The 71,367-nt window shown below is 45.6% G+C and overlaps 3 protein-coding genes and 1 pseudogene across 5 annotated transcripts; 2 read left to right on the top strand and 2 right to left on the bottom strand.

Moving 5' to 3' along the window:
• Positions 1 to 17,384: 17,384 nt before the first annotated feature.
• Positions 17,385 to 25,021, bottom strand: LOC123180639 (uncharacterized). 2 transcript variants are annotated; one of them, XM_044592722.1, is made up of 5 exons: positions 22,307 to 25,021; positions 22,031 to 22,219; positions 21,799 to 21,926; positions 21,487 to 21,609; positions 17,385 to 21,342 (listed from the first exon to the last, which is right to left on the bottom strand). In XM_044592722.1, the coding sequence occupies exons 1-4, from the start codon at positions 24,653 to 24,655 to the stop codon at positions 21,498 to 21,500; spliced, it is 2,778 nt and encodes a 925-aa protein (XP_044448657.1). In that variant the 5' UTR covers positions 24,656 to 25,021; the 3' UTR covers positions 17,385 to 21,342; positions 21,487 to 21,497. The 2 variants fall into 2 exon arrangements, with proteins under 2 accessions (XP_044448657.1, XP_044448658.1); XM_044592723.1 differs by having other exon boundaries at positions 17,385 to 21,335.
• A 3,264-nt stretch (positions 25,022 to 28,285) lies between these two features.
• LOC123180640 (UDP-xylose transporter 3) lies at positions 28,286 to 31,543 on the top strand. Its single transcript, XM_044592724.1, has 8 exons — positions 28,286 to 28,465; positions 28,553 to 28,766; positions 29,405 to 29,589; positions 29,920 to 29,987; positions 30,064 to 30,196; positions 30,400 to 30,561; positions 30,641 to 30,907; positions 31,038 to 31,543. The coding sequence occupies exons 2-8, from the start codon at positions 28,643 to 28,645 to the stop codon at positions 31,155 to 31,157; spliced, it is 1,059 nt and encodes a 352-aa protein (XP_044448659.1). The 5' UTR covers positions 28,286 to 28,465; positions 28,553 to 28,642; the 3' UTR covers positions 31,158 to 31,543.
• A 94-nt stretch (positions 31,544 to 31,637) lies between these two features.
• Positions 31,638 to 35,011, bottom strand: LOC123180641 (uncharacterized). 2 transcript variants are annotated; one of them, XM_044592727.1, is made up of 9 exons: positions 34,738 to 35,009; positions 34,580 to 34,642; positions 34,436 to 34,491; positions 33,726 to 33,819; positions 33,581 to 33,641; positions 32,759 to 32,840; positions 32,596 to 32,651; positions 32,412 to 32,475; positions 31,638 to 32,089 (listed from the first exon to the last, which is right to left on the bottom strand). In XM_044592727.1, exons 1-9 carry the CDS (start codon positions 34,888 to 34,890, stop codon positions 32,026 to 32,028), a joined length of 693 nt encoding a protein of 230 aa, XP_044448662.1. In that variant the 5' UTR covers positions 34,891 to 35,009; the 3' UTR covers positions 31,638 to 32,025. The 2 variants fall into 2 exon arrangements, with proteins under 2 accessions (XP_044448662.1, XP_044448660.1); XM_044592725.1 differs by having other exon boundaries at positions 33,581 to 33,819; positions 34,738 to 35,011.
• A 20,181-nt stretch (positions 35,012 to 55,192) lies between these two features.
• Positions 55,193 to 61,807, top strand: LOC123180637 (F-box/LRR-repeat protein At3g59210-like; annotated as a pseudogene).
• Positions 61,808 to 71,367: the final 9,560 nt, after the last annotated feature.

The raw sequence follows: 71,367 nt of genomic DNA, 5'->3' as shown, positions 1-71,367 counted from the left end.
CAATGCTCCCCAAGAAGCCACTAGGGCCACCGTAATCTCCTCACGCCCTCGCACAATGCAAGATGCCGTGATTCCACTAAGGGACCCTTGAGGGCGGTCACCGAACCCGTACAAATGGCAACCCTTGGGGGCGGTCACCGGAACCCGTCAAATTGCTCGGGGCGATCTCCACAACCTAATTGGAGACCCCGACGCTTGCCCGGAGCTTTACACCACAATGATTGAGCTCCGAACACCACCAACCGTCTAGGGCGCCCAAGCACCCAAGAGGAACAAGCTCAAGGGTACCAAGCACCCAAGAGTAATAAGCTTCTCAACTTGTAAATTCCACGTATCACCGTGGAGAACTCAAACCGATGCACCAAATGCAATGGCAAGGGCACACGAAGTGCCCAAGTCCTTCTCTCTCAAATCCCACCGAAGCAACTAATGCTAGGGAGGAAAATGAGAGGAAGAACAAGAAGGAGAACACCAAGAACTCCAAGATCTAGATCCAAGGGGTTCCCCTCACATAGAGGAGAAAGTGATTGGTGGAAATGTGGATCTAGATCTCCTCTCTCTTTTCCCTCAAAAACTAGCAAGAATCCATGGAGGGATTGAGAGTTAGCAAGCTCGAAGAAGGTCAACAATGGGGGAAGAACACGAGCTCAAGAGATTTTTTTGGTTGAATGGGGAAGAAGACCCCCTTTTATAGTGGGGGGAACAATCCAACCGTTACCCCGAAAACAGCCCCGCAGAGGGCGGTACTACCGCATAAGGCAGCGGTACTACCGTGGAGTTAGGAGGGCAGGAGAGATACGGACTCGAGCGGTACTGCCGCGGTGGTAGGGCGGTACTACCGCTCATGAGCGGCACTGCCGCTCTACTGCTGTTGCGAAGTACCGCACAATCCGACACGAAAAAAGACCCCTCGAGTCGACGCAGCAGGGGCCTGGTACCGCAGCGGTACTACTGCTGAGGACCCACCGGCGGTACTACCGCTACGGAGCGGTACTGCCGCCTGTGACTCCTAAGTGGTACTACCGCTGGCGCCATCCTAAAGCCACTGCCACGAAAACAAGTATACTCCAAGGAAAACCAGAACTGCCAAAACTTCTTCATATAAGCTCCAAATTGAGCAAACTTAAGCTTGTTGGATACAAGACGACGAGCGGTACTACCGCTCGGGCGGAAGAAGCAGGGAAAAGGAGCAACAAAACAAAAACCTTGGGGCGGTAGTACCGCCGATAAGCGATACTACCGCTCACCCCAGCAGTACTACCGCTGGAGGAGCAGAACGCGGGACAAAAGGAGGCAGGACAGAGCAGAGTACGGTGGCAGTAGTGCAGTAGCGGTACTACCGCTCGACCGGAGCGGTACTACCGCTTATAGGCGGTACTACCGTGCCTTACTGCCGCGCGACTACTGCTGAACCCGACACGAAAAGAGCAGATCCAAAATCGAGGCGGTAGTAGAGCGGTACTGGAGCGGTACTACCGCTTGACGCTACAAGCGGTACTACCGCTGCCACCGCGGTACTACCGCAGGGAGAAAAACAGAACTGCCAAAACTTCTTCATATGAGCTCCGAATTGAGCAAACTCAAGCTTGTTGGATAGAGGAAGACGAGTAGCATCAAAATAGCGAGTGGTTATAGTAAGAAGAGGCAGGGGAGGTATGCCTAACAAATAAAGGAGTGAAACCTCCAACCGAGAAGAACCGGCATAACCTCCAACATCGAAAACATCATAGAAGATGCGAGTGAACTCCGTTTTCGATGAACTCGAGCTTGTCATCAAGATGACCATAAGCTCCAAAACTCACAAAGAGAAGAACCAAACAAGAACCAATAAAGATGATGCAAGGATGCAATGGTTTGAGCTCTCTATGAACGATACGATCAAGCTACTCATCGAGAGCCCCCCTTGATAGTACAGCAATCGATCCTATAACCCGGTCTCCCAACTACCATCATGAGACCGATAAAATAGAAAACCTATCAAGAGCAAACCTTTGCCTTGCACATGGTCGACTTGAGCTAGATGATGACGATCTTGACTCCCTCAAGATGGACCACCTTTCTTGATTGCGTTGGCTCGATGAAGACTAGTTGATTGCTCCCCCATACTCCACTATGGGTGAGCCACCCTTCCGCACATCTTCACAAGTCCATTGTCACCACAATGGACGGCAAGCTTCAAGCACTTGATCTCTTCGTGATGCTCCACTTGAACTTGCACACGGCAATGTTGATGACGATCACCACTTGATGTCATCCTCTCCATGGGTTGAGTGATATCTTCCTCTTGACGCAAGCCCATGAACACGTACCTAACCCCACATAGAACTCTCACATAGACCATGGGTTAGTACACAAAGCACAATGGACAATGCTTACCATACCATGGGATCACTTGATCCCTCTCGGTACATCTTCTACGCTTTGTGAGTTGATCAACTTGATTCACTCTTGACTTAGTCTTGATCAACCTAGAATCTTTCCAACTCTCTTCATTTGGATGATGTCTTGAAGGTAAACATGAATGATCACACAATCTTCTTCTTCAAGACATGCTTGCAATAAGCTCAACTCTCACATGACCAATCTTTGGATAATTCCTTAATAGCACCTTGGTCAACACAAACTCTCCTTGAAACCAACACATGTACTCCAAGAAAAGCCTATGGACAAAACCTTCAAATATAACTCAAGAAAAGCCTATGGATAATTCCTTAATAGCACCTTGGTCAACACAAACTCTCCTTGAAACCAACACATGTACTCCAAGAAAAGCCTATGGACAAAACCTTCAAATATAACTCAAGGCAACCATTAGTCCATAGAGATTGTCGTCAATTACCAAAACCAAACATGGGGGCGCCACATGTTCTTTCAACAGTGCGCCCTCATTCTTCTTCCTTCCTCCCAGTTTTCCCCACCGCGTCCATTCCTGCTCCAGCGTCGCCGCTCCGTACGAGCTCTGTCCGCTACGATGGGGAAAGAGAAGATGGAAGCCCTGGAGCGCGCGAAGAAGACGACGGCGAAGGCGAAGGGGAAGAAGTCCAGCCGGGGCGGATCCTCGTCGAGGTCCGGTCTACCGCGTGGCTGGATCCAGGGCGACTGGATTCGGTCGACGATCCGCCAGGACGACATCGACGATCTGGCAGAGGAGGGACTGATTCCCCACGGATCTGCGCGGCTCCCGAGGAATGAGACTGAGCCTCGACCGCAGGAGGGTGAGTGCGTCCTCCTCGCCACCCACATCAACCGCGGGTTTTCTTTGCCTCCACACCCTTTTTCCGAGCTTTCTTGAACTTCTTTGGGGCACAACTTCACCACTTTTCCCCCAACACCCCATCGTGTATCTTGCCGCTTTCGTGTCTCTATGCGAAAATTTCTTGGGTTGTCGACCACACTGGGGCCTTTTCAAGCACATTTTCACGTGTCGCTCTCAGTCGGTCAAAAAGGCCAATCCGAGTGACGAGAAGACCAAAGTAATTCAGATGTGTGGGGGTCTTGGAATTCAAATGAGGGGTAAGAGCTCTTTCCCAGCCATAATTCTTCCCGAGTCAGTCCGAGGGTGGCAGTCGACCTGGTTTTACTGCAAAGACCAGCCGACTCCAGGACAGTCGACTGGACTTCCTTCCTTTTCCATGGCTCGCATGGAGAAGCCCTCCGCCTTGAAAGTGACCCCGGGGGAGAAAGCGGAGGTGAAGGTGCTGGTCGAGCGAGTGGTCTACCTCATCCGTGAGGGCGTGACCGGCATGGATCTGCTGGAAGTCTTCCTCAGACGACGTATTCAGCCACTTCAGGCCCGTGACCATCCGATGTGGATGTATTCGGGCATTGAGGATTCCACTCGGATATATCCAAAAGAAGTCGACGAGGACACGGTGGAGAAGTGGTTGAGGGGTATCACTGGCAACAAAGATAACCCCAGGGGGGCAGGAGAATCCCTCCACTCGACCAATCCTACGAACCAGACAAGGTCCAACTCTGAACTCCCGAGTGTCATCTTGACTTATCATGCAATTGTCTATGGTCCACTGACTGATTTTGTCTTGCTTGTTTTCTTCTAGGCTCTTACTGAGATGTATTCGATGCCCAACGGAGAGCAGGAGCAGGACCTGGAAGGGGAGACGAGCGGAGGTGAAAGCGGCGAGTGGCATTCTGACTGCGAAGGAGACGAGGAGAGCGACGACCCGAGTGACGAAGAAGAGGTCGACTCACCTCCCCGCAGGGAGAGGCGGTCCAAGCTCACCCACGATCCGGCAAGCGTCCGCGACAAGACGACAGTTCAGACTGGGCAGTCGTCAAAGCGTCCTCGGATGTCGTCTCAGGCACTGACTGAAAAGGCCCCGAAGCAGTCCAAGGTTGTAGTGCAGAAGACCTGGAAAGCGTTGCCCAGAATCAAAATTGACATCCCTGTTGCCTCTGCGTGAGTGCTCTGTCTTCATTTTACCCGAAGTTTTGTGTTGTCCAGTTTTCCTGGATTTGACCGAATGAATCTTGAAACTAGCAGCGCCGCTACTTCTGGGACCTCTGCTTATAAAAAGAGGATGAGGACATGGAAGATGTGGTCACCTCCAACCCAGGTATAATCTTTGTGATCTTGTCTTAGCTTTGTCGATTGAACTGCGATATAACCAATCGGGGATGAAATTTCGGCGACTGATCTTTTTGCAGCCCCTCTCAACGTCATTGACCTCCCCGACGACGACGAGGACGAGCCACAGAGGCCCTTGGGGAGAAGAGACAGGAAAACGTCCGCTGGCAAGACGCCTCAGTCGACGCCGGTGGCGGAACCGGTAATTCGGGACGCCGGCGATGCCAATCGGACTTCTGTCTCCTTCGCTATACCGCTGTCGAGTGCTCAGCCTTCAGCGTTAGCCGCACAGACTCCCGCCGATCCACCATCACTTTTTGCCGCACATTACGTCCCAGAGGACCAGGTGGGTGCTGCAAAAGAGGCTATACGCCAGGCGGGCATTATGATGGAGAAAATGAAGATGGTGCGGGAAGCCAGCCAAGCTGCTTATGATGCCAGCTCCGCTCTCCAGAGCAACGTCCAGGTTAGTAGGCTGTCGACTGACTCTTTTGGCTCGTTCTGTTAGGATATGGTACCTGAAAACTTTCTTTCCAAGAATCTTTTCATCTGTCTGCGCTTCGCATCTATACACCCACTGGGTGTTTTGATTTGCCACTGAGAAAACTCTCACTTTGAGCTGACTATGTTGTTGTCGATTGAATCTTTGAACCAGTGGGGGCACGCTGAGTGCACCCAGTGGGTGTAGTTCCCGAGACCATAGTTGACTGCGGGCAGTCACTGTGGTCTGAGAATCGGATTTTTCCACTCGGCCTGGATATTCCACGTCGAGTGGAAACTGAATCAGTGGGGACACGCTAAGTGCACCCACTGGGTGTAGTCCCCGAGACCGTGGTCGACTGCGGGCAGTCGACTATGGTCTTAGTTTTTCTTCTCTCTCTTTTTTTTGCCTGGATATTCCACGTCGAGTGGAAACTGAATCAGTGGGGGCACGCTAAGTGCACCCACTGGGTGTAGTCCCCGAGACCGTGGTCGACTGCGGGCAGTCGACTATGGACTGAAAACAAATTGAATTTGTCGAACTATTGTTCTGAAGTAACTGATCTTTCCATCTGTTGATTGACTGTCCCTTGATTACGGAAATCTTGTGAACTCGGAGTTCGTTTTGCTGAATTGGAGAAAAAACATATTCAGCTCAACCTCGATCTGGAACTGGCCAAGACAAATCTGCAGAAGGCCAAGGATGAAGCTACTGGTAAGAGAAAGCTTGCCGACTGGTTTGTCTTTGTACCAGGTTCTATTCTACTTTTTCTGAACCGAGCGCTGTTTCCTTCAAAGAAAATGAACCAAGCTTTGGCGAAAAAGGACCAAGATCTTGCGGCCGCCCAAAAAGCAGCTGACGAGAAAACTGCACTCGCCGAACAGAAGCTAGCTTCAATCGGCAAGCTGGAGGAAGAAAACGACAAGCTGAAAACTGCCCTTGATGAAGCCAATAAGGAGGCGACCCGTCTGAAGAAGGATAAGAACAATCTGAACGATAAAATGGAAGGCATTGCTCGCGAGGGACGATCTGGAGAATTATCTGGGAGGTCTTGCCAAGAGGTTGTTCGTCATGCTTGAAGGTATTTTCTTTGAACCGACTGACTTGTCATTGTCGACTCGATATACAATCGCTGACTCATCTTTGAATCGTACGTGTAGAATTTTGCCGGAACTTCGAGGAAGAGACTGGGCGAGTTGAGACAAGCTTGGACCCCATTCATTCTCCGGTGAAGGACGAGGCTGCCATGAATGTACTCCGATTGGAATCTCGTGTTGCTGGTGTTGTTGATTATCTTGCTCGATTGAAGGTCGCGATGTCGCGGATCGACACAGCACTCTGGCCAGGGGCAACACTCCAAAATGACCTCGAGTCTCTGATGACTCGACTTAATGAGATTCCCGGTCGAGTGCAAGAATGGAAGAAGTCTTCTGCCCGGTGCGGCGCTGATGTGGCCCTGTCTTTGGTTCGTGTCCACTGCAAGGAAGCGCGAGAAGAGAAGCTGGTAGCGATCAAGGTTGCCAACACCAAGAAGCACGACTTCCAATCCTTCATGGAGACCTTCATTGCTGCCGCCACTCGGATTGCCGATGGAATTGACCTGGACAAATTCGTCGAGCCTGCCAGCCCTCCTCCTGCGGAGTGAACAAACTTTTATGCTCCACCTTAAATTTGCCTCGGGATGCCGAGTGATTTTTGTAACCGTTAAACTCCTTCGGACTTGATGCCCGAGTACTTTAATCCGCGGTCGGAACCTTAGGATTCATCTGGATTTGGTTTATCTCGAATATGCTTGTGCTTGCTTTCAAGTAGAATTTATTCTTTACTCGGAACATTTTTGTACTTGAGATGCAGCTCTGAGGAGGAGGTTCCAGTCGACATGCACCTCGTCGTCCTTGCGGATCGGGATGGAGCGCATGTTGTACTTGTGGCGCAGCACCAAAGGAGAAGGTTGCAGTCGACCTGCACCTCGTCGTCCTTGCGGATCGGGATGGAGCGCACGTTGTACTTGTGGCGCAGCACCGAAGGAGAAGGTTGCAGTCGACCTGCACCTCGTCGTCCTTGCGGATCGGGATGGAGCGCACGTTGTACTCGTGGCGCAGCTCCGAAGGAGAAGGTTGCAGTCGACCTGCACCTCGTCGTCCTTGCGGATCGGGATGGAGCGCACGTTGTACTTGTGGTGCAGCACCGAAGGAGAAGGTTGCAGTCGACCTGCACCTCGTCGTCCTTGCGGATCGGGATGGAGCGCACGTTGTACTCGTGGCGCAACTCCGAAGGAGAAGGCTGCAGTCGACCTACACCTCGTCGTCCTTGCGGATCGGGATGGATCACACGTTGTACTTGTGGCGCAGCACCGAAGGAGAAGGTTGTAGTCGACCTGCACCTCGTCGTCCTTGCGGATCGGGATGGAGCGCACGTTGTACTCGTGGCGCAGCTCCGAAGGAGAAGGTTGCAGTCGACCTGCACCTCGTCGTCCTTGCAGATATGGGCGTGTTACAAACTTAGGTGAGTACTGGACTGCAACTAAGCCTCCGAGTGGGAGGGTTGCTCTCCACTCGGTAGGATTTCTTAAACTTAGGCGAGTACTTGACTGCAGTGAAGCCCCCGAGTGAGAGGGTTGCTCTCCACTCGGTAGGATTTTTTAAACTTAGGCGAGTACTTGACTGCAGCTAAGCCCCCGAGTGGGAGGGTTGCTCCCCACTCTGTAGGATTTTTTGAACTTAGGCGAGTACTTGACTGCAGCTAAGCCCCCGAGTGGGAGGGTTGCTCCCCACTCGGTAGGATTTTTTAAACTTAGGCGAGTACTTGACTGCAGCTAAGCCCCCGAGTGGGAGGGTTGCTCTCCACTCAGTAGGATTTTTTAAACTTAGGTGGGTACTTGACTGCAGCTAAGCCCCCGAGTGGGAGGGTTGCTCTCCACTCGGTTGGATTTTTTAAACTTAGGCGAGTACTTGACTGTAGCTAAGCCCTCGAGTGGGAGGGTTGCTCTCCACCCGGTAGGATTTTTTAAACTTAGGCGAGTACTTGACTGCAGCTAAGCCCCTGAGTGGGAGCTTTGCTCTCCACTCGGTAGGATTTTTTTTAAACTTAGGCGAGTACTGGACTGCAGCTAAGCCCCCGAGTGAGAGACTTGCTCACCACTCGGTAGGATTTTTTTTTAAACTTAGGCGAGTACTGGACTGCAGCTAAGCCCCCGAGTGAGAGGTTTGCTCACCACTCGATAGGATTTTTTAAACTTAGGCGAAACGGATTCGCAGCTAGGCCCCCGAGTGAGAGGCTTGCTCACCACTCGGTAGGATTTTTTAAACTTAGGCGAAACGGATTCGTAGCTAAGCCCCCGAGTGAGAGGCTTGCTCACCACTCGGTAGGATTTTATAAACTTAGGCGAAACGGATTCGCAGCTAAGCCACCCACTGGGGGATTTCAGACACAAGTATAAGCAGTGACAATCATTCTTAGAAGAGTGTAAAACTCTTGTCTCTAATAAACAAACTACAAAGGTATTTCTTATTACAACTCAACAGAATGAGCTCTTAAGTATAAAAGGGGCGGAGCAGCTCCGCATTCCAAGCCCGTGGCTCGTCTTTCTGATGTTCGACATTGTAAAGATGATACGCCCCATTGTGAAGCACCCTGGTGACGATGAAGGGACCTTCCCAGGCAGGGGCGAGCTTGTGTGGTTTCTGCTGATCCACTCGAAGAACCAAGTCTCCCTCTTGAAACGCTCGACCTCTCACGTTTCTGGCGTGGAATCGGCGCAAGTCTTGTTGATAAATGGTCGATCGGATTAAAGCCATCTCTCTTTCCTCTTCTAGGAGATCAACTGCATCTTGCCGGGCCTGTTCCACTTCATCTTCAGAGAAAAGCTCGACTCGGGGTGCGTTGTGAAGCAAGTCACTCGGTAGAGCAGCTTCAGCTCCATAGACCAGGAAGAATGGAGTTCGGCCAGTCGACCGATTGGGAGTTGTCCTCAATCCCCAAAGAATTGAAGGAAGTTCATCGACCCAGGCGCCTGCTGCGTGCTTGAGATCACGCATCAATCGGGGTTTCAGTCCTTTGAGAATCAAGCCATTTGCTCTTTCTGCTTGTCCGTTCGACTGGGGGTGGGCGACTGAAGCATAGTCGACTCGAGTGCCTTGGGAAGCACAAAAGGCTCTGAACTCATCAGAATCAAAGTTCGATCCGTTGTCAGTGATGATGCTGTGCGGAACCCCATATCTGAATGTCAACTCTCTGATGAAGCTGACGGCAGTACTGGCTTCAAGATTATTGATAGGCTTGGCTTCAATCCATTTGGTAAACTTGTCGACTGCTACAAGCACATGAGTGAAGCCGCTCCTACCAGTCCTCAGGGGCCCAACCATATCTAACCCCCAAACAGAAAAAGGCCAGACGAGTGGAATGGTCTTCAGGGCTGATGCAGGCTTGTGGGACCTGTTGGAGTAAAACTGGCAGCCTTCACATTTGTCGACTATATCTTTCGCCATTTCATTTGCTCGTGGCCAATAAAATCCAGCTCGGTATGCTTTGGCCACAATGGTCCGAGAGGACGCATGGTGGCCACAGGTCCCCGAGTGGATGTCGTTGAGGATCACTCGACCTTCTTCTGGTGTTATGCATTTCTGGCTGACTCCAGTCATACTTTCTCTGAACAGCTGTCCTCTTATCACAGTAAAGGCTTTGGATCGACGGACGATCTGTCGGGCCTCCTCTTCATCCTCTGGGAGTTCCTTCCTAAGGATATACGCAATGTATGGCACTGTCCAGTCGGGAGTTATGACCAAAACCTCCATGATCAAGTCGACCACGGCTGGGACCTCGACTTCAGTCGGATCTGTGGCACTTTTAGGCTGCGGGGGCTCTTCAGTGAAGGGATCTTATTGAACTGAAGGTGTATGAATGTGTTCCAAAAACACATTGTTGGGAATGGCTTCCCTTTTGGAACCTATCTTTGCCAAATCATCAGCTGCTTGATTTTTCAGTCGGGGTATATGATGGAGCTCTAACCCCTCAAACTTCTTTTCCAACTTCCTCACTGCATTACAGTAACCAGTCATAGCTGGGCTTCTAACGTCCCACTCCTTCATCACTTGATTGACTACCAAATCTGAGTCACCGTAGACCATGAGGCGACGGACGCCGAGTGAAATGGCCATACGTAACCCATATAAGAGTGCTTCATATTCAGCTTCGTTATTGGAGGAATCAAAGTGAATCTGGAGAACATATCTGAGCTTGTCTCCTCGGGGGGATACCAGTACCACCCCAGCATGGGAACCATTCAGCATCTTGGAGCCATCAAAGAACATGGTCCAGTGCTCCGAGTGGACTTGAGTCGGCAGCTGCTGTTCGATCCACTCGGCAAGGAAATCTGCTATTGCTTGGGACTTGATAGCTTTCTTTGCCTCAAACTTGATATCCAAGGGAAGGAGTTCAATCGCCCACTTTGCCACTCGACCAGTTGCATCTCTGTTGTTCAAAATCTCTGATAATGGAGCGTCGCTGACGACTGTAATGGAGTGGTCAGAGAAATAGTGTGCAACCTTCTTCGTGGTTATATAGATCCCATAGACAAGCTTCTGATAATGTGGATATCTTTGCTTGGATGGAGTCAGAACTTCAGAAACATAATATACGGGGCGCTGAACTTTATAAGCTTTTCCTTCTTCTTCCCGCTCGGCCGTAAGTACTGTACTGACAACTTGTCCAGTGGCTGCAATGTAAAGCAGTAAAGGCTCTTTGCTGATTGGGGCAGCAAGCACCGGCTGGGTGGAAAGCAGGGCTTTGAGCTCTTCAAACGCTGCATCAGCTTCAGGAGTCCACTCAAACTTATCAGACTTCTTCATCAGTCGGTAAAGAGGCAATGCCTTTTCACCGAGGCGAGAAATGAATCGACTTAAGGCGGCCAAACAACCAGTAAGCTTCTGGACATCGTGCACACGCACAGGGTGTTACATCCGGAGTATAGCACCAACTTTCTCTAGGTTAGCGTCGATCCCTCGTTCGGAAGCGAGGAAACCGAGTAATTTTCCGCCAGGAACTCCGAATGTGCACTTTGATGGATTAAGCTTGATATCATACCTTCTGAGGTTGGCAAAAGTTTCAGCAAGGTCAGCCAGCAGGTCAGAACCTTTACGTGACTTGACCACAATGTCATCCATGTATGCCTCCACATTCCGACTGATTTGAGTGAGCAAGCACTTCTGAATCATCCTCATGAATGTGGCTCCAGCGTTCTTCAGGCCGAATGGCATGGTGACATAACAGAAGCACCCGAATGGAGTGATGAAAGTCGTTTTTATCTCATCGGGTCCATACAGTCGGATCTGATGATACCCGGAATAGGCGTCCAAAAAGGACAAGCGCTCACACCCCGCAGTTGAGTCGACTATTTGGCCGATGCGGGGGAGAGGAAAGTGATCTTTCGGGCAGGCCCGATTGATATGCTTGAAGTCAATGCACATGCGAAGTGAGTCATCCTTCTTAGGGACCATGACAACATTGGCGAGCCACTCAGAGTGGTAAATCTCTTGGATAAACTCAGCTGCCAGGAGCCGAGCCACTTCTTCACCAATTGCTTTTCTCTTCTGTACGGCGGACCGTCGAAGATGTTCCTTGACTGGTTTCGCTTTTGGGTCGACTCACAAACGATGCTCAGCCAGCCCCCTGGGAACACCTGGCATGTTAGAAGGTTTCCATGCAAAGATGTCCCAGTTCTCACGGAGGAACTGGATGAGCGCTTGTTCCTATTTGGAGTCAAGTGTTGTCGAAATGTGAGTCGGAGCGGCATTGGGATCGGTCGGGTGAATATGAATCGGCTTCGTTTCACCAGACGACTGAAATGCAGAGTTTGTGGCAGGCTTCTTGGCTCGTAGCAAATCACTCGGATTTGCATTTTTCTGATACTCTTGCAATTCTACTACTGCCATTTGTGCATCGGCGATCTTTGAGCCCTTCTGGAAGCACTCTTCCGCCTTCTGCCGATTGCCAGTAATAGTGATCACTCCTCTGGGACCAGGCATCTTCAGTTTGAGGTACACGTAACATGGTCGAGCCATAAAACGTGCATAAGCAGGCCTACCCAGAATAGCGTGATAAGCACTCTGGAAATCCACGACTTCAAACGTCAACTTTTCCTTACGGTAATTTTTGGAATCACCGAAAACCACGTCAAGGGCGATCTGGCCGAGTGATTCAGCCTTCTTGCCAGGTATGACGCCATGGAAACTCATATTGCTTTCATTGAGCTTGGACATCGGAATGCCCATTCCCTTCAAGGTCTCCGCATACAGGATATTTAGGCCACTACCACCATCCATCAGCACTTTAGTCAGTCGAGTGCCTTCAACAACTGGGTCGACCACCAGCGCTTGCCTCCCAGGGGTGGCTATACGCGCTGGGTGGTCAGACTGGTCGAATGTGATGGCAGTCTGGGACCACTTCAGATAACTGGGTGTTGCCGGAGCAACCATATTCACCTCTCTATTTATAACTTTCAATCGACTTTTGCTTTCAACATCAGCATCATCTTCTTCTTTATCCTCACCCTTGTCCAACTCCTTTTCCTTCTCCTTGGGCTGTTTCTCTTGGAACTGTTGAATCAGGAGCCGACATTGCCGAGTGGTGTGTTTGGGGTAAATCAGGTTACCCTCCTCATCTTTCTTGGTATGAATGTGACAAGGCAAATCCAACACATCATTTCCATCTTGAGCTTTGACTTTCTCGGGATTCCACGGCCCCTTGGTCTTCCCCTTGAACTTTCCTTGAGTCACGGCTAAGGCTTCACCAGGAGCAGCTGGCTCGGCTTTGCGCTTCTGCTTCCGACTGGAGTTCCCTCCTCCGGTTTCGTGGGCGACTGTTTTGTGCTTGCCACTCCGAAGGCAATCCTCCTCTTCACCATTAGCATACTTGGTGGCAATTTCCATCATTCGACTCAGAGACATATCCTCAGTCCGACCGAACTTCAGGTTCAATTCTCGATACTTGACGCCTTCCTTGAAGGCACAAACTGCTTGGTGATCTGACACATTCTCCACCGTGTGGTGCAACGTGATCCATCTCTGAATATAATCTCTCAAGGTTTCATTCGGTTTCTGCACACATGACTGCAACTCTGTTAACCCTGCCGGTCGTTTGCATGTACCTTCAAAGGTCCTAACAAACACTCGGGCGAGTTCCTCCCAACTATATATGCTGCCCGGTGCTAACTGATTCAACCACGCCCTGGCCGAGCCTTCCAACATCAAAGGAAGGTGCTTCATGGCCACTTCATCGTTGCCGCCACCAATCTGAACAGCCACTCGGTAGTCCTCAAGCCAAGTGTCAGGCTTGGACTCACCAGTGAACTTGCTGACTCCAGTCGCCAACCTGAAGTTGGGAGGAATCACTGCAGCCCTGATGGCTTTGCTAAAACACTCGGGACCTGAAACATGCACTCTGCTGCCAGTCGGGTAATCTCTGTCGTGGCCTTCTCTGTGCGCTCTGTTCCTGTCAACCAGACCTTGAACGAGAATAGATCTCGCATCAAAGCCCGGCTCCCGGGGGTCGACTGGAATCCTTCGCCCACCACTGTGAGTGCGTCTGTCATCGTGTTGCCGAGGCACGTATGACCCACTCCTTGGGGAAGGCGTGGGCACTCGACGACGATCATCGTGGTCGAGTCAGTGATCATACTGCTCACGGTTTCTGTACTGATCTCGTCGGTCTCCACGTCCCTCACGCCTCGAGGCGACCTTGGGCTGTGAGCCGACTGGACTGTGTCTGCTACCACGGATCTGCTATGGATCCTATTCCGCGACTGAGATACTGCTGTGTTTTGTTCTCCTGCTGCCCGGAGTAAAGCCCTGATCTGCATCAAACCTCTGCCAGCTTCTGACTGGGAGGGCTGAATCGACTCTGCTATTCGGGCTACAGCTGTGAGATTCCGAATCGGAGTTCGGTATACCTGAGTTGGAGGCGGAAAAAGTTGTCGTCGACTGGACTCAGGAATCCGCTGCCGAGCACGCTCGTCAAGTGCGTGCTGGAGATTCTCCAGTCGAGTGCGCTCAGCCAAGTTGGCCAGGCGCGCCTCCTCCAAGGCCCGGGCCTCGGGGTTTTCTCCAACGATAGGAGTGTGAAGCGCATCCATGTTACGGCGACAAAGTTCCTTCCTCTGCTGCGAGAGAGGGGCTCGGGGCGGTATTCCTCGTGGGCGCGCGAAGGATCACCTCCGCCATCGCCACCGTCGTCGCGGGGGAAGCCAGGAGGACTGCGCGGTCCGTTGACCATCAGGACTTCCGCCGCGGGGTAGCTGCTGTTGCACTCGGATGCAGTCTCGACGGAGCCAGTCAACGGGTCGAACAGGCCGTAAAGAGTTTCGTCGGGCTCGATTGCCGCGACTTGCGGAGTGGCCGACTGGCAAGCCACCGCGTGCCTCACCCACCGCTGGAGCCGCGACCGACCGGAACGCTTGCGCCGGCGAGCAGCAGGGAGCGAGGACGCCACAGGAGCCGACCGATACTGAGTCGACGGCTGCCGCAGAAGGACGCCGCGGACGCACGCGCGAAAGTGCGTTGCCCCGCGGATGGGGAGCGCCTCGACATCGAGCGGAGCCTCTTGGAGCCAAGCGGAGTCGTCGGCGACGAACACGAGCGCGCCGAGACGGATCTCGCGGCCCTCGGCCAATCCTCCGCCAGAAACCATGATGATGGGAATCGGAAAAATTGCAACTTCTCCAATATGTCGCTAAGACACCTGCTGCACGGTGGGCGCCAACTGTTGTGGTATTAAGACTGACAGTAGAATAGGGGGGTAGTATGGAGAGGCAGATCCTAGCTATGGCGAAGTTGTACACACGAGTTTTACGAGTTCAGGCCTTTCTCGGAAGAAGTAACAGCCCTACGTCTCGGAGCCCGGAGGCGGTCGACTGGATTATGCGTATGTGTGTTTACAGGGGTGCAAACCCTTGTGCATGTGGAGGGGGTGGCTTATATAGAGTGCGCCAGGACCCCAGCCAGCCCACGTTACAAGGGATTTAAGGTACATCAAGAGAGGGGCGTTACTGGTAACGCTAGTAATAAAGAGACATAATGATCATTAAAGCTATGGTGTAATGTCCGATCGTTGCAGTATAGACTGGCTTTAGATCTTCTGGCGGTCGAGTGACGGTCTCCATGGTCGAGTGACTTCGAGTCTTCCGAGTGGAATGCTTCATGGTCGAATGGATGGTGACTCCTCCTCGAATGCTTCTGGTTTTAGGGTGATGTCCTTGGGAAGGGTATCTAGGTCAGGCCTATGACCCTACCCTAGGTACATAACTTCATCAGCACCCGCAGGTGTCACCGCATCGGAGCCGAAGACCGGCAAGGATTTCTCCCGTACTCCAATCCCCACCGCCCAACGGATCGGAGCCAACCAGCCAAACCGCCGCCCACCACCATGCGCCATCGCGGTTGCACCGCCACCCACGCCGCCTCACTGCGAACACCCACACGAGGCCAAGAGTACTGGAGAGAAGCGCCCCGCGGAGGGAGAAGCAGCACCGAAGCCGAACGAGAGGGAACCACCTCCACCGCCGTCGTGCGGGAGGCCAGAGCCTCCGGCACCGTCGCGGTAGCCGTCCGGATGCGGCAGCAGGGCATGCCAGGCCACCCCTGGCCCGGCCAGGCCCGAAACGGGCCCGCTAAGCCCCGTGCCACGCTGCAGCAAGCCAGCGATGGCGCCGCCAGCACCCTGCCGCTCATCGCCGCTCCCCCGCCTCCCGGAAGCCACGAAGCAGACCCACCCCGCCGCCAGCCCGCCCAGGCCCAGATGGGGCCCGAAGGGCCCAGATCTGGGCCGAGTGGGCGCCGCCAGACCGCACCGCCGCGTCGCCCCGCCGCCAACGGCGATGCCGCCGACCAGAAGTCCGCCCTCACTCGCGCCAGGAGCCCCCGCCGCCGCGCTGGACCGCCGCCGCCTAGAAGCACCGCCCGAGGTCGCCCCGTCCCGCGTCGGCGGACACCCGAGAGGGGAAAGGCCAGGGGGCCGCCGCCACCAGCGTCGCCCGGGCCAGGCCCGCAGCGGGCGCCGGCGACGGCGGCAGGGAGGAAGGGGGAGGGAGAGGTGCGCGGGGGAGGAGGCTGGACGCGACGGCCGCCCGCGGGGGCGACGCGGTCGCGGGAGAAAGAGACCGGCCCCACTCCCTCCATATATGCTGCTCTCCTGCATGGCTCAAGAAAATGGAGCAAATTGGATTCGGAAAGTAGAAAACTTGTCTTCCTAACAAAAACCCCCAGTGGTTGAAATCAGCAGTCTAACTCAACTATCATCACTAAAATAGGGTTGTGTGAACAAAGGAAAAATGAAAGGGAGAAACAGGCAGTCCTTTCGCCTAGTTGGACAGGGTATCAACTACCAAAAGCTAGCCAGGGGCCTAGGCTCGTGAGAGATTTCACACGCTACCAAATCCATTCCTTTCTTGACAAGCCAAAACCCTAATTGGCCGAATGAAGCGAACCACTAAACAGCACAAGTAGTAAAGCAAAGGAATCGATTTGAAAAAAGATTCCTGGCCCTTTTAATTTGGTGGCGATGCCAGTAATGATAGTACTTGATCATTGGTTAGTGCTTTCTGATGTGGTCTCCAGGTAGTGAAATGAGGCACATGATCGGCTCCGGTAGTGAACCGAGTACTAAATCCTAGTATATAAAAGAAAGGTTAACACTGGATCCGTGCCCATGTCTCGTAACTCTCATGGAAGCCTCTTTAATACCACGCTCCTCACAACAGAAACCCATGTTGTACCATTTCATCAGTGTATACAAAAATTAGACTGAGTAGAGTCGACCACCTTGGCCATCATGGTTCGAAACCTGTGCGCTCACTCGCTTTGTGAGTTTTTCGAGTGCTTGTGAGTCACCACTTCCTTCGCCGAAGGCTTGTCGGAAGTAACAAGGGGGGAAATTGTCGAAAACAACATTTTTGCTCGATGCGTGCCACATCTGGCATTTCTCTAAATACGGCGTATTTCAACCGCTTTGCATTGTCATACTTTGAATCCGAAAGCTTCTGGGTGATATGTGTACGTCCACGCAAAAATTGTCCAGAACGATCATGTTTTTGTGCAATACATGCGACACTTGGCGTTTATGTAAATATGACGTATTCGGGCCACCGCCGTGCACTATACAGTATTTTGAACCCACAAGCTTCTGAGTGGCATATGCCCACCCAAAAATGAAGTTCATCCGTTTTTTTTGAGCCGAAACCGTAGAACAATAGTTCTATGGTATATTTATATTAAAAAAATAATATGTACAAATACAAGGAAAGGAAAAAAAGGATAAAAAAATTAGCCAATTCCTGATCTAGGTAACATCTGGAAATTATAGGTGCTGTTCAATCCAGTTCTTGATAGTGTCTGCCCTTTGCGGTTTAGCTTTTATTTGTGCCGCCCAGAGTCCTTCTTTGACATAGTGTTTCCAACACCCCAAATGTGATGGAGCTGAGCGAAAGATCTTGTCATTCCTGCATGACCAAATACCCCAGCAGCATGCAATGATAATCTCCAACGCAATATCTGAAGGGAGAGATTCCATAGCCAAAGTAATCTCGTCAATTGCAGAAATGCCTCTTCTTCTTTCAGGTAGAATTTGATCCCAACAGTAAATGGCAAATGGACAGTTCCAAAAGAGATGGATGCATGTTTCCTCCGAGTTATCACTACAAAGAGCACATATATATGTCTGAAGATGCATACTCCTCCTCTGAAGCATATTTCTGGTGTTGATTCTGTCCTGTAGAAGGAGCCAGAAAAAAATGATGTGTCTGAGCCTGCATGAGGTGGACCAAATATCTTTGAAGATATGGTGGACTTGGGTCTTATGAATCAGCTGCTTGTACATCTTCATGGATGAGTATTTATGTGATGTCCATGGATAGAACCATTGATCAGATGATTGGTTGATTGATCTGTTGAGAATAATCTTCTGAAGTGATAGGAATTGCTGATATGCAATCTGAGAGAAGGGTCTATGGAACAGCCTGCTCATATCCTGATGCTCTAGGGCACGCCTCACTGAAATAGCTGGATTGATGGAGAATGAATGCAGCTCCGGGAATTGGTTACAGAGTGGTTGGCCATGCCATCTATCTGACCCAAAAAAGGCAGTGTCCCCTTGTCCAATGTTACATAAAGCCACTTCTTTATATTTGGGAAATAATTTGAGCAATGCTTTCCACTAGAAAGAACCCACTGATCTATCACCTGGCAGGGTATTGGAGTAATAGGTTTCCCAAACCATCTGCACCCATGGTATATCTTCTCTGTTTAGGAATTTGTGCAGAAACTTCATAAGTAGCGTTTGGTTGTGAATCTGAATGTTCAATACACCCATACCTCCATGTGTCTTTGGTAGAGAAATCTTATCCCAAGCTATCATAGCCATGCCTCGTTCCATTGAACCAAATTTCCTCCACATACAATTCTTGAGGTATGAATTAATCTGATTGACCACAGTAATTGGTATCCTCAAAGTACACATGAAGAAGATTGGCATTCCATAGAGTACAGATTTGACCAAGGTTAACTTATCTCCTGTGGATAGTAGAGTGGAGCAACAAAGTAGTCTGTTTTCAATCCTCTTCAGGAGGGGAAAGTAATCTTCAATTCTTGGTTTGCTCAGGCTCAAAGGGAGACCAAGGTATTTCTGTGGTAGAGTTCCAATCTGACAGCCAAGAAGAGTGGCAAGCTGATTAACTTTGCTTGTAGCAGTGTTAATTGGGATGAGGATAGATTTTGCGTAGTTGACTTTTAGCCGAGTGTAATCAGCATAATGTAGGAGGAGATTTTTGATATGGTATAATTGGCCAGCATGAGCATTGGCAACCAAGATAGTGTCATCTGCATATTGGATAATAGGATAATCAGGGCATGAAGTGTGTATAAGAGGGGAGTCCACCAGGGATTGTTGCATCGATTCATTCATCATAGATTGCAGAAGGTCTGCAGCAATAACAAATATCAATGGTGAAAGAGGATCACCCTGCCTAACACCTTTTTTACAAAAAAATTGCTTGCCAGGTACCCCATTTAGTAACACAGAAGAGAAACCAGTCCCATAGATCATCTCAATCCATTTCAGCCATCTGTCTCCAAAACCTTTAGCTTTTAAAATATCAAACAAAGCTTGATGGCTGATTGTGTCAAAAGCTTTTTCAAAATCCAGTTTGAGCAAAACAATTTCTTTCTTTGATTGCTGGCATTGGTGCAAGTATTCATAAGTCCAGGCTAGGCAATCCTGGATGCATTTGTTGTTAAGAAATCCATATTGATTCTTATGAACAAGGTTGAGGATCAGTTTCTGCAATCTGTTTGCAAGGAGTTTAGTGATGATTTTTAGAGTACAATTGAGTAGTGATATAGGTCTAAACTCATTGGGTGTGGAAGCACCATCAACTTTGGGAATTAGTGTAATGAAAGAGTAGTTTATACTCTGGATGTTGACTACCCCATGATAGAAATCCTCAATAAGCTTATAGAAATCTGTTGCAATGATGTCCCAACATTTTTTTAAGAAAGCAACATTGAATCCATCTGGAGCAGGTGACTTATCAGCAGGCATATGATTAATAACATGGTCAATTTCTTCTTTGGAGAAAGGTATTTCCAACTCTGACAAGTCCACTGGATTGAGCAAATGTTGAAGCTGAAGATGATTTAGAGATGATGAAGAGGTACCCATCCTGTTTTTGAAAGCTCTGTAAAGAATGGCAGCTTTGGCAGAGTGATCATAGTGCTCATGTCCTTGTTCATCTTGAAGCATAGCAATGCAATTATTTCTGAATTTGATAGTGGCTCTGGCTTGGAAATATTTAGTGTTGGCCTCCCCTAACTTAATCTTTCTGACAGTGGCTCTCTGCTTCCAATAAATCCTCTGATATTTCAAAAGATGATCAAGATGTACCTTAAGTTCAGATCTACCATCATGCTCTGCAGTGCTCAAAGATCTGTATTCCTCAAAAATATCATAGCATAGAATCATGAAGTTTGTGTTATCAATGACTCTTTTAAGGTCTGATAGTCCTTTGGACCATATCTTGAGCCCTTTCCTTAGCCTCTTGAATTTTTTGGCAATGGTTTTAGCACTATCTGTTTCATGCACATCCTGTTCCCAAATATCTTTGGCCACTTGCTTGAACTGCGGATGTTCCATCCAGAAATTTTTAAATCTGAAGATGTTAGTCTTTGGGATAGCAGTTCCAATCTTAATCTGGATGGGGACATGATCTGAAGCTGTTTTTGCAAGAGGAAATACTAGGGTAGATGGGTGGGATAAAGTCCAAGCTTCAGAGGTAAAACACCAATCCAACTTCTCTAGAAGAGGTGCTTGTTGCATATTACTCCATGTAAATTTTCTGCCTTTTAAAGAATCTCAATCAAAGCCAGTTTGCTGATAGCCTCATTGAAAGCCAACATATCCTGTATGTTACCCCCTTCTCTGTTCCTGTTCTATGGGTTTCTAATGAAATTAAAATCCCCCAAAATCAATCAATTAGTGTCGTCAGGCATTTGGATATTCTGGAACCAGTTGAGAAACTGTACTTTTTCAGCCTGGGGGCACGGCCCATATAAATTAGTGAGAATCCATTGCTCTCCATTATGAGTGGAGGTGAATTGAATAGAAATAGAGTAATCATTGCTATCAATAAGTTGACCATGAAAAGAATGTTCATTCCATGCAACTAGCAAGCCACCTGAAGCCCCTATGGAGGGGAGGAATTGAAATTTAGATAGCCTCCTTGGACAGAAATTTTTAATGTAAGCACTGTCAAAGTGTTCTCTTTTGGTTTCCTGTAAGCAGAGAATTGAGCATTGAGACTCGTCAATCTTATTAGTGATAGCTTGCCACTTCTTTGGATCATTGATACCCCTGATATTCCAATTCAGGATGTTCCATTCCCTAGTCATATGCAAAGACATAAGGGTAGCATCTCCTGGCACATCTCGACTCAAACATGACAGAAACTAGGAACATCTTAGCACAGAACATCTCAGAAGATAGATAATGTTCAACATGTCTATAGGTGATAGTCTGCCTTAAGTACCAGCAATTAACATCAAGAGAAGGATAGGACCCCTTAAGCATAATAGTCATTACAATAAGATAGCTCAGTTCCACAAAAGCTGACAAATCTAGTGGAAGTAACTCAAATGACCTATGCTTTGAGGCCACAGTTTTCCCCCTTTGCAGGCTTGGGTATCTTGACCTTCTTGTGCAGGTTCAGCCCCTCCTCTTCTGCCCCTTTTGCTTTAACCTTGCAAAAAGAATAGTTCAGGCTTTTAACAATCTTGGCTGGAATGTTGGGTGGCAAGGAGTGGCATGCTAAGCAGTTTCTGTCTTTGCAAGTTTGTCTTTTAAAGCCTTTGTTAAGTTGCTGCAATCTACAACTTCTTCTTACCTCAGTTTCTACTAGAGGAGTCTTTCCTCTTCTCTTTCTGACTCTGTGAACCTCTGAGGTAGATGAGGCAGAAGTCTTCTCCTGGAAAGCAGTGGGGCTCTCATGTCCATCCACACCTTGCGTCTGAGATTGCAAGGAAGAAAATAATTATGATTGAGGGCACTGGTCAGGAATAACAAATGGTAGTCTAACAGAAGTGTTCCCTTCTTGAATGATATGCCAGACTTGGGATGAGATAAATTTTTTGGCCCATTCAAATTTGTCTGGAGACAAAAAATTAACTAAAAAGAAATTAATCCAGTCAGCTGGTACCTGGATAATCCTTTGGCTATCCTCCTTGGGTGCAAAATGAGTTTGCCAAATGATATCTCCTTCTGTGCCCAATTGTGCTTGAGTTGAGGATGCATCAGTGTTGTTGCCCTGTGAGGTGTTCTGAATAACTGCATGATGCTCAAAATCTGCCATATCAGGAAGTGTGCCAGGTTGATTGAGATATCAGGGTAGGGGAACCCTGGTGGAGCAGTCATATCAGAAGAGGTGTCACCTGTGCGGCTGTGAGCTTCGAGATTCTTGACCTGTGGTTGAGTATCAACCAGAGCAAGCTCATTGTGCACAGTATCAGTAGTTGGCTCTTTGAGTTGTAGTGTAGATGCTTGAAGAGCAATAACAGGAGGCATAAAAGCAATGGTGTCATCATGAGGGCCCTGCTGGTGATTATAGTTACCATCCACATCTGAAATCAAGGTACTGTGTTCATTTCTGCAGTGTTAACATGCTGAACCTCCTGAAGTAGTGGATGATTGTTGACAGGGGAAGAAACCTTGCTGCTGGACTTGAGGAAGGCAGAGTTGGCCAGCAACTCTAGCTGCATTGGATCAACTTCTCTGTGGTCATCAGTGTACACTTGTAGCAGAAGCAATGCTTGAAGACTGTGATCAATAATGGGTTGGGCTTCAAGAATTGGCACCATGACTGGGCCCATGAGCATGTGCTGTTGCTGGGCCAAGATATCCTCCTGGGCCTCCATAGGGTCATTATCATTGTGGCCCACCATCACATTCAAATCTGCAAGAAGTTGAACTGGTGGCTCCAAAGGGCCATTAGCAGATGAAAAAGAGTGTGCACTGTCTGTTAGGCCAAGGGAAATAGTGACATTGCTTATGACCTCTGCTTCAGCAGCAGGCAGCTCTGCATCATCCATGGGAATAACTGGTTCAAGAATACCTTCTGGTTGCACAACCTGATTCACCTGAGGTAGAGCCCAATGGCCCCATCCTGGTAGTTCATCATCTCCCTCATCTTCTAACTCCTCTTGCTGGTTAGCATGCTGTAAGGGTTCATTGTTCAGTGCAAGCTGCAGATTGACCTGTTGGATGATAGCAGGGTCCTGAACAATAGGTTGTTCATGATGCTGTAGTGGTCCCAGGAAGTGGTTATGCTGGTTTTGGTGAAAATTTGCATGTGGTGGATGTGGGTGAGGATTTCCATGTGGTGGGATTGGATCTTCATCTGGTGCTTCCATCCCCAGCAACTGATGCTGAAGAATGACCACAGGCACTGTCAGAGAATCAGTACTATCAGCGTTGCCAAATACAACACTAGCTGGGATGTCGCTTAATTCCTCCACTTTGATCTTGATCAATTGGTTGGCTCTAGTACTCCTCACTCGATCCCACATCACAAACTTTCCAAACTTACTAATAGTATTATTAATCTCCTGGATATTCCTCCTATCAAACGGGAACCCACAGAGCAGAATCCATGCTTCTCTGTTCAGATCCAATCTTCTCCAGTTCAGACCTCTATCATGCTTTTGCACAACAATATGAACATCAGTGTAGAGATGCGGACTGGTGTTTACCAAATGGTCACGGTCAAAGACACTGTTGAACTTCACATAAGCTTGACCAAATGGACAGGGGGCGAATTCAGAGATTCCCAGTTGCATATCAGTGAAAAAATCTGTGAGTACCTCGCGGATGGTGTTGAAATGAACCGGGAGATTAGGCATTGGGACAATTGATACAATCGCCCAATCCTCATGAGTTGGTGGAGGAGCAGCCGTCACAACACGAACCCTAGCCGGCCTTCCTTCCACCTCAATACTGTGATGATTTGGTGGGAGGAAAGGGGTGGGGTCGAAAGGGAATGTCGCCATTGCCGTGGAGTTGGATGAGGTGGCGAGAGGAATCCGCGACGGTGATGCGAATGAAGCAGAGAGAAGACGTTGAGCAATGGAAGGCCGAGAGGCGGAGTAATGGAGAGAACCTACTCTGGTAAGGGACGGCGTGATAGCAGGTGCCACATTTTGACTGGGTGGCTGATTGACATTACTTGTCGTCGCCATCGCGAGAACAGTGGGATTGTGCCTCGGAATACCAAACGAGAGGGGCGGTGGAGTGGGCTCGCAGGAGAATCCTTGTTGGGCCTGAGAATAACAGTCACGGGCAATATGGCCCCATCTCTTACATGCTCTACATTTTATTTTGTTGGTGCAGTTGGGCCGGACGTGGCCGGTCATAAGGCATCGGACGCAGAATGGGCCTTTGGGCCTGGTTTGAAATGGAGGTGATCCCACTGTATTGATGGGTGCCGCTTGATTGCTAGTGTAATGACGATGAATGTCATTAGTGCCCGGGGATGCCGTCACATTTGAATTCCACGGATCAACCGCATTGGATGTTTGCCTCGGCGTTTGATCAATGTAGATTCCTGGAGATATGAGAGCATCGATATAGGATTTCCTTGGATGCCTGCTGAACACATGTGTCCATTCGTCTGCTTTCTCTTGGAGATATTGATCTAGTTCCCAGCTAGAATTTGGGCCACCATTACCCCAAAGTAAGAAATTAACATTGAGCAGTGGTAAGGCAATGTTACCTTGTTTGATGATAGAGAAACCCACTTCTTTTGAGGAGACTGAGAACTTGAATGACCAATTCTGAAGCTGAGATACTTTGAATAATGATGCACGACCACCGAAACATGAGAGTAGGATGGTACTGACTGATTCTGCAGAAAGCCGGATTTGGGATCTAGTAAATTCAGCAACCAACAGAAATTCCTCCATATCTTTATCTTCCTCGTAGTTGATTGGTACACCCCATTTCTGCCAGATCTCAGCAGCAAAATCTTGACCTTTATCAAAGTTTAGGTCTGCCAAAGACATGATGAAGCAATGATCGGATAGAACCTGGTACTGGAGGAAAGGGTCTGATTTGGAGCGGGAGCAAAGGAAGATGTGACCGTCGACGGGAGGACGCCGACGAGGAGATTGTTGGTGGCCGCCGCGGCCGGAGTGACCAGCGGCGGAGGCCGGCGGCTGGTGGGGGCGGGTGGGCTACCTAGCTAGGAGGAGAGGAGGGGCTTAGTCCGCATCTCCATATACATCCGTATGTAGTCAATGAAGTTCATCCGTCCTAGCTCCAAAAGTGACAGCCACCCTGCGTGAATTTTCTTTCTTACTGCCGTCGTTTGCTCACGGTTGGGCAAAGTGCCAGGGTCAACTAACCCACATATCTTTTGATTTCTTCTAGCTGGCTGTTCCCTGCCTTCCTCCCACTCATACCCATGCATATGCATGAGTTTTTTTGGGAAGGAATATGCTGAGGATTTTTTTTGAGAGAGAGTAATATGCTGAGGAGTTTATTTTTTTGAGAGTGAAATATGCTGAGGAGTTGGGAACAAGAGAAAGAGGAAAACCAAGTGAGCTAACCAACCGAGGTACCTGCCTAACTTTTTGTTGGCTTGTGTTCCACCATAATTAGACCCAACTTTCAAGCATGGTCAAACTCCCACCATTAATCTCTAGTTAATTTACATATGACTATTTGCTGCTAAAACATATGGAAAACAAAGTCATAGTATAAGATAAACAGACATACTCAGTTTGCGGTATGCAATTTACGCAAAAATGTGCTAAAACCTACCCTGCCCTGCCTGGTTTCAGAGTAGTTTTTATAGAAGAGAAAATATCGCTACAGAATACATCTCGTCTATCAAAACTATTCTGAAACCACATAATTACTTTTGATGTATATCAGTTTGCGGTATGCAATTTACGCAAAAATGTGCTAAAACCTACCCTGCCCTGCCTGGTCACCATATCAGACACACAAGCATATCTAGAAGGCACATAATAACTCGACTAATTATTTTCAGAAAAAATAACTCGACTAATATCTGGTGTCGTGGGACCAAGTCTTTGTTAGACAGAAATTATGCTACCCAATCTAACGGAAGGAACTACGTTTGTATCTTTTATAACTAAATCGCTAGGTCTCACTAAGGGATTTAACTTAAACATGCAACGGGGCCACCTCAGAAAGCAACATGCAGGGAAAAAGGTCGTCCTCAACAAGCACACATGCTTAGAAAAAGGGTCAACCTTAACATGTAAACATGCATTGGAATTTTAATTCTGTTATGCTAATAATATTTTACAACCATAGCATAATAAAACACAACAAATTATATGTATTCTTAGTTTTACTTCTCATATTATTATTTCAACAATCAACTATCATTGAGTTATATTACAAAATATCCCAGGAACAACGCAAAATGTATCATCTATTTACACTGAATAGTCGGTCCAGTTTTGGGTCTCCTATAATTATCCGTGTTGGATATATATTACTCCTTCCGTCCGAAAAAGCTTGTCCAAACTTATCCCTCAAATGGATGTATCTAGCACTAATTTGATGCTAGATACATATATTTGAGGGACAAGCTTTTTCAAACGGAGGGAGTACATACTAAAGTAGTTTACAAAAGCAAATTCAAGTTAGGAAGTGTAGTTCCATCAAATAGCAACTCAAAAGCAATTTTTTTTGATAATGTTGACACGACAATATTTTTATTGGTATGACAAAACCCCACAAGTTTAATTGGAGTATGAAGCAAAAATCACCACAATCATTCAAATAAAGAGTAATTACTAATTCGGTGTAACCTAGTACTCCCTTCTTTCCAGTCTAGCAGAGTCTAATTGAGTGTTGGGTCACGTATTAATTATCCCCTCATTCATGCATCAGTTGATTTTCATTAAAATCAAATTGATCCAAAATTAGATAGAAATTAATGCTTATTTCTAAGGCCTTGGACAACATAAGGTGCTTAGAAAAATAAGACGAGTTTTTCTAAGCATCAATGCTTACCTCTATAGGAGGGCTACCTAATTAAGCGCCTATCTTTTACAAATAAACACCGGTGCTTAGAGGAAAGCTCGTATATTTCTCTACGCACCTCCTCTAAGCATGTTCAAGGCCTAAAGCGAGCAAGCCTGTAAACAATGGGTGTGAGTTCTTGGGGTCCTACAAACTTGAAATTCCAAATTTTAAGGTGAGCCCAGTAAACTAGAAAAGAAAGATTACTCCATTTCTCGTTTATAAGGCACACACATATTTCTAGATCGTCCACTAAAATTAAGACATCAGTAAAATTTTTGAATATGAATTCAACGGTAAACTTTTGTACAATATAATAGCTAGTCAGAATAATGATCCAGGAATACACGCACGCCTCACAGTAGAAGGTTTAAGATGTATGAGGACATTTTAATTGTATTATTACGTTCCAGTTCCAAGTGGACCTAGAAAATTATCAATAAATTGGGACCATAAATCCTCGACCACAACCAAAAGTTCTAACTAAAATTATTTCCTCTTTCGAAGACCTTCATGTAGGAAAAAGATCGTCTTTTCCCTTTCCGAGGAGAGAGGAGTCACATGTTTTGCGTTCGACAACAGATCTTCACGTGCCGACTTCGATGAACCCCCTCTGTTCATGACCTCATAATCATGGGTGGAGCTGGGATCCCTCACCCGGTTATGTTCTTCTAGATGTGTAGGTTACCTTAGTTGGTATATTTTCATCCGTTCATCTTTGACTCCGGTAGTGATGACGACACCGCCGAAGGTGTCTCCAAATCCTGCACCAACATGGCAGATTCCACCATCGTTGACGGATCCATGATTCAGTTGATCCGAGAGGGGTCAACGTGGCGACGGTGATGACCTGGAGCTTTTTTCTCCGGCTCGGTTGTCGAGGTAACGTGTACTCAAGTGTCGTCCTGGAGCTTCAAAGAAGATGTATAGGAGTAGTCCGGTGCTCGACACCTCCGTCGGCAATGTTGGCTTACAAAGAGGCATTGCCTGCTCTCGTGAAGGGTTTGCAGGTGGAAGGATGGTGGATTCAGTGATCTTCCTCGACGACATTGTGTGGAGAAGGCAGATCTGGTGGGTGGGGTTGTCCTAGGACGACACGTTACAGTGATATGTGCTACTCGTTCACGACAGTTTTCTTCATCGATTCTCAAAGCTTTGAGGTGCACCGACAGTTCTTTGGTTGGAAGAACTTGTCTCTTCCTCCTTTAGTGGTGATGAAGGACGGCAACAACCGCCCCACCCACCCCCTCAGGGACCTTGTTGTAATTTTCTATTATGTGAGATGTGTTTCTTGTCTGTGCCAGGACATGTGTCCCCTCTCGTCGGTTCAAGTATGTTCTACGGCACGCGTGGCGCGTGTTGTACTTCGACGCTCGACTGAATGTACACATGGCAGCCTTCGGGGAAAAAAAAGAAGAAAAAACTTTGCAACAACCATCTCTACAAAAAGGCAAATTTGGCAAATTAAGAGAAGAGGAAGGTGGTCCCTGTTTGAAGTTTTTAGCAAATTCAGCAGGTATTCAGTGCAGAGTCAATAGTTCCCATGCGGCAAGCGACGTGGCCAACTATATCTAATTGCCGCTTCCTTTAATCACCAATCTCACCGACGAGGCGGCCATCCATATAAAAATACCTCGTCTCCCTCCCCGCCCCTGATTCGCAAGGCCAAAGCAAGAGGGGCAGGAGCGCCACCGCGAATCCCATCCCATCCCCGCACCGCCGCCGATCCCGCCCGCCCGCCCCTCCGCAGATCTCCCCGACATTGCCCGCTCCCCGGCCGGATTCGCCCAGATCCACCGACGCCGCGCGCGGTATGTTTCGACCCCTCCCGCCCGTTTCTTGGCAGAGCGCTGGCTGCTGCGATTGGCTGATCGAAATGGCGTCTCTCTTGCCTGCAGGTGCTCCCGGCGGCGTGGCCCGGGCCGTCTGATCGGGGAGGCTCGATCTTTTTGGTTGGTGCTGTTGTCTGGAGGGTGGTGGCAGCGGAGATGGGCGTCGGAGGGGAGAAGTTCCAGCTGGGGACGGTGGGGGCGCTGGGCCTCTCCGTGGTGTCCTCCGTGTCCATTGTCATCTGCAACAAGGCCCTCATGAGCTCCCTCGGCTTCACCTTTGGTGTGAGATCTAACTGTTTCTTGCTTTCCAGCTTCTTGATTCGTTACGTACGTGTTCGTGCTTGGTGCTCTGTGATTTTGCTAGATCTATCTATGGCGTGCTCCGCTCTTGAGTTGTGCACATGCACGGTTCAGATTATTAACACCAGATGATGTTCAGCTTATGTGGTAGCTTTGGCCAAGGAGTGCCAATTGAATTTGGTGTATTCGATAACTATCTGTTGTGATTCGTCGCAGCATACTGTAGAAATCAGGAGAGCATGAGTGTAAAATGATAGAGTGACTGGTCTCTTGGAGCTAGCGTACTTACTGTGAAAGCTTTGATTATTTTTCGTAATGAACGAGGTTGTGTAGCTATCGCTAAAAAAAAGGGTTGTGTAGCATGTCCTGGTTGCTTGCTGCTTCGGTAGCTTGACAGATGGGAGTAGTATCTTTGTTTGCTTGTGCTGCCTGGAGTGTATGTACATGTGATGTTCAAAAACTTGTTAGCTTTGACTTGGTACATTTTATTTCTTATTTCTGAATGTTGCTTATTTCCTTGTGAATAGAGAGAGCTTGTGCTGAGAAGTGAATGAGAATATGAGATGCCAGTGAATTTATTAATACTGATATCCTTTGAGACGGAATTGTGTTTCACAGCTACCACCTTGACGAGCTGGCATCTCCTGGTCACTTTCTGCTCCCTTCATGTCGCACTATGGATGAAGTTTTTCGAGCACAAGGCTTTTGATTCGAGAACTGTCATGGGATTCGGAGTACTCAATGGCATCTCCATTGGGCTCCTCAATCTGAGTCTTGGTTTCAATTCTGTTGGTTTTTACCAGGTACTACACATTATGCGATCTCTGTACATTGATTCTTGTACTAGTCAGGATTCCTAGTTAATTCACTCCAGCTCTGCACTTGCTACTTTTGGTAGTACAGCAGTAAAAATGTAAAACACTTACTTGCGCTAGGCGGTACAACAATAGTTACTTGGGGAGTTAGGGGTGCAGGTTAATTATATCTATCTTGTTTGTGCAAGAAACTTTACCGAGAAGGCTTTTGGCTAGAGTTGAACATTTTGTACAAGCATTGATTGCTATTAAATGTCACCCTTCCTTCTGCACTAATCAATCCACCTAACTGATGCTGAATTGTCCTTTTACCTCTAGATGACAAAGCTGGCCATCATCCCCTGCACTGTTATTTTGGAGACTCTTTTCTTCAGGAAGAAGTTCAGGTTTGTGTTTTTTCTTTACATTCTGTTCATTACTTCCATACCATCTTCATCTAAACATTTTCTGACTTGACTGCAGCCGGACTATCCAGATTTCCCTTTCCGTGCTTCTTTTGGGTGTCGGTGTTGCAACCGTGACTGATTTGCAACTCAATGCTGTGGGGTCCATACTGTCCTTGCTGGCAATTATCACGACTTGCATCGCTCAAATTGTATCCTTTGATGACAGCTTTTGCCTTTTCTTGCACAAATCAAAATTTCCTGGCATCTTTTTTTGGTCAGAAAGTGGAATTTGCATCTGGTTCCGGAATGAAGAATTTGCATTTGACGTGATGACTGTTCATTACTACTCTGTTACAATCACGTATTACTACCTTTTTGTCGTGTGGTTTTGTAGTCCTTAACCAGCTACCAGATGACAAACACTATTCAGAAGAAATTCAAGGTTTCTTCAACCCAGCTGCTATATCAGTCTTGTCCTTACCAGTCATTGACACTGTTTCTTATCGGCCCGTTCCTTGATGGATTCCTGACTAACCAAAACGTCTTCGCTTTCAATTACACATCTAACGTTGTGGTAAGTCACGGAACAGCTTTGGCAAACTTCTTTTGACATTGTTAATCTGTTTCTGATTCTCCGCTTGTTCCGTGTGCAGTTTTTCATCGTCTTGTCGTGTTTGATATCGGTCTCAGTAAACTTCAGCACCTTTCTTGTGATCGGAAAGACATCTCCTGTTACTTACCAAGTCCTGGGCCATCTTAAAACGTGCCTAGTTTTGACCTTCGGTTACGTTTTGCTTCATGATCCATTTAGCTGGAGAAACATACTTGGCATCCTAATTGCGGTTGTTGGGATGGTACTATATTCATACTTCTGCTCAATAGAGACTCAACCAAAAAATAACGATGTCTCCGGACAGCAGGTACCTTGCTTTTCAAATCTCATGCCTTGTAAATATTTAATATTTTATTTGCAACAATTCTCCTGTGGTTCTTTAGCTTCATTACTTTTATTTCTTGTTTATAAATCCCTATGTGTTCTCTACATTGCAGTCAAAAGAAGGTGACTCGGCACCTTTGATCTCTGATTCTTTGGGCAAAGTTGAAAATGGAGGTGATGACGATGAGCCTTTGAAGGTACCGATGTGGAGCTCAAAGTACCCAAGGGCGTGAAAATTTCGTCTCTTAGACGGCGGATGGCATTATACAGGATTCAATTTAGTAGGCAGATAGTAGGGTTGGAAGCCAACTTTCCAACCCAAGTAATGAAGCAATGGACATTTCAGTTACAAGTAATGGACATGTCAGTTACAATTAAAATGATCTGATTCTTTGGAGGGTTTTACCTTCCAAAATTGCAGATCTACCATGAAACTAGATAGCAGATACTGTAAAATTGTATCTGGATATGGTCCAAATCTTCTCACTGTAACTTCATGTTGGGACACTGGTCTGCAGATAGACTCCATTCTTTTTGTACCAAAGGTCCCGAGGTCAAGAATTGTGCAAGACTTTAAAGTATTTATAGGTTCAAGTTTGTAACTGTACTTTCAGATTTACCTTGGACCATAGTAGTGCAAGTGATGTACATTTCAGTTTAAGGAGTTAAAAATAACCAGGTTCATTTCCATGTAACAACACAAACAGCTACAGTTCAAGGAGGAATTGGTGTTTCACAGATGAAGCAATGAAACATTTGCACCAATCTTGTGATCTGTAGAGGTGTACACGGTGCCTGTTTTTACTTACACATTCTACAAAATGTAGATGTAGAAGACAAATTCTTGCAACATTGAAATCACACAGGTCATATATCAAAACTGTAATGAGCTAGCAACTGCACATACTTCAGTTTGCTAAATGTTCCGTTATAGCAAGGAAAAACCTATAATTCATCTCTCATTTAACTCGCTATGGTTCACCGGTTCTTCAGATGCATGCTATTGTCCACGCTCCCAAGAAAGCTCAAGTTCACAATGTCTTTGTCGGTGTTTCCATAAGTGGACATTTGTTGATAATCCAACAGCCCCTCGCGGAAACATCACTCAACCTTTGCAACCCCTCCTTCAGGTAGACTGCTATCAGAAACCGCTTCTCGTACAAACCTACAAAGCAGAATGGTGTCGGTGTCAATAACACATTTCCTTCCTATTTGAATGATGGGCATGAAAGGCATTTTCTTATATGTGCTGAATGAAAGGATATCAATGGGCACGCACAAAACTAAACAACGTAGCTAACTATGACTAAAGCGGTGTCCAGATAAGTTAAGCATGTTCCCTAGAAAAAAGTTAAGCACGCTGGATTGCAAGGACAGTAGAATGTCATTGTATCAATCTCTAATATTGGTTACTTCCATTTCACCAAGAACATGGCAACATTATCAGCCTATATCCTGAAACTAAAAGAAAATGTGAATAATCATACCTTGTTAATTTATCTTGAGATGATTGCAATACATAGATTGCAAGGATGAAGGAAAGAACAAGGCCTGTAATACCACAGTGAAAACATTTTTAGAGTACAAATGTGAAAGGGATTATTATCTGGAAGATTGCACGATGAAACAGTTTTTTTTGGGGGGGGGGGGGTGGTTGGGGGATTAACTCACCAGATCCAAATAACACATAGAATCCTGCAGTAACATCTATCTCTGATTGTTCCTCCCTGTACAGAAGAATTATTTTGTCGTAATGTCACGCTTCAAAGTTTTCTCACACTAGTACTTGGAAACAAAATTTTATCAATGCAAACAAGGCCAGATAAGTTTTTACCATGTATAACTAACAAGTACATATTTTGGCCAATTCTGTGGATCCCAGAAATTCTTCTTTATGTCAGGATGAAGTTCCACAACTGCCCAATGAAACACAGATGGGTTAGCAACTAGGCTACCCAATTCAGAAACTTTAAGGAAAAAACACATAGTGATTATACATAATACTGCATGGTAAAAAAAAGAGAGGAAAACTTACACTTAATGTTAGTTCATCTATCCTAGAACATAAATAGCCTCTAGTCTATAGCAAATGTGCCTTCCAACAAGGCATAATGTCATTGCAGCAGGCCAATAATATCCGTAGATGGATTTAGAGGAAGTCATGAGTATCTTGTTGATGCTCATACAAAGGCTGCTTCAATAGCACACCACTATTTTACTACATGGTAAAAGAAGTTGACTACTTGACTAAAGCAAAACAAATATTTGCAGTTTCTCTTGAACCCTTAGCAACACTTAGGATAAGGCACTACACTCTGACTGGACAACATGCTCATAATGGATCACAAGAAAGAACAAACAGATACAGCAACAACAACAAGATGCATGATACAACAGCAACAACAACAGATTAATCTTGTCAAACAATTCATGCTATCACAGGAAACACTTAGGTTTTTGGAAACAGAAACTCCGAGAAACACATGTATACATAATACATGGTCTAGCATTAAAAACTTGGTCAAACAATCCAACTTGAATGCAGATGCATGGTACTTTCTTACATGACAATAAATACATCACTACAGATGCTAGGGATATAAACTTCTAAATACATAGAAAAGGTATTGTGAGGAGAGGCGATAGCATTACATACAATGGTGAGGCATGTCCACTACTTTAGCCGTAACACCAAGCAAATCGTTTCCAGTGTATTTCTGTATAATCAAAGGTAGATAATTATAAGCAGAAAGAAAGTATTCCCCTGGAATTACATATATAACAGTTAACAAGGGACTCACTAAATGGAAATCAATCAGTGGAACTTCAGAGCTTTTGCGATTAATAACATAAAGCCAAGGAACATGGAACTTTTCGTGTCCAATCTGAAATGTTCTGCATAGGAAGGACCATGTAAGACAGACACATCTCTGCAAAAACAGATCATTCACAAAACACAGATATGGGTACAACTATCATACTATTTACAAATTTTACCATGCATGCCAGCAACCTTACGAATTTCCTTGACTTCATCATTACTAAGTCTAAGTTCAATATGTTTTAACCAAACAAGTACCGTGAGATAGCATAAATTTTGCATACCACAAAACCTTCTGGATCACAGAATGTATAAACATAAATCAGGAGCTGTAGTAGTGGTAGTATATCACCAATTCAGATTTGCAAACTTAGATCTTTCATGAAATGATCGTATTGAATTTAATGTTATACCAGTTTGCACTTGCGAAATCAGATGTCTCATGGAATGGATGTATGAATATTCTGCAGAAAACTGCATTACGAATTATAACAGTCATCATTCATTCACAGTGCACCTATAACATTAGGCTAACCCTCCACCCACCCTGGAAAATCCAGCATCTTGTAGTCTTGGAACCAATTAGCCAATTTGACTGATTCACACAAGCAATTTGCCTCAAATGTTGGAGGGTAGCAGTGTCAAAAAAATTCTTGAGGACAAGTTTAAGCTAGGAGATCTAAATCTTACATCTTATACGGATCCGCACCGGTGAACCCCGTCGGCTTGGGGATCGGCATCAGCACCTGCACGAACGAGAGAACCAAATCACCGATACTCCCCACACGAAATCCCCAACGATCGAACCCTGGAGCAGTTCCGAGAAACCCTCACCTCCCGGTTGACCGCGAAGACCGGGCAGTGGCGGCCGATGACGTCGAACCACACCGACCTCGACTGCAATAAGAACCGCACGGGTCAGACGAGATGGAACGGACGAATTCGCTCCGGAGCATCTAGCTCTGAGTAAGGACATGGTTCGATCTGATTACGCCGTGGTACTGGCCGGAGCGGAGCATGGGGATGATGTCGCCGGGGCGGTAGGCGGACGAGAGGGGGAGGAGGAACGAGCCGATTAGCAGCAAGGGGAGGAGGAGTAGGAGGAGTCGGTGGTGGGTGGTGGCGGGGCTCCGGCGAGTGGCCATGGTGGTCGCCGGAGTCGGTAGCGGGAGTGGAGACGGGGCACGAATGGGGTACGTCAGATTTGCTGATGCTTACTGGACTTGGCTAGCCGATGCTGGCCCATTGCTTGGCCCAGTAATGCAATGATATCGGCCCCTCCGGCCGAGTTAAATATTCAGTCCAGTTTTTTTTTAGAAACAAATATTCAGTCCAGCTTCCTACGGGCGCCCCGAAGGCTGAGGAGAAGACGCAACTCCTCATGTTACTCCTCTTCTCTACGGAAGAAAAAACTGCAAGTTCCCTCTCGTTAGGGTTTCTCTTCCTCTCGGGGTCGCCGCCGTTGAGACTTGTCCTTCCCTGCCTCCGCCAATAATCCTCGACATTTTCCTTCGATCGGGGCGCTGCGGCGCTCGCTGACGTAGGACGAGGCTTGGGGAGGGGAGGTCTAGGGTTCCTGCAAGGCCCGCCACTTTTCTGACCGGGCTAGGGTTTCAAGAGTTCATGGCATCGGATGGAGCCTTGGGGTCGGCCGCCGGCGGCCCGATGGAACCAGACGATGTGGCAACATTGATGGAGGAGTTGGGACTCCGGGAAGAAGATCTCGATGATGTGGTGTACGATGCGAACGAGGCTCCAGCGGAGGCGGCGCGATGGATAACGCTTGCAAGAGTTTACACGGCCAAAACTTACAGCCAATTCTGGTTCTTCAAGAACATGCGTGCGGCATGGGATCTTGCCCAGGAAGTTTAGTTCAAACCACTAGAAGATAATTTGTATACGGTGCAGTTTTCGTGCCTAGGAGATTGGGAAAGAGTTACTCGAGATGGGCCGTGGCACTTCAGGGGGGGGGTGCTGTAATTCTGAAACCATACGATGGCCTGGCGAAGCCGTCCACAGTTTTGCTTGACACCATCGAGATTTGGGTGCAAATCCATGATGTTCCACCCTTGTATGCACATCTTGTGCCATCTTTAGCTTCAAAGGTGGGCGAGGTGCTGTATGCTGAACCCCAATCGCAAGATTTCGCTGGAAATTTCCATCGTGTCTGGATCCGGATCAATGTTAACAAAGCACTAAGAACGCAGTCTCGATGATAAGGGAGGGGAAGCGCCAAATTTACAGAATCAAATACGAGAGACTACCTGATTGGTGTGCTGTGTGTGGCATGTTGGGCCATCTGTACAAGGAACATGGGAGCGGTATACATCCCCCATCAGCGCTGGTTTTCAAAGATCTGAAGGCAACATGGACTATGCGAACTGGACAGGGCCCGGGAGGGGGCCGTGGGCACAGGGGAGGCCGTCGTGGAGGACGAGCTGGTCGTGCTTCTAGTTCGCGTTTTGAACAGGACAAAGATGATGCTGGCAATGTAGTAGACGCCGAGATGGCCGAGGCGGATGCTAACAAAAAGAGGGCGACGGGCGAGGTGTAGCCCGTGAAACAAACTATCACTAATGATACATATGCTGGTGCTCAAGGGGCTTTGTTGGCGCTGCCCCCAACCCAACCAGTTCCTCCTAGTCCAAGCAGCACTCAAGAACAGAAGAGAGCCAAGGTGAACACTGAAGAAGGGGAGGATGACATGGAAAAAAGGGTCGGCCTTGGCAAGGTCGTATCATCTTTGGCGGGCTCCTTCGAGGGGCGCCGCCGGGCCCAATGAATATATTCTGCTGGAACTGTCGTGGTGCGGGTAAAGCTGCGATAGTTCGGGAGCTTCGCGATTTCGCGAGGCAATTTGCCCCTACCCTCTTGTGTATTCTCGAAACTCAGCTAGAAAGTACAAGGGTAGAAACTTTAGCAGGCACGCTTGGTTTTGACAATTCTTATGCTGTTAGTAGTCAAGGAAGGAGTGGAGGCATAGCTCTGTTTTGGAACAATTCAATAAAAGTTGAAATTTTGGTTACTCTGTTTATCATCTTGATGTTTCTATTGAAGAACATGACACAGAGAAGTGGAGGATGACATGCGTTTATGGGGAGGCACAGACACACTTGAGACACCAAACATGGACAACACTGAAAAATATCAGTACTTTGAGTGCTCTTCCATGGCTCTGTTTAGGTGATTTTAATGAAGTATTACATCCAGATGAGCATCAAGGTGGTGGGCAGCGTAGCAATGCTCAGATTCAAGCCTTTCGGGATACCCTAGATGTTTGCATGTTGATAGACTTGGGGTACAAAGGGAATTTTTGGACGTTCGAGAAAAAAGTAACAGGAGGAACACATACTAGATGCAGACTTGACAGAGCCCTGGTGAATGCAGCATGGCTGGCAAGGTTTCCTCTGGCCTCGGTGAAACACTTGACCAGTGTCACCTCCGACCACGAGCCAATCCTGCTAGAACGAGAGGTTGGACCTGCCGCTCAGGCTCAGAAAACGTTCAGGTACGAAACGATGTGGGAGACACATGCCAATTTTCGTACCATGTTATTGGCGGAATGGGGCGCTAGTCCTCCTTGTACAACGGTGCATGAGCCGCGTAACAAACTCTCAGATCTTGCAAAGGACTTGGGAAGGTGGAGCCGAGATACTTTTGGGAACGTTAGAAAAGAGATTAAGCAGCTAAAACAAATGCTGGAGGAGCTGAAGAATGATCCCTTGCGGACTGGCCCTTCTCATGCAGAGCTAAAGATTAATGAACGGTTGATAGAGATGTATCACCGGGAGGAGATTATGTGGCGTCAAAGAGCAAGGGTGGAGTGGCTGTCTGCTGGAGATAAAAATACCAAGTTTTTTCACCTGCGAGCTAGCCTCCGTCGGAAGAAGAACATGATTAAGGCATTACAGAACTCTCTCGGTGTGGAAATAACGGACCCGGGAGAGCTAAAAGCATTAGCAAATGGTTTTTACCAGTCATTATATCAGTCCGAGGGGGTGCAAAATATGCAGGCAGTGTGAAAGTGCAACTATCCCTGGGTGGTTTTGGTAATTTCTAACAACATATAGCTCATTCAGCTAATGCTATTTCAAGATAAATATTTCAGGAAAGCTCAATGATTGGCATGGCATGGATTAGAAAGTGGACCCTTCAAAATGCAAAGGACAAAAGATTGGCTCAAGCTCAAAGCACAAGACTCTACATTTTCTATTTTAGTGATCCAAGATCACATTGAGTCTATAGGAAAAGCCAATACTATTAAGAGGGGATGAGGTGTTGCTTAATGAGGTTCTTGCTCAAAATGCTTAGTGATATGCTCCAAAAACCCTCCACTCTTTCTCATATCCACATATGTCCCAAACCAAAAAGTCCAACTCGGCCCCACCAAAATTTCATATCCGGAGCCACCAAGTTCAGTTGACATAGCCACTGCCTGAAACCCTAGTCTTTTCGGTCTCACCGATAGGGATCTCGGTCTCACCGAGATGGGATTGTAATCACTCTGTTTCCCTTCGTAACGTTTTGGTCAAACCGAGATGAGCGATCGGTCCCACCGAGATTGCAATGCAAACTCTCTGTTTCCCTTTCGTAACGTTTCGGTCCAACCGAGATGAGCGAATCGGTCCCACCGAGTTTGCCTGACCAACTCTTTGTTAGTCTATTACCAAAATCGGTCTCACCGAGATTACGTTATGCCCTAACCCTAATAAAATCGGTCCCACCGAGTTGACATGTCGGTCCCACCGAAATACCTAATGGTCACATTATGAACCAAATCGGTCTGACCGAGTTCTCTGAATCGGTCCCACCGAGTTTGGTGATTTGTGTGTAACGATTAGATTTTGTGTGGAGGCTATATATATACCCCCTCCACCCACTCTTCACTCGTGGAGAGAGCCATCAGAACATGCCTACACTTCCAACACATATTTTCTGAGAGAGAACCACCTACACTTGTGTTGAGGTCAAGATATCCCATTCCAACCACATAAATCTTGATCTCTAGCCTTCCCCAAGTTGCTTTCCACTCTAATCTTCTTTCCACCAAATCCAAATCCTGTGAGAGAGAGTTGAGTGTTGGGGAGACTATCATTTGAAGTACAAGAGCAAGGAGTTCATCATCAACACACCATTTGTTACCTCTTGGAGAGTGGTGTCTCCTAGATTGGCTAGGTGTCACTTGGGAGCCTCCGTCAAGATTGTGGAGTTGAACCAAGGAGTTTGTAAGGGCAAGGAGATCGCCTACTTTGTGAAGATCTACCCTAGTGAGGCAAGTCCTTCGTGGGCGATGGCCATGGTGGGATAGACAAGTTTGCTTCTTCGTGGACTGATGACCCACAAGTATAGGGGATCTATCGTAGTCCTTTCAATAAGTAAGAGTGTCGAACCCAACGAGGAGCAGAAGGAAATGATAAGCGGTTTTCAACAAGGTATTCTCTGCAAGCACTGAAATTATCGGTGACAGATAGTTTTGTGATAAGGTAATTTGTAACGGGTAACAAGTAACAAAAGTAAATAAAGTGCAGCAAGGTGGCCCAATCCTTTTTGTAGCAAAGGACAAGCCTGGACAAACTCTTATATAGAGAAAAGCGCTCCCGAGGACACATGGGAATTATCGTCAAGCTAGTTTTCATCACATTCATATGATTCGCGTTCGGTACTTTGATAATTTGATATGTGGGTGGACCGGTGCTTGGGTGCTGCCCTTACTTGGACAAGCATCCCACTTATGATTAACTCCTATTGCAAGCATCCGTAACTACAAAAGAAGTATTAAGGTAAACCTAACCATAGCATGAAACATATGGATCCAAATCAGCCCCTTACGAAGCAACGCATAAACTAGGGTTTAAGCTTCTGTCACTCTAGCAACCCATCATCTACTTATTACTTCCCAATGCCTTCCTCTAGGCCCAAACAATGGTGAAGTGTCATGTAGTCGACGTTCACATAACACCACTAGAAGAGAGACAACACACATCTCATCAAAATATCGAACGAATACCAAATTCACATGACTACTAATAGCAAGACTTCTCCCATGTCCTCAGGAACAAACGTAACTACTCACAAAGCATATTCATGTTCATAATCAGAGGGGTATTAATATGCATATAGGATCTGAACATATGATCTTCCACCAAATAAACCAACTAGCATCAACTACAAGGAGCAATCAACACTACTAGCAACCTACACGTACCAATCTCAGACTTAGAGACAAGAATTGGATACAAGAGATGAACTAGGGTTTGAGAGGAAATGGTGCTGGTGAAGATGTTGATCGAGATTGGCCCCCTCCCGATGAGAGGAGCGTTGGTGATGACGATGGTGATGATTTCCCCCTCCCGGAGGGAAGTGTCCTCGGCAGAACAGCTCTGCCGGAGCCCTAGATTGGTTCCGCCAAGGTTCCGCCTCGTGGCGGCGGAGTTTCTTCCCGAAAGCTTGCTTATGATTTTTTCTCGGATGAAAGACTTCATATAGCAAAAGATGGGCACCGGAGGGCCACCAGGGGGCCCACGAGGCAGGGGGCGCGCCCAGGGGGGTAGGGCGCGCCCCCACCCTCTTGCCCAGGGTGTGGGTCCCCTCTGGTATTTTCTTCGCTCAGTATTTTTTATTATTTCCAAAAATAACTTCCGTGGAGTTTCAGGACTTTTGGAGTTGTGCAGAATAGGTCTCTAATATTTGCTCCTTTTCCAGCCCAGAATTCCAGCTGCTGGCATTCTCCCTCTTCATGTAAACCTTGTAAAATAAGAGAAAATAGGCATAAGTATTGTGACATAATGTGTAATAACAGCCCATAATGCAATAAATATCGATATAAAAGCATGATGCAAAATGGACGTATCAACTCCTCCAAGCTTAGACCTCGCTTGTCCTCAAGCGGAAGCCGATAACGATAAATATGTCCACATGTTTAGAGATAGAGGTGTCGATAAAATAAAATACAGACATGAGGGCATCATGATTATTCTTATAACAGCAGCATATATGGATATTGTCATATGATTTCTTATGCTCAAGTAAAAATCTATTCACAATGTCAAGTATGAATCAGAAACTCCATTGAGAACCAACAAACTATAATCTCAGTCATTGAAGCAATTGCAATTTATCATAATATCGGAAAGAGTCTATGTAAGAGCTTTTCGGCAAGTCCACATACTCAACCATCATTTAGTCTTTCACAATTGCTAACACTCACGCAATACTTGTGGTTACAGAGTTTTAATCGGACACAGAGAAAGATAGGGGCTTATAGTTTCGCCTCCCAACCTTTTACCTCAAGGGTAATGTCAACAATAATAGTTCATGCTAACTTACATCCAATTATATATATATATATATATATATATATATATATATATATATATATATATATATATATATATATATATATATCAGGATCTTTCCAACACACTGTGCTTGCCAAAGGATAAAATGTAAAAAGGAAAGGTGAAAATCACCATGACTCTTGCATAAGGTAGAAGATAAAAGTAAAAGATAGGCCCTTCGCAGAGGGAAGCAGAGGTTGTCATGCGCTTTCAGGGTTGGATGCACAAAAATCTTAATGCGAAAGAACGTCACTTTATATTGCCACTTGTGATATGGACCTTTATTATGCAGTCCGTCGCTTTTATTTCTTCCACATCACAAGATCGTATAAAGCTTATTTCCTCCACACTAATCAATCATACATGTTTAGAGAGCAATTTTTATTGCTTGCACCGATGACAACTTACTTGAAGGATCTTACTCAATCCATAGGTTGATATGGTGGACTCTCATGGCAAAACTGGGTTTAAGGGTATTTGGAAGCACAAGTAGTATCTCTACTTAGTGCAAAGAATTTGGCTAGCATGAGGGGGAAAGGCAAGCTCAACATGTTGGATGATCCATATCTCAGATATAAGAAAACATAACCCATTACATTGTCTTCCTTGTCCAACATCAACTCTTTAGCATGTCATATTTTAATGAGTGCTCACAATCATAAAAGGTGTCCAAGATAGTATATTTATATGTGAAACCTCTCTTTCTTTATTACTTCCTATTAATTGCAACGATGACCAAAGCTATGTTTGTCAACTCTCAACAACTTTTAATCATTATACTCTTTCTATGTGAAGTCATTACTCTCCATAAGATAAATATGATCTCTTTATTTCTTTTTATTCTTTCTTCTTCTTTTATTTCCTCAAGATCATAGCAAAATAATCAAGCCCTTGACTCAACACTAATCTTTATTATATAGATCACGAACTCGATTACATAAAGGGATCATAAAGCAAAACTAAAAACTAAATCATACTAAAACTTTACTCTACTAGATCAAGATATTACTAAGAGGATCGAACTGAGAAAACGGTAAAGATAGAAGTGTGATGGTGATACGATACCGGGGCACCTCCCCCAAGCTTGGTAGTTGCCAGGGGGAGTGCCCATACCCATGTGATTATGTCTCTTTCTTCGGAGGTGGTGGTGTGATATTCTTGGCGATGATACTCCTCAGGATACGATTCTCTTCCTCGAGCTTATTGAGTTGCTGCTTGAGATCCATTATCTCCTTACGGAGCTTACCCGTGACGGTTAAAGCTCCTTGCACCCATGGATGTTGCATAGCTGCGGGGGAACAAGTAACACTCTTTTTCATATTCTCGTAAGAAAGAAATCTAACATTGGAAGGGATAACCGAGTTTGGAACAGCCGAGCTCTGTAGTTCCCCCATCGTGAATCTAGCTCGGAAGCGAGAAGTGACTTCTTGATCCTCCTCCATGGCATCTATCCTCTTCAAATCAGCCTCCATCTCTTCTTCCGTTGCTGGCCCAAAGTGGTCAGCATCGCTGTTTGTCCTTGATCTCGATGCCGGATGAGACACCCGGCTCTCCCCGACTGGCTCTTGAGAAGACATCTTGCTCTAATCTGCAGCAGCAACAACTCGAAACAAAAACAGAGGATAATTGCGTGATACGGTGGTCAAAACCTTCGGGAGATTATATAATGAATTTTTACCGACCGAAAGAAGTATTGTGCAAGAAAACGGAGTCCGGAGAGTACACGAGGTGCCCACGAGGCAGGGGAGCGCGCCCAGGGGGGTAGGGTGCACCCTCCACCCTCGTGGAGGCCTCGTGTCCTTCCCGGACTGCTTCTTATTTTCCTATTTTTCTAAATATTCCAAAACGGAGAAAATTTGCCATTAGAACTGTTTTGGAGTCGGTTTACTTGCCGTACCACATACCTATTCCTTTTCGGAGTCTGAAACGTTCTGGAAAGTGTCCCTTATGTATTCCTTCGGGGTTACGGTTTCAATAACATTGGTTTCAACATTTATAGGATTACATGAGATATAATGTTTGATTCTTTGACCGTTCACCACCTTCGGATTTGTGCCTTCGAAGTTGTTGATTTTTATGGCACCGGAGACCTCCTCGATAACGTACGGACCTTCCCATTTAGAGAGAAGTTTCCTTGCAAAAAATCTTAAACGAGAGTTGTATAGCAATACATAATCACCTACATTAAACTCACGCTTTTGTATCCTTTTATCATGCCATCTTTTAACTTTTTCTTTAAACAATTTGGCATTCTCATAGGCTTGGGTTCTCCATTCATCAAGTGAGCTAATGTCAAATAACCTCTTCTCACCGACAAGTTTGAAATCATAATTGAGTTCTTTAAAAGCCCAATATGCCTTATGTTCTAATTCGAGAGGTAAGTGACATGCTTTTCCATAAACCATTTTATACGGAGACATACCCATAGGATTTTTATATGCAGTTCTATAGGACATAATGCATCATCAAGTTTCTTAGACCAATTCTTTCTAGATCTATTAACAGTCTTTTGCAAAATGAATTTGAGCTCTCTATTGCTCAATTCTACTTGACCACTAGACTGTGGGTGATAAGGAGATGCAATTCTATGATTAACATCATACTTAGCAAGCATTTTACGGAAAGCACCATGAATAAAGTGTGAACCACCATCAGTCATTAAATATCTAGGGACTCCAAACCTTGGAAAAATAACTTCTTTAAGCATCTTAATAGAAGTGTTATGATCAGCACTACTAGTTGGAATAGCTTCTACCCACTTAGTAACGTAATCAACAGCCACTAAAATATGAGTATACCCATTAGAGGCAGGAAACGGTCCCATATAATCAAAGCCCCAAACATCAAATGGTTCAATAACAAGTGAATAATTCATAGGCATTTCTTGACGTCTACTAATATTACCAATTCTTTGACATTCATCACAAGATAAGACAAACTTACGAGCATCCTTGAAGAGAGTAGGCCAATAAAAACCGGATTGCAATACCTTATGTGCAGCTCTATCTCCAGCGTGGTGTCCTCCATAAGCCTCGGAGTGACACTTGCGTAGGATCTGTTCCTGTTCATGCTCAGGTACACAACGCCTAATAACACCATCTACTCCTTCTTTATAAAGATGTGGGTCATCCCAAAAGTAATGTCTCAAATCATAGAAAAACGTTTTCTTTTGCTGGTATGTGAAACTAGGTGGTATAAATTTAGCAACAATGTAATTAGCATAATCAGCATACCATGGAGCAGTACGAGAGGCATTTATGACATTTAATTGTTCATCAGGAAAGCTATCATCAATAGGTAGTGGGTCATCAAGAACATTTTCTAACCTAGACAAGTTGTCTGCAACGGGGTTCTCAGCTCCCTTTCTATCAATAATATGCAAATCAAATTCTTGTAGCAAGAGAACCCATCTAATAAGTCTAGGTTTAGCATCTTTCTTTTCCATAAGATATTTAATAGCAGCATGATCCGTGTGAATAGTTACTTTAGAATCAACAATATAAGGTCTGAACTTATCACAAGCAAATACAACTGCTAAGAATTCTTTTTCAGTAGTAGCATAATTTCTCTGAGCACTGTCTAGAGTTTTACTAGCATATTGAATAACATTTAATTTCTTATCAACTCTTTGCCCTAGAACAGCACCTACAGCATAATCACTAGCATCACACATAATTTCAAAGGGTAAATTCCAATCAGGTGGCTGAACAATAGGTGCAGAAATCAATGCTTTCTTAAGTATTTCAAATGCTTCTACACAATCATCATCAAAGACAAAAGGTATATCTTTTTGTAATAGATTAGTCAGAGGCCGAGAAATTTTTGAGAAGTCCTTAATGAACCTCCTATAAAAACCGGCATGACCAAGGAAGCCTCTTATACCTTTGATGTCCTTGGGACATGGCATCTTTTCAATAGCATCGACTTTAGCTTTATCAACTTCAATACCTCTTTCAGAAATTTTATGCCCCAAGACAATGCCTTCATTAACCATAAAGTGGCACTTTTCCCAATTCAAAACAAGATTAGTTTCTTCACATCTCTGCAAAACTCGATCAAGGTTGCTCAAGCAATCATCAAAAGAGGATCCATAAACGGAGAAATCGTCCATGAAAACCTCACAAATCTTTTCACAAAAGTCAGGAATATAGCCATCATGCATCTTTGAAAGGTAGCAGGTGCATTACATAAACCAAAAGGCATACGTCTATAAGCAAAAGTACCGAAAGGGCAAGTAAAAGTGGTCTTTGCTTGATCATCAGCTGACACAGGTATTTGTGAGAAACCAGAGTAACCATCTAGAAAGCAAAAATGTGTATGTTTGGATAATCTTTCTAGCATTTGATCAATGAATGGCAAGGGGTAATGATCCTTTTTTGTAGCTTTATTTAATTTGCGGAAATCAATTACCATCCTATAACCTGTAATAATTCTTTGCGGAATCAATTCATCTTTATCATTAGGAACAACAGTAATACCTCCCTTCTTAGGAACACAATGGACATGACTTACCCACTGACTATCAGCAACGGGATAGATTATACCTGCCTCAAGGAGCTTTAGTATTTCCTTTCTTACCACTTCTTTCATCTTAAGATTCAGCCGTCGTTGGTGATCAATAACTGGTTTGGCATCTTTCTCCAAATTTATTTTGTGTTGACATAAGGTGGGACTAATGCCCTGTAGCGACCAGACCTCAAATGGCCTGTGCTGCTGTGCACCAGTGTCATCCCTGGATCAGTAATGCTGACACGCACAGTACAAATGGAGGATTTATAACAGAGTAGCAATCACACACTTATTACATCGAATATCTCTGAAGAGATTAAGAGTAAACATGGCTTAAGGTCATCTAAAAACGATAACAGCGGAAGGCTTGGAAGATAAGTGAGTCCATCAACTCCAGCGGCATCACTGAGTATAAGACCACGACCTAAGGCACCTTACTCGTCGTCTGAAAAATCTGCAACATGAAACGTTGCAGCCCGAAAACGGGTCAGCACATAGAATATGCTGGCAATGTAACACATAGAGAGCAATGAACAATGATAATGCTATACTATATGCATATATGGCTGGTGGAAAGGCTCTATGGTTACAGTTTTTGCGAAAAGCCAATTTTATCCTACTACAAAGGAATAAATTTTTATTTAACTATCATGGTGGTTGAAACATTGAGAAGGTACCTCCAACTCAATCCCAATTAAGTGACATCATTAACCCAACAAAATTAATTATAAGTATCACGGTGATGAGATTCAAATGATAATCCAGGTACTAGATACTCAAGTTGTCCATAATCGGGGACACGGCTAATCATGATCAGTTTGTACACTCTGCAGAGGTTTGTGCACTTTTCCCACAAGACTCGATCGCCTCCGCTTGATTCTCGCACTGCATGATGTTTGAGAAACGGATGACCGAGACACAGTCTTTCAGAAACAGTCACTCTCTACTCTGGATGGACCGGTACACCTACTTTCCCCTACATCTGCTAGTCCACCTCTTCAAGAGATCCTGTAACCTACTCAGCTATGCTAGAGCCCATAATAGCTTGCGGCTGCACACGGAAGTTTCTAGCATGAATAATCTTATGATCCCTTTGAGCCTGGGTGGCGGACCTAATACATACAGACAACACTGGGTTCTCCAGGTGCCTCAATCCACCCAGATGTGAGTTTTAGTTGCCACCTTAAGTTGAACCATTATTAAACAACTCACATCTGTCATGAATATCTCTCAAACCCAATCCACGTCTACGCATAGCATGGCAATATAATATCAACGTAGAAGTAACTCCCAAGGGTTTGATAAAGAACAGGTAATAGGTACTACCTCAACTACTTCCCAATACCCACAGTTTAATTAGATCCTAATCATGCAATGTGTATGAGGAAATAGATCTAATGCAATAAAACTGGGTATGAACGGGGTATGATCAAAGTGTTACTTGCCTTGCTGATGATCCGCAAAACCTAGCGAGTCGAAGTAACAAGCGGCACACTCCGGGTACTCTATCGCAAACAAACAAGCATACAATCAGTACTCATCTAATGCACAGGTAAAACTCGAAAGAAAGATCCAACCAGAAAGTTCAACTTAAGAACTCTGGTTTGCAAAAAGAATCAACTCGAAAGAAGCAACGAAAGTCAAACGGCGAAAGAAAGAAACTTCGTTTGCTAATCTGGATCTAGGTCAAATTTTACTGTAGCAAAAACTTGTTTGAGTAGGTTAAACGGAAAGAGAATTTCGAGACGAAACTCTAGGCGCTTGAATCACCTGATTCCGATAAACGAGCGAAAAGTTAAACAGATTCGAAAATTCGATCAGAAATCGAATCTGAGAAAATAACGAGAAAATCCGACGAAAAAGAAAAACGGACGAACGGTTAAATAACGGACGTTCGTTAACAGAGAAAAACCGACGAACGCGTTCGTTAAAACGAACGGTTCGGTGAACGCTCGTGAAATAAGAAAATCGAAAAAAAACCGATCTAGGGTTTTTTTTAAACAAAAGTTTTTTTTAGAAAAACCGGTCAATAGCAAAAACGGCCGGCGACGGCAGTACCTCGGCGGGACTCCGGCGGGCGGGGCTCGGGCGGCGGGGGTGCGGGGCTCGGGGGCGGCGGCTCCGGCGGCGAGGGGGCGGGGCTCCGACGGCGGGCGGCGAGGCAAAGGCGGCGGCGGCGGCGGGCTAGATGCGGCGGCGGCGGGCGGCTCCTCCGGCGGCGATGGTGGCGAAAACGGAGGGGGGGTATATATGGAGGGGGGGCTAGGGGGCTTGGGGAAGGGGGCACCGAGGCGGCGGCGGTTCCCGTGGCGAGGCCGGACTCCGGCGGCGTCGTGGGGAAGAAGGAGAGGTCGCGGCGGGGTGGGCCGTCGGCTGGGCTCGGCCCAGTCGGCGCGGCGCGTTTACTTTTTTTTTAAAATAAGTTCCGTGGGAAAAATTGCGTAGAAAAATAAATAAAAATCAGAAAAATATGAAATAAATTTTCCCCGTCTAGTTAGAAAATCTAGAATAGGGTGAACACTTTTAAAATCAAAAATACATATTTTGAAAACATGCATATTTTTTAAATGCAATAAAAATTACAAATAAAATCCAATAAATTCCAAATAATGATTTTAACATTTTTCCTCCAGTATTTCAATGTTTTGGAGAAGTCATATTTTCTCCTCTCGTTTATTTAAAGATGAAATATTTTTTCGGAGAGAAAAATAATTAAAACCAAAATCCTCGTTGAAAAATCAAATAAGAAAAAAAATTCAAGAAAATCCCCAACTCTCTCCGAGGGTCCTTGAGTTGCTTAGGATTTATCGAGGATTTGTCAAAATGCAACGAAACATGATATGCAAATGATGATCTATGTATAACATTCCAAATTGAAAATTTGGGATGTTACATGCCCTTAAGATCATCAAGAGTATATCCAATAGCAGCACGGTGCTTCTTCAGAGTTTTCAATAATTTCTCTTCTTCATGCTCTGAAAGGTTAGCACTATAATAACATGATATATCTTCTTTTCATCAAGATAATCATATTTAAGAGTATCAGGCAATGGTTTAAGCTCAAACACGGGATCACCCTTGGGTGGAGGAGGATCCCCTAGGATTTCAACAGGTAAATTGTGTTTCAGAATAGGTCCCTGTTTAAAGAATACTTCATCTATTTCCCTTCTTTCATTCATAAACATATCATTTTCATGGTCTAGCAAATATTGTTCTAAAGGATCACTAGGAGGTACGACAATAGAAGCAAGAACAATAATTTCATCTTTACTAGGCAATTCCTCAGCCCGAGGTTGTCTACGAAATTTAGAAAAATTAAACTCATGAGACATATCATCCAAACCAATAGTAACAACATCCTTTTCGCAGTCTATCTTAGCATTAACAGTATTCAAGAAGGGTCTACCAAATATAATAGGACAAACTCTATCTTGTGGGGAACCAAGAACAAGAAAATCAGTAGGATATTTAGCTTTCCCACACAAGACTTCAACATCTTTAACAATCCCAATCGGTGAAATGGTATCTCTATTGGCAAGCTTAATGGTGACATCAATTTCTTCTAACTCAGCGGGTGCAATATCATGCATAATTTCTTTGTATAAGTCAATAGGTATTGCACTAGCACTAGCACCCATATCACACAAGCCATGATAACAATGATCTCCTATTTTAACAGATAACAGGCATGCCTACCACAGGTCTATGTTTATCTTTAGCACCAGGTTTGGCAATTCTAGCAGTCTCATCACAAAAGTAAATGACATGCCCATCAATATTATCAGCCAAGAGATCCTTAACCATAGCAATATTAGGTTCAACTTTAACTTGCTCAGGAGGTGTATAGGTTCTAGTATTACTCTTACGAACCACGGTTGAAGCTTTAGCATGATCCTTTATCCTAACAGGGAAAGGTGGTTTCTCAACATAAGCAGTAGGAACAATAGGATCATTATAAGTGATAGTCTTTTCTTCAACTTTAATAGGTTCAACTACTTTTACTTCTATGGGAGGATGATATTTAAACCACTTCTCCTTAGGGAGATCAATATGAGTAGCAAAGGATTCACAAAAGGAAGCTACTACCTCAGAGTCAAGTCCATATTTAGTGCTAAATTTACGGAAAACATCGGTATCCGTAAAAGATTTAACACAATCAAACTTAGGTGTTATACCTGACTCCTTACCTTCATCGAGATCCCAATCTTCAGAGTTGCGTTTAATTCTTTCCAATAAATCCTATTTGAATTCAATAGTCTTCATCATGAAAGAACCAGTACAAGAAGTATCGAGCATGGTGCGATTGTTGTCAGAAAGCCGAGCATAAAATTTTTGAATAATCATTTCTCTCGAGAGCTCATGATTGGGGCATGAATATAACATTGACTTAAGCCTCCCCAAGCTTGAGCGATGCTTTCTCCTTCGCGAGGCCAAAAATTATATATATAATTACGATCACGATGAACAAGATGCATATGATAAAACTTCTGATGAAATTCCAATTTCAATCGTTTGTAGTTCCATGATCCCATATCATCACATAGCCTATACCATGTCAATGCATCTCCCTTCAAAGATAAAGGGAAGACCTTCTTCTTGATAACATCATCGGGCATACCTGCAAGCTTAAATAATCCACAAACTTCATCCACATAGATTAGGTGTAAATCGGGATGCAATGTTCCATCTCCTGCAAAAGGATTAGCTAGCAGTTTTTCTATCATACCCGAAGGAATTTCAAAGTAGACATTTTCAGTAGGTTCAGTAGGTTGAGGAGCAACTATTTGCTCTACCGGTCGGGGTGAAGATACCCTTAACAAGCCCCTCAAAGGATTACTTTCCATAGTAACAAGTGACAGTAAATTTCAGCACACTATATAATGTTTTCCTTACCAAATTCCACCTACCAAAGGCGCTTCACTCCCCGGCAACGGCGCCAGAAAAGAGTCTTGATGACCCACAAGTATAGGGGATATATTGTAGTCCTTTTGATAAGTAAGAGTGTCGAACCCAACGAGGAGCAGAAGGAAATGATAAGCGGTTTTCAGCAAGGTATTCTTTGCAAGCACTGAAATTATCGGTGACAGATAGTTTTGTGATAAGGTAATTTGTAACGGGTAACAAGTAACAAAAGTAAATAAAGTGCAGCAAGGTGGCCCAATCCTTTTTGTAGCAAAGGACAAGCCTGGACAAACTCTTATATAGAGAAAAGCGCTCCCGAGGACACATGGGAATTATCGTCAAGCTAGTTTTCATCACATTCATATGATTCGCGTTCGGTACTTTGATAATTTGATATGTGGGTGGACCGGTGCTTGGGTGCTGCCCTTACTTGGACAAGCATCCCACTTATGATTAACTCCTATTGCAAGCATCCGTAACTGCAAAAGAAGTATTAAGGTAAACCTAACCATAGCATGAAACATATGGATCCAAATCAGCCCCTTACGAAGCAACGCATAAACTAGGGTTTAAGCTTCTGTCACTCTAGCAACCCATCATCTACTTATTACTTCCCAATGCCTTCCTCTAGGCCCAAACAATGGTGAAGTGTCATGTAGTCGACGTTCACATAACACCACTAGAAGAGAGACAACACACATCTCATCAAAATATCGAACGAATACCAAATTCACATGACTACTAATAGCAAGACTTCTCCCATGTCCTCAGGAACAAACGTAACTACTCACAAAGCATATTCATGTTCATAATCAGAGGGGTATTAATATGCATATAGGATCTGAACATATGATCTTCCACCAAATAAACCAACTAGCATCAACTACAAGGAGCAATCAACACTACTAGCAACCTACACGTACCAATCTCAGACTTAGAGACAAGAATTGGATACAAGAGATGAACTAGGGTTTGAGAGGAAATGGTGCTGGTGAAGATGTTGATCGAGATTGGCCCCCTCCCGATGAGAGGAGCGTTGGTGATGACGATGGTGATGATTTCCCCCTCCCGGAGGGAAGTGTCCTCGGCAGAACAGCTCTGCCGGAGCCCTAGATTGGTTCCGCCAAGGTTCCGCCTCGTGGCGGCGGAGTTTCTTCCCGAAAGCTTGCTTATGATTTTTTCTCGGATGAAAGACTTCATATAGCAAAAGATGGGCACCGGAGGGCCACCAGGGGGCCCACGAGGCAGGGGGCGCGCCCAGGGGGGTAGGGCGCGCCCCCACCCTCTTGCCCAGGGTGTGGGTCCCCTCTGGTATTTTCTTCGCTCAGTATTTTTTATTATTTCCAAAAATAACTTCCGTGGAGTTTCAGGACTTTTGGAGTTGTGCAGAATAGGTCTATAATATTTGCTCCTTTTCCAGCCCAGAATTCCAGCTGCTGGCATTCTCCCTCTTCATGTAAACCTTGTAAAATAAGAGAAAATAGGCATAAGTATTGTGACATAATGTGTAATAACAGCCCATAATGCAATAAATATCGATATAAAAGCATGATGCAAAATGGACGTATCATGGACCCTTCGTGGGTGGAGCCCTCCGTGGACTCGCGCAACCGTGACCCTTCGTGGGTTGAAGTCTCCATCAACGTGATGTACGATAGCACCACCTATCGGAACCACGGATAAAAAATCTCCGTGTCAACATTGCGTTTGCTCCCTCAAACTCCTCCCTTTACCTTCATATGCAATTATTTTACATTCCGCTGCTATACTCTTAGAATTGCATGTGTAGGTTGATTGCTTGACTTGTGCTAAGTTGCTAAAATCTGCCAAGAACTAAAATTGGGAAAAGGCTAGATTTTCATTTGGTCAAGTAGTCTAATCACCCCCCTCTAGACATACTTTCGATCCTACACAGTGCTAGATCATGTGCCCAGGAAGGTTACAGACGAGATGAATGCCACTTTGTGTTCCCCTTACACTAAGGAGGAGGTTAAATCTGCTCTTTTCCAGATGTTTCCAACCAAAGCACGAGGGCCCGACGGTTTCCCGGCTCACTTTTACCAACGTCATTGGGACGTATGTGGTGATGAAGTGACCAGTATAGTTCTCAGAATGGTCAGGGGTGAAGAGAGCCCGAGATCGATTAATGATACAATGTTGGTGCTAATTCCTAAGGTAAATAACCCAACGCTACTTGCTCAATTTCGTCCAATAAGTCTATGCAATGTTTTGTACAAGATAGCGTCTAAGGTGATATCAAACAGACTGAAAGTAATACTGCCTGACATTATCTCTGAAGAACAATCTGCTTTTGTTCCTAGGAGGTTAATCACAGACAACATTATATGTGCTTATGAGTGTTTGCATTTTTTGAAACGGTCAAGGGCCAAATCAAATAGTTTCTGCCCTCTAAAATTGGATATGATGAAGGCTTATGACAGATTGGAGTGGGATTATCTCAGAGGAATAATGACAAAGCTGGGATTCGAGCAACACTGGATAGACACTGTCATGGGTATGGTATCCTCCGTCTCATTTTCAGTCTATTTTAATGGTGAAAGACTTGATTCTTTTAATCCTACCCGAGGTATTTGACAGGGAGACCCGATCTCCCCCTACTTATTCTTCATTGCAGCAGAGGGCCTCTCGTGCCTCCTTAAATCAAGTTCTCAGTCGTCTTTGACAGGAATCAAGGTGGCTCCCTCGGCTCCCACCGTGAACCATCTTCTGTTTGCAGATGATAGCCTGTTGCTATTCAAGGCCAGTGGGGAAGGATCGATCGCTGTGTCAAACCTACTTGATACTTATTGTAATGCTTCTGGATAGAGGATCAACAATGAAAAATCTTCGATATTCTTCAGTAAGGGCTGCCTAGCTATTATGAAGGAAACTGTAAAAAAACAACTTGCAGGTGCACAATGAATCGTTGAGCGAGCGCTATCTTGGTATGCCGACTGATGTTGGTCACTCGAAAAATGGAACGTTCAGATATCTTTGAGATAGGGTTTGGGAGAAGATCAAAGGGTGGATGGAAAAACTACTCTCGTCGGCCGGGAAGGAAGTTTTGATCAAGTCAGTAGCTCAAGCGATTCCGGTATTCTCAATGTCTTGCTTCAGATTACCACGAGGACTATGTGACAACATTACATCCACCATCCGACAGTTTTTTTGGGGATCTAAGCGAGGACGCAGGAAGCCAAGTTGGGTAGCATGGGATATCCTAACCATGCCAAAGTACTTGGGAGGGCTAGGTTTTAGAGATTTAGAGATATTTAACCTAGCCCTCCTTGCAAGGCAAGCTTCGAGGACCTTAACAGATAGTTCTTCCCTCAGTGCAAGGATTTTGAAAGCCGCCTACTATCTGGACTGTACCTTGCTGCAAGCTGAATTGGGAGCTCATCCGTCCCAAATATGGCGGGCTGTCTTGGACGGGCGGGACATTTTAGCTCAAGGGCTCATACGCAGAATTGGGGATGGAGAATCCACGAGTATATGGCAACACAACTGGATCCCGAGGGACAGCTTTAAATGCCCGATCACCTCGCTTCTACAAAACCCTCCTGAAAGAGTGGCAGAACTCATCAATGCTTCATCAGCAAGCTAGAACGAGGGCCTGGTCCGGGCAGCATTCACTCATTTTGACGCAGAAGCTATCCTCAAAATCCTGCTGTGTACGCGAAGAGTTGCAGACTTTTGGGCATGGCATAAGGAAACCCGGGGTGGTTTCTCTGTGAGATCGGCATATCGCATGATTCTATGGACGAAGCTTAGTAGAGAGGCGTGGCTGAACGAGGAGGGGGGAACATCATACGAACGCAGCAAAACTAGCAAGTGGGCTATGATATGGTATCTCAAAGTTCCCTCAAAACTCAAAATGTTTGTGTGGAGGCTAGCACGGCAGTCTATGCCGACGGGAACGGTTCTGAAACATCGCCACATGGCGACAGAGGATACATGCTTGTTATGTGGATCAATTGATACATGGAAGCACGCACTAATATCATGTCCGATGGCAGCAAGTATTTGGGCCTTGGCACCCGATGATCTGGTAGAATCCATGCTTGACCGGGCTGAGGACACCCCAAAGGAGTGGCCTTTTGCTCTGTATGAATCTTTGAACCAGGATCTGTTTGATAGCCTAGTTGTCATCCTATGGCACTTTGGAAAGTAAGGAGGAAAGCCATTCACGAGGATATTTTTCAATCACCTCACTCGGTTAACAGCTTCATATCGAACTATTTGGGTGAGATGCGGATCATTAATGCTAAAACATTAACGCAGTCTACACCTACAGTTCCGAGATCTTTGAGATGGGTGGCACCGACGGCCGGCAATGCCAAAATCAATGTTGATGCAGCTGTTTCTAGGCGAGGTTATGGTTCAGTTGGCGTCATTTGCAGGGATCAAGATAGATTGTTCTTGGGAGCATCTTCGCTGTGCTTTCCAAACATTACGGACCCTCCAACTCTTGAGGCCTTAGCCATCAGGGAATCTCTGGCTTTGGCAGATGACTTAAATCTCAGACGAATTCAAGTTGCCTCGGATTGTAAGCTGGTGGTTCAAAGCTTACGCAAGGATAACCGGGCAAGCTATGGCGCAATTGTACATGAAATACTAGATCACTCCGTAGCTTTTGAGTTTTGCAACTTTATTCATGAGTTTAGGCGCTCTAATTATGAAGCTCACAACATAGCGAAGCATACTTTATCTCTCGGTGATGGCCGCCATGTTTGGTTAGGAAACCCCGGGAATACCATTGCCATCATAGATCCCTCATTAGCTCTCACTCGGCTGTTCTCCATCGATTTAATCTCTTCTCTGGTCTCCTCCGCCACTTCCCGATAGGTTCTCCATCGATAAGTGTGGAACGGAATCAGGGTCGGGGTCGCGGTCGGCGTCGGGTCAGTCGCCTATATTATTTCCTGCAGTAGAGGACTCGTGATTTGTTTCTTTTGATTTGATTGCCTCCCTTCCTGCAGCAGTATGGAGGATGAAGCGACGACCAAGCGGAGGAGGACGGAGGGCCACAGTGGCCTCAGCGACGAACCCGGGCTATCCTCCTTCCACATGGAGGATCTCCCCGAGGTAAAATCATTTCTTTTCCGTTACCATGTGTCTCCTCTCCACTTTTTTTGGTTGGTTGGGGAATTACCAGTTTACATTATGTTGACGCACTGAGCCAGTACTCCCTCCGTTCACTATTATAAGATGTTTTGGATATTTCAGTACATACTACTCCCTCCCTTCCTAAATGTAAGTCTTTGTAGGGATTCTACTAAATGGACTAAATACGGAGCAAAATGAATGAATCCTTACTTAAAATGCACCTATATACATCCGTACATAGTTTATAGTGAAATCTCTACAAAGATTTATATTTAGGAACGGAGGGAGTACATATGAACTGAAATTGTTACGAACCTAGCTCACAAATCTCGCAGAGAAGGGGATTGAAGAGGGAAGCTGGGGTTTGGGAGGTAGACGGAAGCAATCTCACATTAGATATAGGAAATCCAGAGACACAATGGGCGAGGAAGAAGAGCTGAGGACGAGAAGATAGAGTTCATCGCTCTGTTCTGTTCGTCCCCTCTCAGACTGACTATTCTCCATCTGCAGCCCCCTCCCTGCCACCATGGGCCCACATGTCGGTCCAATGTCCACCACAGCCCATCTTGTGGCCCAGTAGGGGACCCCCCCTCCCCCCTTGAAAGTTGGTTTAGCCCCAAGCTGGTCGACGAGAAAAGTGTAGTTGGAGATGCTCGCCCGAAATACACAACATAGTGCCAACTTGATCGACATGACGATACCCTCGGACTAAAACCATGATGTCTCCAGGATGACCAGAGCTCGAACCGCACAGAACAATCTGCATACCCAACCTGGAAGCATATTCTGATGCAAAAGCAGCAAGCTAGATGAAGTAGTACCTATTGGAAAACTTGTTGACTGGCCAAACTTGAATTTCTGCAGTGTTTGCCATGTACGTTGTAGCTCAGCGAGAGACCAAATGACCGGACTCCATAGCTGGATCAAATGGTGGTTGGCAGTTCTACACAAAATTATTGTGTGGGAAGTATAAGCAATGTGCTGATGTTGCGCTCCATGGTGCTTGCCAAGATGATCCTGGTACAGTGCCCAGGTGTATAGGCAGTGAGCAAAATAATCACAAGCAGAAGCAGCAAAATCGGCAGCCTCCATGGTTGTTCAGTTTGGTCGGGATCAAGTTGGTTGCCTCCATGGTTGAGAGCAGTTAAAATGCAAAGTAGCGAGCACATGGAATAGTAATTGGATTCCCCTTGTGAAAATTGTTCCACAAATAAGAGTGTTGATTTAGTTGTACCAGGAGCGCGTAGTAGCTCAGCAAGGTGTTCCCCTAGCGCCCAGAAAACCAACACCCAGATTTTCTTGCGATTGCAATGCCCTGTCACAGACCATAGAGAACATGACCTGAAGGAGAGTGCACTGTTGGTCTTCCTATCAGCATTAGAAGCCCATGCCATCTGGTGTTCCCTGTTGCTAGTTATACGTTCTGCAAGAATGTCTATAGCAGACAGAAAGCCGTCGGGGTCCCATTGTACTTGTGTATCCAAGATCGCGAAACATGTCTCGGCAAGCATGAAGCGACGAAGTGCACACCTGGTGGTTCGCAAACAGTAAAAAGATAAAAACTTTGTTGTATTTGTAGTAGCAGCACAAGTCCACCAACCTCCACCAACCCTTGGGCGGTCTTCTCCTTGTCCATTGCTAGCACGGTATTCTCCCCACTCTTCTTCATGTCCTTAGCTCTCATGCTCACAATGCCCCCTAGCTCTGAAGTCTGGGCTTCAGCAACACAATGTATCACCACCACTTGGTGAGGCAGCACTCCATCCAAGCATCTAGATTTATCCATCTTTAATCAGTCGAATGATGCCCATGTAAATCCATGTGCAGCTACTCGGGTCAACTCCCTGAAACTTGCATAGATGAGTGCATTGTCCTTGTTCATTTTCCAAGAGATGGCCCTTCTCATGCATCCAGCTGAGGATGGCATAATATCTGCTCCAAGAATTAAGATCTATACCACCATGGTAGTTGGGCAGCCAAGCTACAGCCGATTTCTTATTTCCAGCATCACCTTGCACAGGTGCCATACCAACAAATGCCACAAACCCAAGGGTGTTCCCAGCACACAGAAAGTGATCAACAACATATGAGGGCAGCATATGTAGTTCCACTGCAACAAGATTTGCTATCTTAGACTTGACAACATATTCAGTAGGAGATTTCCAGCGGTAATTGTTAAGAGTCTTCCACTCTGTTCGCTCGCTACATGAGTTCGAACTAGGCAAGCTAAACTGATAGCATAGCAATATGGATTTTCATGTGACTTACCAAATGCCTGGTTCAAAAGTTTAGCACCTGATTGTGTGCAGGACTCCTTCAAATGCACTAGTCCAAATTGACACACAAATGACGCCCACGGCAGTGGTCGTAGCTCTGCTCGCTTAAAAAATAAGCTGCCTCTCCTCAGCTTAAAAAATAAGCCGCCTCCTAAGTTTGTTGAGACTTCTAAATTATTTATCCCATAACTAGCTTAGAAGCTATAAGCCGCCTCTCCCCAGCTTAAAAAATAAGCCGCCTCCTAAATTTGTTGAGACTTCTAAATTAGTTATCCCATAACTAGCTTAGAAGCCCCAATGGATAAGTGAGACAGCTTATGCTGGGGAGGAGGCGGCTTATTTTTTAAGCTGCCAAAAGAATTGGCCCCAAGTGCATTAGAGTTTGTGCTGACCATAGTAAGTGCGTCGAGATGAACATCATCGTGCAATGCAGATGCATCCCGTTTGATGATGTCGACGATGCCAGTTTCAAGCAAGGCAGTGGCCGGGGCAGCAGGTTTAGCAGCTCCACGGTAGGTGCCATGAATAGACACAAGCAAGATGGTGTTGGCGCCAATATCAGAACACTTCGTTGAACATTTGGTGGGCATCAGCATGCCGAGCTCGAGCACAAGAGCTGGCACATGCGGCAGTCTTGACGAGTCCTTTGGAGGCACGGTGAAGGATATATGCTCACTACCTGGGATCAGGTACACTGCCTTGCGGTCGTCTTCATAAGCGTCCTGGTCGAGGCCATCCGTGCAACACTTGTCGTGTGTGTTGGGAGAGGAGTCGGAACCAGTGTGAGGAGCAGCCGAGGTCGCTGCAGACTGAACCATGTTCGGGGTCGGTGGAGATGGGGACATACCTGCCTTGGCGAGCATGTCGTCAAGCGTGGCCTTGTTCTCTGCCAGCATCTCCATGACTCTCTTCTTCTTCTCGGTGGCCTGTGTCGATGTGGTCAAAGTAGAGGAATTGACCATGGAAGTAACCTCGAGCAGTCTGTCAGGAGCAGGTATCGCAAGTGCCACGTCATGACTCGCTGCCTTGGTGAGGCCAGCCTTGGGGCGACCTCGAGCTTGTCGCCAGGGGCGAACGCAGCCATGTCAAGCTACTCAATTGTGCAGCTTCGCGTGAGTGATGCCTGGTCGTGGATCTCTGGCGTGGTTGTAGTGGCGGCCGGCAATTCATGGTCGATGTCAAGAAAGCCCTGCCACCATGGGCCCATATGTCAGTCCAATGTTCACCATGGCCCATCTCATGGCCTATGGGCGAGAGAAATGAGTGAACAAACACAGTAAAACATGTCTACATACATTAAATTAGAAAAAAAGTTAGAACATCTTTTATTAGTGAACAGAGGGAGTACTTTTTATCAGATTACCATGCCTATCAGATATTTTTGATCAAAACTTAACCCTTCTTATCATCCTTTCTTGTCCCAGGATATTCGACCTATTATATTGTCTCTGCTTTCATTGAAAGAGGTTGCAAGGACCAGCATTGTGTCCAGAAATTGGACCAAACTCTGGACGCACCATCCTAATCTCTGTTTTGATGGCACCAAAGACCGGTCCACTGATGAGGACAGTGTCAAAATAGAAAGAGCAAAGTTCATTGAGACGGTCAATTCTATTATACAACAGCACAGTGGAACAGGGTTCAACAAGTTCAGCATCAGGTGTGGCCTCCAGCCGAAGTCCTCCGATCATCTTAATAGGTGGATTTACTTTTGCACTGCAGCAAAGGCAAAGATCATAGATATTAACCTCTGGTCAAGAAGAATAACAAAACGAGTTTATCACTTCCCTCTTGACGCTTTATGTGCTCAAGGTGGCCCTTTAATCGAGTCGTTATTTCTGAAAGATGTTTCTATAAAGCCACACTCAGATATATGTGGCTTTACAAAACTCACAAGGCTTCTTCTGCACTCTGTTAAAATAACTGGAGATTTTCCAGGCTTGCTATTAAGTTGTTCTAGTCTTGAGGACTTGGAGCGCATTGCTTGCTCGGGTGTGACTGATCTCAATATACCACACCAACTCAATAAACTTAGACATTTGCTAATTTCCCGTATGCCTGTCCAGATGATTGATTTTCATGTTACTGCCCTTACCCATTTTGAGTACAAAGGGGATGTGATTCCTATAGAACTTCATGGTTGCTCAAAATTAGAAAAGGCTACAGTAATGTTTGAAACAGATAATAAAGAACTTGGGCATGCATTCACTGCGATTCCCAGGATTTCGGCAGTCAAGGTGCTAATAATGCATGCTTATATGAAGGCAGATATTCCCGTTTGGATCTCACAGGTACCCCGGTTATTTACCATTTTCATCATTTACCTCACAGTTCTTCAAACAGCGAATGCTAATGTTTCTTGTTTTGGTCATGTTTCAGGTACACATGGTGACAACAAGACCGGCATGCATGTATACGAATTTGAGGCATCTGACTTGTGAAATAAAAAATCGACACCAAGGTTCCAAATAGCCACAGTGGTCTTCTTCAACTGGCGCACTATTTGGCTTTTGCGCCCCAGCTAGAGACGCTGAAATTGCATGTGAGTACTCTTTCTTGAGTTTTCCAGATTAAACATGGATGTAAATTTTTTTCTTCGTAACGGAGGCAAAAAATTTGCCTCATCCATTAATTAAGAAGACGGTAGTTGCCCAGTTAATTTATGGAAAACCGGGCGGAAGCCGTCACAAACTTCTCGACTCGTGCGGACTACTCCCGAACTATGGCTCCACAAGACCACAACGTCAGAGCAAAAAACACACCCCTGCAACACCATAATACTTGGGTAACAATAACACCAGTGAAACCCCACCGACCCGCTACAAGATGAGAAAAACACATCGACAAAGACAACAAAAACACCCGAGCCCCTGTTTGCAGCCAAGAGAGCCGCACCATGAAACCACTTGTGCCTCTCCATTATCACCAGCCTTCTTGCGTTTGCACTTGTTGGATTTCTTCTTGCGGATGCCGGATTGAGGGTGAGCACCACCATCCTTACATTTGTTCCTCCGTGCATTTTCCCTCAAGAGACATCCATACGCCTTAGATATTGCAGAATCCAAGTTTGATAGATACTCAACAAACTTGATGGCGAACATGTCTCCAAGGTTAGGCACCGGCACTCCAGGCACCACAACATCATCACCCACAGGAACCACACGCCCAATGGGCTCAGGCCAATGTGTGCCAGCAGCGTCAAGAGCAACACTCTCCTCATCTGCTGACTTCTGAGTACATTAATTTTGGCATATATGTAGATCGCATACTTACAGGTTGATGTTTGAGAACGAGTAAAGCTGTACTGCAATATTATGTTGATTGACTGTGAATTGTTGCTCCTGAAACAGATGATGTATCACAAGTTGGGAGCCAAATGCTGGCAAGGTGAGGGAACAGGGGAGGAAGCCTCCTGTATTCATCGCCTTGATCACCTGAAGACGGTCTACATGAGCGGGTTCAGGTGTTACCGGGCTCAGGTTGAGCTCTTGTGTTGCATCCTTGAGAAGGGTCCTGCACTTGAGCATGTGGCCATAGAACCACATGTGACACTAGAATGCGCTCCTGTGCTGAATATGTGCATGCCAGAGAGCGAGATTCATCAATGGGCTCGTTTCACCTCGGAACGGTTTGGCAAAGCGATCACTGTTGCGTCGCACCGCCCCCTCGGTGATTGTTACCGCAAGTGCAGGAGTGCTGCCATCACATCATGTCTGTAATCTTTATAACAATATAAAAGCCTCTCAATTCCGGACAGGATTGTCACAAATCATGACTGTTGTTCTTTTTCCAGTTTTTTTAGATGCAAAAATTGTGAGGGCATGTATGGTCTTCTGGATGGATAACTTTTTTTACTAGCTGTTGTTTGTTAGATTTGATCATCTCATTCTGATGTGTCATATAGGGAATGTGAATCAGGCCGTGCTTGCTTCTTTTTCTTGGCCGCTGCTCTATTTATTGATTAAGCAAACAAATTAACAGTCTCCCGGATGCACTCTGGCACAGAATGAAAAACACAAAGACCACTAAAGTTCATACATGATTGAGCTAAAAAATGAGCAAGCTACATTAAAATGCTGGCGAATTTCTTGTAGAACACAGAGTGTCAGAGTCAAAGTGGAAGTTGCTTGCTTGACGTCAGCCACCACAGCACCAACAGATGATCGGCCTCGTGTAGGACAGGCAGTCTGAAGCAAAGATCACAGGTTAGAACTTCTTATCCCGCGACAAATAGACAGCACGGCGAAGAGCCGTCGCATCTGCCAGTTTAGGATCCTGTGAACCATAAAGAGGCTCGGTACATGTAGCAACACAATGGCCTTTGTTGTTCACAGCCACCACTCCAAGTCTCCAGCTCCTGATTTGTCAAGCTCAGTTTTTCTTTTACGCCAGACATGAGTATTGAATTCATGCTCCAGCTAACTCATTCAAAAGTCTGAATTGATGAAGGGAGGCGGGCAATATTTTTCAACACTGCCCCTCACGTCTAGGCTATTGTAGTCCTTAGACGTGAGATCGGTGTAGGCCGCAGAATCATTTTATTTAATACTGTGTTGGCAGGGTCTTGAACTCAAGACCTCTTGGATCGGATACCATATTGAATTCATGCTCCAGTCAACTCATCCAGAAGTCCGAACTCATGGAGGAAGGCGGGCAATATATTTCAACAATGAGGAGTAGAGTACCTGGCGGCGGTGGAGACAAGGAAGCAACTCACACATGTAACTCGGACTGGATTTGTACAAATGCTGTAGGATCATGTCAACTGTTAGAATAATCCAAGGCGTATAGTCGATTATCCGAGGACCAAACAATCATATGAGGCACGATACCGAGATTTCTTAACGAGGTTCACCGAACTTGGCTACATCCGCCGTTGGAATATTATGCAAATTCGTGATTAATTCCAATAGATATTCATGCCTATAACAGTAATTAGCATGCAACAACCTAACATACTAGATGAACAGAAAAACATGCACGTCGACATTGCACATGTAACACCAACTACAAGTAGAGACATGAACATATCACAATGGAGCACTGTTCATTAGTAGCCGTAGATGATGTGGGAGCAACTTTGTTGTTGAGATGTTGGCGATGATATGATGCTGGCGGCGTTAAAGATGAAGATGAGTAGCGCCGCCTGACTTGGACGGAAGACGACCCGTAGTGATGAACTTGAGCAGTTGCGCAGAGCGCTTCCCGAAAACCTAATTCATCCTCTCTCGGTGTAGGATCGCAAGGACTAATGGTTTCGGAGACCTGCTCTCCGCGCATCGATGCATGTAGGCGTTAGGGGTGGAGTAGACTACAGTGGCCACGCAAGTTGCGAGAAGAGGAAAAACCCTAGGTGTTTTGGCCGTGTCTTGGACAAGCCTCCCACTTATTCACATGATTACTTATAACAAGACTTCTCCCATGTCCTCAGGAACAAACATAACTACTCACGAAGCATATTCTTGTTCATAATCAGAGGGGTATTGAATAGCATTAATGATCTGAACATATGATCTTCCACCGAATAAACCAACTAGCATCAATTACAATGAGTAATCAACACTACTAGCAACCCACATGTATGAATCTGAGGTTTTGAGACAAAGATCGAATACAAGAGATGAACTAGGGTTTGAGAGGAGATGGTGCTGGTGAAGATGTTGATGGAGATTGACCCCCTCTCGATGAGAGGATCGTTGGTGATGACGATAACGATGATTTCCCCCTCCGAGAGGGAAGTTTCCCCGGCAGAACAGCTCCGCCGGAGCCCTAGATTGGTTCTGCCCAAGTTCTGCCTCGAGACGACGGCGCTTCGTCCCGAAAGCTTCCCCTCGATTTTTTCCAAGTCAAAACACACCATATAGCAGAAGATGGGCATCGGGGGCCTGCCAGGTGGCCCACAAGGTAGGGGGGCGCGCCCGGGGGGTAGGGCGCGCCCTCCACCCTTGTGGATGCCTGGTGGGTCCCCCTCTGGTACTTTCTTCACCAAATATTTTTTTATATATTCCAAAATAATTATCTGTGAAGTTTCAGGACTTTTCGAGTTGTGCAGAATAGGTATCTCAGATTCGCTCCTTTTCCAGTCCAATATTCCAGCTGCAGGCATTCTCCCTCTTTGTGCAAACCTTGTGAAATAAGAGAGAAAAGGCATAAGTATTGTGCCATAATGTGTAATAACAACCCATAATGCAATAAATATCAATATAAAATCATGATGCAAAATGGACGTATCAAGCTTGCATCACTCGCCATGAAAAGCTCTCGAGGATGGACTTGAGAAAAGGGGAGCGCTTGCGCGATTTGCCGAGAAAGGAAGGGTTGGGCCTGTGTGGTGAATTTGCACGACTAGCCCATGAATAAAAGGGGGAAGAGACTGACACTTCAACGTGTCGCCATAAAGCGACTCACTTCCCCATAAAAGTGTGGTTACCAAGGTCAGGGAACCAGGGCCACGTGTGCAAAGTCAGGTCCACTTGGCGGAACTAATAGTATTCGAAGACTACTTGGAGAGGAACTCGCGTATCAAGCTGAAGACTCCGGAACCGAAGTCCAGCAATGTCTTCCTCAGCATCGAAGACCCGTTCAGGGGCTACTGACGGTGTCCTCGATTAGGGGGTGCTAACCTGGTCGGCCCATGTTCCTCGGACTGGGTTGACGGACCTTCGTTCATTCTCAAGAAGGACACCGGATGTTGTACACGAGAGGCGTGATCGAGACTACATCTACCGAAGACTTGTCATATACTCCAAGACTTCTCCTGCTGCCTTGTAACCCTAGACACCCTACCTGGCATGTATATAAGCCAAAGGGTTTAGCCCGCAAAGGGGACATCAACACATTAACTTTCACCTAGCCCTAGAGTTAGACCACATCTCACGATCTCGAGGTAGATCAACTCTGTACTCGATACATCCATATCAATATAAACAAGAGCAGGATGTAGGGTTTTACCTCCATTAAGAGGGCCCGAACCTGGGTAAAACATCGTCTTCCTGTTCCTGTTACCATCTATCCGAGATCCACAGCTCGGGACCCCCTACCCCGAGGTCTGTCGGTTTTGACACTGACAGCCGCCATCGTGGTCCACATCCAGCACTAGCGGAGGACGAGGTGACGCCCGTGGCTCTTCCTACCTCTCGACCTCCTTCGCCGCCGCCCCAGCCAGCTCCTCCCCTACCGATTCTCCTCCTCTTGTGCTCCCAATCCCGTCGGCGCCACCCCGACAGACACGAGGAGGCAGACGACGCCCCAACAGTAGTAGTGGCCTGCCTCCATCCCTTGCGCGTGCCCTAGCCGCAGAAGGGGAATGGTACCAAGAAGTCTCTCGGACACAATATCAACGACTCTGCATCTCGTCGCTATTCGTCTACGCGCGCGTTCGTTTGCTGCGCGCCGTCTGTTGCCGCTCTGCTAGCTAGTGAATTTCGACAGTAGGTTCAGTTTTGACAGTAGATTTAGTGCACTAGTTTTACATCTTCAAATACATCATCTATTGCAGCTCATCAAATATACATCATCTGTTGAAGTTGAGACTTTTCTGTGATGTAAAAAATATTTTTTTGATGATGGAAATTCTAGATGACCTGCTTTTACATCTCCAACTATACATCTTCTATTGGAGATGCTCTTAGTGTTGATGCACACTAATCACTTAGGACAATCCGGACCCTAAGAGCATCTACAGCTGGCCGCCTCATACACCCGGGCGGGCCGTCCGGTCACTGACCGGTCACGATTTTTCGACACAGACGAACTCCTTAAACGGGCCTTAAATGTTGGGGAACATAGTAATTTCAAAAAAATCCTACGCACACGCAAGATCATGGTGATGCATAGCAACGAGAGGGGAGAGTGTCATCTACGTACCCTCGTAGACCATAAGCGGAAGCGTTATGACAACGCGGTTGATGTAGTCGTACGTCTTCACGATCGACCGATCCCAACACCGAAGTTACGACACCTCCGCGGACTGCACACGTTCAGCTCAGCGACGTCCCACGAACTCACGATCCAGTAGAGCTTCAAGGGAGAGCTTCGTCAGCACGACGGCATGATGATGGTGTTGATGAAGTTACCGACGCAGGGCTTCGCCTAAGCACCGCTACGATATGACCGAGGTGGATTATGGTGGAGGGGGGCACCGCACACGGCTAAGAGAGATCAATGATCAACTTGTGTGTCTTGGGGTGCCCCCCTGCCCCCGTATATAAAGGATCAAGGGGGAGGCCAGCCGGCCCTTGCAGGGCACGCCAGGAGGAGGAGTCCTCCTCCTAGTGGGAGTAGGACTCCCCTTTCCTAGTCCCACTAGGAGAGGGAAGGAAGGAGAGGGGGAGGAGAAGGAAAGTGGGGGCGCAGCCCCTCCCCTAGTCCAATTCGGACTAGGCCCATGGGGGGCGCGCGGCCAGCCCTCGTGGCTTCTCTTCTTTTCCCCCTAAAGCCCACTAAGGCCCATATGTACTCCCGTATTCTCGTAACTCCCCTGGTACTCCGAAAAATACCCGAATCACTCGAAACCTTTCCGATGGCTGAATATAGTCGTCCAATATATCAATCATTACGTCTTGACCATTTCGAGACTCCTCGTCATGTCCCCGATCTCATCCGGGACTCCGAACTACCTTCGGTACTTCAAAACACATAAACTCATAATACCGATCGTCACCGAACGTTAAGCGTGCGGACCCTACGGGTTCGAGAACTATGTAGACATGACCGAGACTCATCTCTGGTCAATAACCAATAGCGGAACCTGGATGCTCATATTGGTTCCTACATATTCTACGAAGATCTTTATCGGTCAAACCGCATAACAACATATGTTGTTCCCTTTGTCATCGGTATGTTACTTGCCCGAGATTCGATCATCGGTATCTCAATACCTAGTTCAATCTCGTTACCGGAAAGTCTCTTTACTCGTTCCCTAATGCATCATCCCGCAACTAACTCATTCGTCACATTGCTTGCAAGGCTTATAGTGATGTGCATTACCGAGAGGGCTCAGAGATACCTCTCCGACAATCGGAGTGACAAATCCTAATCTCGATCCATGCCAACTCAACAAGTATCATCGGAGACACCTGTAGAGCACCTTTATAATCACCCAGTTACGTTGTGATGTTTGGTAGCACACAAAGTGTTCCTCCGGTATTCGGGAGTTGCATAATCTCATAGTCATAGGAACATGTATAAGTCATGAAGAAAGCAATAGCAATATACTAAACGATCAAGTGCTAAGCTAACGGAATGGGTCAAGTCAATCACATCATTCTCTAATGATGTGATCCCGTTAATCAAATGACAACTCATGTCTATGGCTAGGAAACTTAACCATCTTTGATTCAATGAGCTAGTCAAGTAGAGGCATACTAGTGACACTCTGTTTGTCTATGTATTCACACATGTACTAAGTTTTCGGTTAATACAATTCTAGCATGAATAATAAACATTTATCATGATATAAGGAAATATAAATAACAACTTTATTATTGCCTCTAGGGCATATTTCCTTCAGTCTCCCACTTGCACTAGAGTTAATAATCTAGTTCACATCGCCATGTGATTTAACACCAATAGTTCACATCACCATGTGATTAATATCCATAGTTCACATCGCCATGTGGCCAACACTCAAAGGGTTTACTAGAGTCAGTAATCTAGTTCACATCGCCATGTGATTAACACCCAAAGAGTACTAAGGTGTGATCATGTTTTGCTTGTGAGAGAAGTTTAGTCAACGGGTCTGCCAAATTCAGACCCGTATGTATTTTGCAAATTTCTATGTCTACATGCTCTGCGCGGAGCTACTTTAGCTAATTGCTCCCACTTTCAATATGTATCCAGATTGAGACTTAGAGTCATCTGGTTCAGTGTCAAAACCTGCATCAACGTAACCCGTTACGATGAACCTTTTGTCACCTCCATAATCGAGAAATATATCCTTATTCCACTAAGGATAATTTTGACCGCTGTCCAGTGATCTACTCCTAGATCACTATTGTACTCCCTTGCCAAACTCGGTGTAGGGTATACAATAGATCTGGTACATAGCATGCCATACTTTATAGAACCTATGGCTGAGGCATAGGGAATGACTTTTCATTCTCTTTCTATCTTCTGTCGTGGTCGGGCGTTGAGTCTTACTCAATTTCACACCTTGCAACATAGGCAAGAACTCTTTTTCTTTGACTGTTCCATTTTGAACTACTTCAAAATCTTGTCAAGGTATGTATCATTGAAAAAACTTATCAAGCGTCTTGATCTATCTCTATAGATCTTGATGCTCAATATGTAAGCAGCTTCGCCGAGGTCTTTCTTTGAAAAACTCCTTTATGCTTTCGAGAAAATTCTACATTATTTCCAATCAACAATATGTCATTCACATATACTTATCAGAAATGCTGTAGTGCCCCCACTCACTTTCTTGTAAATACAGGCTTCATTGCAAGTCTGTATAAAACTAATGCTTTGATCAACTCATCAAAGCGTATATTCCAACTCCGAGATGCTTGCACCAGTCCATAGATGGATCGCTGGAGCTTGCACATTTTTTTAGCACCTTTAGGATCGACAAAACCTTCTGGTTGTATCATATACAACTTTTCTTTAAGAAATCCATTAAGGAATGTAGTTTTGACATCCATTTGCCAGATTTCATAAAATGTGGCAATTTGCTAACATGATTCGGACAGACTTAAGCATCGCTACGAGTGAGAAAATCTCATCGTAGTCAACACCTTGAACTTTGTCAAAACCTTTTTCAACAAGTCTAGCTTTGTAGATAGTAACACTACTATCAGTGTCCGTCTTCCTCTTGAAGATCCATTTATTTTCTATGGCTTGCCGATCATCGGGCAAGTCAACCAAAGTCCACACTTTGTTCTCATACATGGATCCCATCTCAGATTTCATGGTCTCAAGCCATTTTGCGGAATCTGGGCTCATCATCGTTTCCTCAGAGTTCATAGGTTCATCATGGTCAAGTAACATGACATCCAGAACAGGATTACCGTACCACTCTGGTGCAGATGTCACCCTGGTTTACCTATGAGGTTTGGTAGTAACTTAATTTGAAGTTACATGATCATCATCATTAGCTTCCTCACTAATTGGTGTAGGAGTCACAGGAACAGATTTCTGTGATGAACTACTTTCCAATAAGGGAGCAGGTACAGTTACCTCATCAAGTTCTACTTTCCTCCCACTCACTTCTTTCGAGAGAAACTCCTTCTCTAGAAAGGATCCATTCTTAGCAACAAATGTCTTGCCTTCGGATCTGTGATAGAAGGTGTACCCAACTGTCTCCTTTGGGTATCCTATGAAGACACATTTCTCCGATTTGGGTTTGAACTTATCAGGATGAAACTTTTTCACATAAGCATCGCAACCCCAAACTTTAAGAAACGACAACTTTGGTTTCTTGCCAAACCACAGTTCATATGGTGTCGTCTCAATGGATTTAGATGGTGCCCTATTTAGCGTGAATGCAGCTGACTCTAATGCATAACCCCAAAACGATAGTGGTAAATCGGTAAGAGACATCATAGATTGCACCATATCTAATAAAGTATGGTTACGATGTTCGGACACACCATTATGTTGTGGTGTTCCAGGTGGCGTGAGTTGCGAAACTATTTCACATTGTTTTAAATGAAGACCAAACTCGTAACTCAAATATTCTCCTCCACAATCAGATCGTAGAAACTTTATTTTCTTGTTACGATGTTTTCCACTTCACTATAAAATTATATGAACTTTTCAAATGTTTCAGACTTATGTTTCATCAAGTAGATATACTCATATCTGCTCAAATAATCTATGAAGGTCAGAAAATAACGATACCCGCCGCGAGCCTCAACACTCATCGAATCGCATACATCAGTATGCATTATTTCCAATAAGTCAGTTTCTTGCTCCATTGTTCCGGAGAACGGAGTTTTAGTCATCTTGCCCATAAGGCATGGTTCGCAAGCATCAAGTGATTCCAAAATTCCATCAGCATGGAGTTTCTTCATGCGCTTTACACCAATATGACTTAAACGACAGTGCCACAATAAGTTGCACTATCATTATTAACTTTGCATCTTTTGGCTTCAATATTATGAATATGTGTATCACTACGATCGAGATCCAACAAACCATTTTCGTTGGTGTGTATGACCATAGAAGGTTTTATTCATGTAAACAGAACAACAATTGTTCTCTAACTTAAATGAATAACCGTATTGCAATAAACATGATCAAATCATATTCATGCTCAAAGCAAACACCAAATAACACTTATTTAGGTTCAACACTAATCCCGAAAGTATAGGGAGTGTGCGATGATGATCATATCAATCTTGGAACCACTTCCAACAGACATCGTCACTTCACCCTTAACTAGTCTCTGTTCATTCTGCAACTCCTGTTTTGAGTTACTAATCTTAGCAACTGAACTAGTATCAAATACTGAGGGGTTGCTATAAACACTTAGTAAAGTACACATCAATAACATGTATATCAAATATACCTTTGTTCACTTTGCCATCCTTCTTATCCGCCAAATACTTGGGGCAGTCTACTTCCAGTGACCAGTCCCTTTGCAGTAGAAGCACTCAGTCTCAGGCTTAGGTCCAGACCTGGGTTTCTTTACTTGAGCAGCAACTTGCTTGCCGTTCTTCTTTGAAGTTCCCCTTCTTCCCTTTGTCATTTTCTTGAAACTAGTGGTCTTGTCAACCATCAACACTTGATGCTTTTCTTGATTTCTACCTTCGTTGATTTCAGCATCACGAAGAGCTTGGGAATCGTTTCCGTTATCCCTTGCATATTATAGTTCATCACGAAGTTCTAGTAACTTGGTGATAGTGACTAGAGAACTCTGTCAATCATTATCTTATCTGGAAGATTAACTCCCACTTGATTCAAGTGATTGTAGTACTCAGACATTCTGAGCACATGCTCACTAGCTGAGCAATTCTCCTCCATCTTGTAGGCAAAGTACTTGTCAAAGGTCTCATACCTTTCGACATGGGCATGAGTCTGAAATACTAATTTCAACTCTTGGAACATCTCATATGCTCCGTGGCATTCAAAACGTCTTTGAAGCCCCGATTCTAGGCCGTAAAGCATGGTGAACTAAACTATCAAGTAGTCATCATATCGAGCTTGCAAAACATTCATAACGTCTGCATCTGCTCCTGCAATCGGTCCTGCACCTAGCGGTGCATTAAGGACATAATTCTTCTGTGCGGCAATGAGGATAATCCTCAGATCACGGATCCAATCCGCATCATTCTAACATCTTTCAACTTAGTTTTCTCTAGGAACATATCAAAACTAAAACAGGGGAGCTAAACGCGAGCTATTTATCTACAACATAGATATGCTAATACTACCAGGACTAAGTTCATGATAAATTTAAGTTCAATTAATCATATTACTTAAGAACTCCCACTTAGATAGACATCTCTCTTATCATCTAAGTGATCACGTGATCCAAATCAACTAAACCATA

The sequence above is a fragment of the Triticum aestivum genome, chromosome 1D, assembly GCF_018294505.1.
Source record: "Triticum aestivum cultivar Chinese Spring chromosome 1D, IWGSC CS RefSeq v2.1, whole genome shotgun sequence".
NCBI classification, from domain to species: domain Eukaryota; kingdom Viridiplantae; phylum Streptophyta; class Magnoliopsida; order Poales; family Poaceae; genus Triticum; species Triticum aestivum.
The sequence above is the reverse complement of the archived record's forward strand: the minus strand, read 5'-3'. Positions and strand labels throughout refer to the sequence as shown.

What these genes read in the sequence shown, in the direction of transcription:
- LOC123180641 (XM_044592725.1), bottom strand. Translation starts at nt 34,890, where the DNA reads ATGGCCACTCGCCGGAGCCCCGCCACCACCCACCACCGACTCCTCCTA. An exon ending in GGTGCGGATCCGTATAAGAT is followed by an intron (nt 33,820 to 34,435) that starts GTAAGATTTAGA and finishes CTTCCTATGCAG; the next exon opens with AACATTTCAGATTGGACACG. An exon ending in GTACTTGTTAGTTATACATG is followed by an intron (nt 32,652 to 32,758) that starts GTAAAAACTTAT and finishes TCTTCTGTACAG; the next exon opens with GGAGGAACAATCAGAGATAG.
- LOC123180639 (XM_044592722.1), bottom strand. Translation starts at nt 24,655, where the DNA reads ATGTCTTTGGCAGACCTAAACTTTGATAAAGGTCAAGATTTTGCTGCT. An exon ending in TCCTCAAGTCCAGCAGCAAG is followed by an intron (nt 22,220 to 22,306) that starts GTTTCTTCCCCT and finishes CCTTGATTTCAG; the next exon opens with ATGTGGATGGTAACTATAAT. An exon ending in CGAAGCTCACAGCCGCACAG is followed by an intron (nt 21,927 to 22,030) that starts GTGACACCTCTT and finishes AGCATCATGCAG; the next exon opens with TTATTCAGAACACCTCACAG.
- LOC123180640 (XM_044592724.1), top strand. Translation starts at nt 28,643, where the DNA reads ATGGGCGTCGGAGGGGAGAAGTTCCAGCTGGGGACGGTGGGGGCGCTG. An exon ending in ATTCTGTTGGTTTTTACCAG is followed by an intron (nt 29,590 to 29,919) that starts GTACTACACATT and finishes TTTTACCTCTAG; the next exon opens with ATGACAAAGCTGGCCATCAT. An exon ending in TTCTTCAGGAAGAAGTTCAG is followed by an intron (nt 29,988 to 30,063) that starts GTTTGTGTTTTT and finishes ACTTGACTGCAG; the next exon opens with CCGGACTATCCAGATTTCCC.